Consider the following 72,089-nt stretch of genomic DNA (forward strand, 5'->3'; position numbering starts at 1 on the left):
TTGCTTAAGTTTGCAGGGGGATAGATTTTGTAGTCGCACAATTTGGTTTGCAATTGCAATTCAGCTTCTGCGGCCTCACAGTTCATGTGCGGTCCGCACTTTAGGAAAGGCTTCAGTCTTGGTCGTTTTGCACGCTCTGTGAACTTTTTGAATTCTTGTCAGTGCGGACCATGTCTCCGGCCGCACAAATTGTGTGCGGTCCGCACTTCTCTTCATTCTATCTCTGAGCTTCAGCAATAGATCTGCGGCCGCGAGGAGAATTCTGCGGTCCGCACTTGCTTCTGCGACCGCATAATTACTTCTGCGGACCACACTTTTGGTTTGTAACCCCCTTCTTGCCTTATGAGCCGGAACACTCATTTTTGAGTTGGATTTCTTTATTATAACCCAAATCTCCAACGTTCCTGCAATTTGTACACTTTCATTTATTTTGAGAACATAAATCAATACTTTCGGACTAAAACAAAAGTAAAAAGGCACTAATAAGTAGTAAAAATCCACACTTATCAATACTTACCTCAAGCATGCCAAATCAATCCTCTAATAAGCCCTTCCCGCATGAATCAACCTCTGGACGACTCAGATATAGTCAAAATAACTTAATATCATCAATAAAAGCCATAGGAAGAGATTCCAAATAATAAAGCTAAGATATTTAACCAAAATAAAAAGTCAGCCCAAAAAGTCAACCCCGACCCCACACCCCAGAATTCAACAAAACTCGCAAATTAAAACCCATTCAAATACGATTTCAACCATGCCAATTTCTCCAAGCGCCCAACCTTCCGCTTCTGCGGGTCCCTCTTCACACATGCGAGTCCGCTTCTGCGTACTCTTACCGCATCTGTGCAAGCGCAGCATCATTTTCACTAAATTTGAATGAGGATGTTACAAGTGATTCCACATCATCATAACGACATATTGGGGCGGAGAAAGCAAAATTGAAGAGAAAAATCGATGAAGGTTTTTCATCGGCTATGAAAATGGTCCAATCAGAAAACAATCGGCTTGCTGAGTTATTGGCAAAGTCAAGTGCAAACATACAGCGAGATATGGAGATAAAAGATAGAGCTTTGAAACTAAAAGAATTTAAAGAAGAATATAAAATTTTATTGTTGATCCAAATATTCGTGAATTTATCCAACGAAAAACAAAAATAAATAATGGATAAAAGAAGTTAATAATTTCAGCAGCCACAACTACAACAATCCCCTACCCATACACTCAATATTTTAATGATATTTGTGGATCTGAAAGTAACCTACCAGAATACTAAATTATTGTTATAATTTTCTCACCCCGTTATGTTATTTAATGTATTTTTAATTTTAATCTATGTCAGTTGCTACTATATTACTTTTTTTAATATTATTTAACGAACATTGTGTTATTTATTAACAACATATTATATTTTATAGTTGTACTTTTTATTTTTGTGATGTTTATATTTTATATATAATTGTAACTTATAATAAAATTAACTTATAATTTTATATAAAAATAATATATACGAAAATTAATTTATAAAAATTATACACCAAAATTAAGATATAAAAGTAATATTATAAAGATATTACATAATAAGTATAAGTAAATACAAAATTTATAATATGTTAAATTAAAAATATTATATAATAAAGATAATAATAAAATATTGATAAGCAATAAAAATATTGATGAATAGTGTTATACTATATTTTGATATATACATAGTGTTACACCAAATTTGGTGTAACACTATTTATACATTAAAATGGTGTGTAGGGTTGGGCACCGAAACTACAAATCTTAAAAATTGGCTCATGTTTAGGTTTGGAGATGGTCTCAAAAACCCTCATATTCCCACCTACACTCGAACACTTCAAACTACTAAATAAATAAATATTATAGTAACATGCTATTTTTAAAAATGTGAACACACTTTCCCTAAAATATAGAAAATTTGACCGAAGACATCGTAGCAACAAATGTAAGAGTCGGCAATTGGAAAAGAAACAAAAAAGAGGAACACCAATTTGAGATGGAAAAAAGCAAAAAAGCAAAAAAGCAAAATGTGTTTAAAAACAAAAGGGAAAAAGGCAAGAGGAACATTAGGTGGGGTCAATTTTGAAAAGCAGTTACGTATGTTTTAAAAAAAGAAAAAAATAATTTTTTAATACAGAATCAATCGCTCTCAGATGCAGGTGCGGAGCGAAATGGCGTTAACCGAAAGTGAATCCTATTGAAGCACTAGACTTATATTGTGAAAACGACGTCGTGGTTCCCCGTTTTTTCCAAAGAAAGAGGTCGGTCTTTTCTTATTCACACGCCTTCCTCTGTCCTCACTTCTGCTTTCTGTGTTCTACCCAATTTGGTGTTGTAACCATCTTTTGATCGTAACCAGGTTTTTTTCTTTACAGCGTTACCTTTAATATTCAGTAATTTTTTTTCTTCATTTTAGTACGTCAAGATTCTTCTTTTAATGCTCTTATCATATAAAAACTGAGTTTTTGTTTTGATTAAGAGGGATCTTGATGATTTGTTTTGATTTGGATTGTTCATTTCCCAGGTGGGTTTTTGTGTTTATCGAAGCTCTTGGCTTTTTCCCAATTCTTTTTATCCTTTTGTTGAGATATGGTTAATTGGTGCTTGATCAAATTAAAAAATCTCTTTTGTAGTGATTCTGTGCAAGAATGTAAGAGAAATAGTAAAGGAAATGTTTGGCAGGCTAATCCCCATAATGCCTTTTTTATATAAATGCATAGCAAGTTCTCGTATAATCTGGAATTTCTCAAGAAAGCTTGGACTTGGTTTATCTTTTTCATGTTCTCTTTGGTTATTATTGATGTTTATTGTGGTAGTGAGTGAAGTTTGGTTGTTTTTCTAAATAATCATGGTGTTCGAGTTAGTTTACACGCACCTCGATTAATTTCACGGGTACCTGCTATCTCCCACCATCACATGTTGTCACGACCCATAATCAGGCATCACAACTGGCACTTGAAGAGCGACTACCCAATAGGCAAACCATGTCCTTTATCAGCTCAATTCATTCTCATATCGAAAGAAAAATTGAAATGCAGCTCAGCTCAATTCTCATAATGATAAACTCTTATAAACAACGGAAGTCAATAAAAAGACAGTACAAGTCTGAAATCAGCTCAAAATAGCCAATACACTGTCAAGGAGCATCTATAATGAAACTGAGTATAGGAGTTTAACAACCCGACTACAACTGAATAACCGAAAGATAAAGGAGAGATGCCGCCAAGGTTTTTATGTGCTTGGCTCAGCTCAACTGGATACAAAAGCTGCCTCGAACAAGATCAAGGATTTCCGGCAGCTCTACTATTGACCTGCACAAGGCAGGAAATAGCAACTTTGGTAAGCTAAAGCTCAACAAGAACACCCGAATCCCCTGCCATGACCCGAGGAGCAATTGTCTGAAAATGTATTCATGCTAAGAACAAAGTATAGCATATATCATAACTGCAATTTCTGTATAAATGAAATAGCAACAAATACATGTAACATCTCATAAGTTGTGTCTCATGGTGTCGCATATGGTAGCATCAGATCGTCCATAGGGCATACCCCTACTTGTGTTGAATTATACGTTTCAGTAGACCATCCATAGCCAACAATAACTCATACTATGCTCAACCATCAGTGCGTTTTAGTAGAAGACCTCTAAGGTGGCAACCGGACTGTGAGTTAACTATTTACCACCAACATGATAGCATCATTTCATCTCATCAATCAAATGCACATAAGACAGACAGTGCAACAACAACAACAACAACCCAGTATAATCCCACTAGTGGGGTCTGGGGAGGGTAGTGTGTATGCAGACCTTACCTCTACCCTGGGGTAGAGAGGCTGTTTCCGATAGGTGCTCGGCTCCCTCCCTCCAAGAACTCCCCACCTTGCTCTTGGGGTGACTCGAACTCACAACCTCTTGGTTGGAAGTGGAGGGTGCTCACCACTAGAGCAACCCACTCTTGTCCAAGAAAGACAATGCAATCTAACAATATCAATAGATACGGATGGAGTCATGCTATGAATCTCAACACGTCTAAAATTGGCACATATTATAATATGCTGCCTAACCAGTGCAACTAGTATGTCATGCTCAGTTTATCATGAAATATATAGAACATGCTTTATAAACTCAATTGTGAAAGAGAAATACCTTAGATGTATAGCATATAAGCTAAGAAAACTGTATAAATGTCCTAGTACGTGTTTGCCTCTCAACATACTAGGTATTTGAAAGCTTTTATGTAAGTTCTAAATAATGACACTGGAAAAGCAAGCATTCGAGAAGCTAATAGTCTCACTTGCCTTGAAATGGTAAACTTTTGCTTCACTTGAAAAGTCCAAGTCCTCCAAGACGACTTCCTTGACCTCAATCTATGCAAAATATCGAATAACCATCAAATTAGGTAGGGAAACCATTTCCATAATTTAACGAAAAGTCAAAGTAAAAGTCAACTCCTAGTCTACCCGGTCAAATTTCGAAACAAATTTCAAATTCAGGTGATCCATAAGCTCATGAGTTCAAATATGTGCTTAGGATCTCAATTAGAGTCCATTTACTTGGTCAAATCATCAAATTTCTCTTTTAGGAAGATAGGTCAAATTTTCCTAATTTTCGTTATTCGTTGTCATGAATCTATGGTTGAAAATGAACTTCTGTCAAATTCTAGTATAAAAATCCCGAGATGCTGTAGAATCATTACCTCAATAGCTTAGTCAAAATCGCACACTTGAATTTTCACCCACAAGCTCCTCTTTACCCAAATGGCAAAAGCTAGGTTTGAAATACGTCACTGGGCTGGTCTATTTACAGAAGTCTGAATTTTTTTTCCTGTGCGACGCGCCTCAAAAGCACGCCCTGCCCTTGTGCTTTTCTAGTGAGGCGCACCCCTAATGCACAAGGCTAAAAAATTTGGCCTTATGCACGCACCAGAGCACAAGGTATACTTTTTTGGTTTTTCACTCTTGCCCCGTGGGACGCTAAAACCCACCTGAGAGGCTCGGGTACTATCCCAAATCATCCCAACAGGTCCACAATTATATACGAACTTATAGAAAGTCTCCAAACTCAACTTAAATTACAACTGTGCAAAATAACTAGTCGGGTTGTTACACATGAACAGGTAACGGGTAACTCTGTCCACCAAGGCTTGGACAGATGGGAAGAAATCACCTAGTGTTTTTGTCTCTGATGGAATTTGAATCTGAGACCTCATGATTTTCAACCAATTCATTGACCACCAAGACTTAAGGTAAGTTCTACAAAGTGGTGGTTAGACCAACTATGTTGTATGGGGCAGAATGTTGGTCAATCAAGAAATCTCATGTCCAGAAGATGAAAATAACAGAAATGAGGATGCTGGGATGGATGTATGGGCGTACTAGGAAGGATAGGGTCAGGAACGTAGATATTCAGAATAAGGTGGGGGTGGTACCCATGGAGGATAGGATGGGAGCAAGGAGGCTGAGATGGTTTAGGCATGTGAATAGGAGATGTACTGACGCTTCGGTGAGGAGGTGTGAGAGGTTGAATGTGGGAGGTATAAGGAGAGGTAGAGGGAGGCTAAAGAAGTATTGGGGGGAGGTAATTAGGCAGGATATGAAGTTTCTTTAGCTTACTGAGGACATGATCCTAGATAGGAAGTTATGGAGGTCAAAAATTAGGGTGGAAGGTTAGTAAGTAGTAGAGCTTTCTGTTTGTCCTTACTTTGTAGTTTTAGTATTACTCTTATTTAGTCTATTCTTGGATGTCTATATCTATCTGATGTGCTCCTACTTCGCTTCTGTTACTATCTTGTTGTTGTTACTACTTTTTTCATGTCTATCGGCTTCACTTCTGTTACTATCTTGTTGTTGTTATTATTGTTTTTTCCATATCTTTTCGTTACCTTATTTCCTTTGTGTTGTTGCTGCGTCTATGTTGAGCCGGGGGTCTATCGGAAACAAACTCTCTACCTGCACAAGGTAGGGGTAAAGTCTGCATTACACACTACCCTCACCAGACCCCACTTGTGGAATTGCACTGGGTTTGTTGTTTGGTGTTGTTTCATTGACCATGAAGCCACACCATTGGGTGCTTGAGGTTTGGTTGTTTTATCAAGTAAATTGTTAAGAAAAGTTTTAATTAGAGCATTCAAGATTTCATATGATTTGCTTCATGCCCTTATTGTGGTCTACTGCATGTAATGTTAGCACTTGTGACTGCTTAAGTATTCTGTACAAATTTCTCATACTATAAGTACACATTCTACATCAATCTGCCTAAACTTTTCTTACTTATGAGAACTTGCATGCTGCAATTATTCATTTTGAGTTCTGTAGTAAAAAATGATAAAACCAGCATCAAGTGATTGATGGTTATTAGAAACAGTTACAACCAAAATAAGTGTCCTTACCTACTGTGAAGAGAGCTATAAAATCGAGCATGGCCTCTACATCCTGTGTATCATGTCCATCTGCATATTGCTCCAGAAATAAACAAGTATCTTTTTGGCTGTAGTTTTTGGGGGTTTTTTTTTTGGGGGGGGGGGGGAGGGCTGGTGACAAGTCCCTGTGCGAGAAAGCACGGGAGAAAATATATTATTGATGTATTAAGTGTTTTACAATAGCCCTATTTATATACGATATTTAGTTATTTACATATACCTAAAACCTTCTCTATCAATGCGGGACACTATACATGAACTAATTCTAACACTTCCCCTCAAGCTGGTGCATGTAAATTATATATACCGAGCTTGTTATATTTATAACTAATACAAGTACCAGTGAGGGACTTGATGAAAATATGTGCAAGTTGATCATTTGACTTCATAAACTTTGTAACAATATCTTCTGAGAGAATTTTCTATCTAATGAAATGACAGTCAATTTCAATGTGTTTAGTTCTCTCATGGAACACTGGATTTGATGCAATATGAAGGGCAGTTTGATTATCACACACAAGTTCTATCTGGTTGATTTCTCCAAATTTTAATTCTTTGAGCAATTGTTTGATCCAAACTAGCTCATGTTGCCATAGCCATGGCTCAATATTATGCTTTTGCGCTAGATCGAGCAACTATGTTCTTTTTTTTTTTTTTATAACCGTGGTGTCCGGGTCAGCTTGCGCGCACCTTGACTAATTCCACAGGGTAACTGTCAGATCGAGCAACTACATTCCGTTTCTTGCTTTCCAAGAGACCAAATGACCTCCTGCTAAAACACAATATCTCGATGTGAAACGTCTATCAGTAGGTGATCCTGCCCAATTGATCCTGCCCAATCAACATGTGTGTATTCAACAATATGCGTATGGCCTCGATCCTCGAATAGTAATCCTTTGCTGGAGCTGATTTTAAATACCGAAGAATGCGAGCGATTTAGCATAATTGAACATATCATTTGCATATATTTCTCCATTTGCCAACAACATTTTCTCTTGAATGAGACTAAGAGCATGTAGTTTCTGTTTTCTCATATTGCAGCAGGACTTCGTTATAGAATTTGTCTGATCTTTACATAAGTGATTACTATAATCACATTAGAGAATTTGAGGGAAATGAACCAGATCAATCAAGCAGTAATTTAGTTTTTAGGTGATCTACTGCTATGGCAGGAAAAGGCATAGAAATATAGCCCCTTATCAACAAGAAAATCAAAGAGAAGAAATAAAGCGTTTGAGATAAATAGAAGAACATTTGAAGGAATTTCAAACTTTTATATAGATGTTAGTGGAAAACTTTTAATCTGTGTATTTTTGGAGTACATATGATATATATTTTTTCATATGTTGGTAAAAAAAAAAAACATAAGTTGGAGTGCATATGATATGCCAATAAGTATTGATGATTGGCTGGATTTTGTAGAAAACCACGTCCACTTGTAGGCTTATGTGTTTCTTGTTTACACCATATATATAGGGTATTTTCCCCAATATATTAATGAGAAGATTTATTATTATCAAAAAGTGTTCAAACGCAAAGTATTTGTTGGGGTTTTAAGCGGAAAGCCCGACTAAAGGACTTGCTTTAGTGAATAAAGGCACAATTAAGGAAAAGACTAAAAGCATTGTAGGTAATGCAAAAAAATAACTGTACGGACGAAAAAATTGAAAAAAACTACAATGAAATGAAAAAAATGAAGTAAAAGTAGTCAATTAACTTTGATACATTTAAATCTATGATTTAAATGCAAAGACACAATTTCTAGTTTAATCGCCTAAATTATGTTCCTACTCATTAACATATTCATTCACAATGCTTATTCAACAATTGATATGCCTTTTTGCCAGCTATCAGGGGCGGATTTAGGGGGGCGGAAGGGGGTTTCGCCGTAAAATTACACTGTATATATAAGGCAAAATCTGATTTTTGCCTCTATATATTAAGTTTTGAACCCCCTTGACACAGCCCAAAAGTGTAGCTTAATGGTCAAGGGGGTTCAAAATCTTTGAAAGGTCATAGGTTCAATTCCCACTAGCTACGATTTTTTTTTTCTTGAACCCCCTTCGCGGAGATCCTGGCTCCGCCACTGGTGGTGTGTAACTTGGTTGTGATATACATACATTTGTAATGAATTAGGGGGCGTATGGCCCCATCCCTGTATCCTGCACTGGCTCTTTCTTAATACCATGTTCCTTACCGGTGGTAGGATTCCAACTCGTAACGTGCATCCTATTCACACATTTAACTGTAATAGTGTTTGGTGCTGCTCTTTTTAACATAGAGCTTGTGGGAAATGAGGCTCACGACTTAATGCGTTGGTGCTTGCACTGAAACGCCGCTTAGGCGAATTGAAGCAATCATTATGTGCTTCACTGAGCTTCAGGGCTTAAGTGCACCTTAAGCAGGCTCTTAATAACACTGGCTACTGAAGCAACAATCTGGTAGTGTGCGTGTTAAGGTGTTCCCTGGACATGTTAATTAAAAAAGAATATAATTGACATATGAGCTAATTATATATAACATGCAAGTAACCTTAATATCTAGCGACTTCTACATGCCATGCTAATTTCTGAAAGAGTATGTCATTAAGGGCAAAATGAAAATTGCAAGATTAAGGAGTTATAAATTTAGGAAAGCGGTCTTTTTAGAAAAGACTAAAAAGGAAAAAGTGTCATATAAAATAAAATGGAGGGCGTAGATGAATTATGACTCTTCTCAGATCTGTAAGAACACATTTACTCTTGTGCAGATATTTCGTTTACTCTAATTTTACTTCGTAATTACTCCTTTACTATGGATTGGTCTTTACCAAATGACACCACAGGTATGAGTAATCTGGTTTTAGTCCATGTGCTAACTAAGTTTTGATATATAGGAGATCATTCATTTGCTTGTTCGCATGACAATCCCTACTTTCTTGCTTTTTATTTTTTTTATTTTCTTTTGTTTTTTCCGTTTGGGTTGGGGGAGGGCTTCCTATAATTTGATATACCTCCCAATATTGACATTACATTGATAGACATAGAGTGACTTCTTGTCTGTTAGTTTACCGTTGAGCTAGTATTTCTGAACCTCAGTCTTCATAACTGTTCTCATAGTTTGTAAGTTTACCATTGAGCCGTTATTTCTGAACTAAAGTTTTCAGAACTTCTTTTGGATCCTTTAAGTGCTATTGCTCATGCTGGTTTAGCAGGATGATAGAACTCATATTTTCCAAACTAACTCTTTCTTTAGTCTCCTTTCTTTCAGATCTGTTCCTTCTTAGATAGAAGTACATTTCTCAAACAGGCTACAAACAATGGGATGGGGAAACATCTATAAGAGGCGTGTGAAAGTTTTTACTGTAGCGCTTATCATTTACTTTGATTACAAGGTATGAGTTATGTGGCATATCTGCTAGTTTTCTAGTGTTATGTTTGAAAGTTAAAAGATGAAAGAACAAGAAACTGGGGTTTATCATCTTATTTCTTTTTCTTTTTGCTAACAAGACTGAAGAACTTATGAACACTAATATATGATGTTTTCGTCAAGGCTTTACAGCAGAGAGAAAAGTGGGCAAACAAGTCTAAGAAAGCTTCTCTATGGGAGAAAGCTCATGAACGCAATGCTAAGCGTGTGCTTAATTTAATAGTAGAGCTTGAAGGTTTGTGGGTGAAACTTGGACAGTACCTTTCAACACGTGCTGATGTACTGCCAGAGGCTTATACATGCCTTTTGAAGCAATTACAGGACTCTCTTCCTCCCCGCTCTTTAAAAGAGGTAACTTTGGTCAACTTTATCAAAGGAGTTTCAGAAATGGATTGTTTGCAACAACCCTATTGCTAGTCAATCTATATTTTAGTCATTTGCAATAACTACCCTATTGCTAGAACTTTTATCATCTAGGGAAACTACATTTTCAGGAACCATTTAGAATCTCATGAAATTGCATTTGTATCTTTATGCTTATGATGTGGAGGTGTATGATATCTGCTATTAGTTTTATAGTTTTCTCTGTCAATTTTCATATCAACTGGTGCTTTAGATTTGGTGAGTTAATGTTCTAGCTTTTTTGCCCTTCTTTTCAGGCAGTCCTCCTTTATTCGTTTATCTTCTCCTTGCACTCTATTTGAGGGGTTCTTTTTTATTGGGGTTTGGGTGGGGTGGGGGACTCTAGTTTTATAATTTGTACGTTGAGATCTGATTAGTCTTATGGATGTGCAGTTTCATGGATGTTCTCCGACGAGGAATATATGAATGATAACCTGAATATGATTTTATGGTTGAGACTTGAGAAACATCGTGAAGGTTCACTCAAGAATCTTTTGCACAATAAAGGAGCGGTTTGCACATCTGACTCATGTGTTCCATTTGTTGTGTGGCTGAGAGGGTAAAATTGAGAGGATAGAGAAATTGTAAAAGAGTGGAGGCTGTGTTTGACCACTTTTTAAAGTCGAACTTTTAATTAGATTTTTTAACATGACCATGAAGACCTAGTTAAATTTTAATAATCGAAGCACCTCAGGTTACATCGAGCTGAGAAGATATGCTAAGAAATTCCATGACTTCATTTACTTACAAGTGATACTATGGTGCATCTCTGAAGTAAGCAGGAGAACCAAAAGAAAGCAGGAAAAATACGTGCCTCTTTATCCCACTGTGCTATCTATTCTATGTTGCTTGCACTTTTGAATTGATACTAAGTATTTTTTGAAATACTTATCTCGTTTTAACGTTTTTACATGATTCCTTCCCCTCCTCCTCTTTTCTTCTTTTTTTTTTTGATTAGAATAATTTTTACAAAACTCCTCCCTATCCGAAAACCTCAATCCTATCATACCTATATAGCCTCTCCTTCAGAACACCTCCCCCCCCCCCCCAAAAAAAAAAAAAAAGAAGGAAAAAACCCTTCTGCTCCATGTTGTTTTGTTTCTCAAATTTTTAATCGCGTAAGTCCATGTCATCCACCCACTGCATTTTGATTGGAAATAAAGTTTAAGAGGAAAGAAAATTGATTGCGGGAGACAGCAATTCCTCAATTACAAGTCACAAGAAGATGGTATTCCTTTGCAGTGTGAAGGCGCAGATTATGGAAAAACCTATATGCCATAGTGAGCAAAAAGCACCAGTTTATTATCCATTTATTAGGGACTAATACTGCTCTTGAACTGTCCTTGCTAGACAGAACCATTTCAAAAAGTAGCTCAGTCGAAATAGCTCTAGCTTGCTCCCATGGAAACTCTTAGTGTTTTGTAAGCATTAGAGATATACATTTCAGTGGCGCCTTTTAAATCCTTTAAAAATTTGTTTTCTACTTATCTCCTATATCATTCAGATAGTCTTTTCTATGACATAATCTAGGGATGCCTAATTCACTTTAGCAGGAAATTAGCTACATAGCTCCTTAGAAATTCATTTCTTTGCTCTAAGAGCATTGTAATATCTTTATATTTTTGCTCATAAAATCATACAAGAAATCTGCAAGTTCAATTTATGTTTATGCAGTGTGAATATCTAAACATTCATCAAATTGATTAAAAAGAGTATCCAAACATTCATCAGAATGATAAAAAGAATATCTAAACATTCATCAGATAAGTGTTACTAATTGAATGAATTGTTTGTTCCCAGGTATGCCGCACCATAGAAAAGGAGTTTGGGAAGACCATGGATGATCTATTCTTGGATTTTGACAATGTACCTCTGGCAACTGCCTCAGTAAGTGGCTGAACTAAAAAGATAGGTGCAGAGTGGAAACAAGGATTTCTCACTAGGCGGTGTTGGCAGTAATACAGCCACTGGTTTTCTACCTTGGCTGTAAAATCTATAGTTAATTCTGTCAGTTTTATTACAAGTACACAGAAATGTGGAGTATAATAGAGGAAGTTGGTGCGAGCTGTAGGACTGGTGGTGGTCCTAACATTGTCTTTTTACGTTTTTCTTTGTTCAATACCAGAGGCTTATAAGTTATCCTCACCACTCTTAACATTACTTTTCCGCAGATAGCACAAGTTCATCATGCAACTTTGAGTGATGGACAGGAAGTTGTCGTCAAAGTTCAGCATGATGGCATAAAAGCAGTTATACTGGAGGTTCTTTATGCTAGAGGCCATGATTTTTTTGCTGGGTGAATATAGAGTACTGAAAAAGAGTAGTGTCATTTACTCCCATTCTTTTGCAGGACCTGAAAAATGCCAAGTCAATAGTTGATTGGGTAGCATGGGCGGAACCGCAATATAATTTCCACCCCATGATAGATGAATGGTGCAAAGAAGCACCTAAAGAACTAGACTTCAATCATGAGGCTGGTATGCTTCAAGTAGTCAAATTGATTTTCTTAATCCTTCAGCGGGGTTTTTTTCTGGATCATGTTTGTTAAGCTTTTTTTTCTTCTTTTGGTTTGTCAGAAAACACTCGAAAGGTCTCGAGAAATCTCTGTTGTAACAAAAGATGTGATGATAGCAAGCCTACTAATCACGTGGATGTACTAATTCCTGAAGTCATTCAAGTACGTTCGTCTAGTATTTTGGAAGTTGTCTAAGCTATTATTTGTGACTTTTGAGGAGCTCTAGTCTCTTGTAGAAGTTCCTACTTGAATGCTCTATAAATTTAATGTTATTGATAGAACTAATAGGGAGAGGAGCTCCACTGTCGTAAGTAGTTAATATACATCTACATGTAGAGAGTTGTTACATCAGATCTATCTCCTAGAAGGAAACATGTTCCCTGTAATGGTCAGAGGGACTTCACCAAGGTTCATATGGATGATTTAAGAGGGACTTTACAACTTGTTTGGGACTGAGTAGTAGTAGTTTTTGTTGTAAGGATCCGCCAAAGGTACTTGGTGAAATCTAGTCATTATTGCTTCTCTTTTCATGTTATTTTTTGCATGAAGATAAAGACAGATGACACACGCAGATAAGTATACCTGAACTCCTGTTTCTTATGCTTGATTTTGAGTGGAGTTTAAGGTGGTTTAGCAATAAAGGTCTCTAACCAGCTCGATCTTATGTGTCATTTGACAGTTTGCTTGTGTTGTACTCCCTCCGTTTCAATTAAATGACACACTTTCCTTATTAGTCCGTTCTTAGAAAGAATGACACATTTCTATAGTCGGAAACAATTTAACTTTAAACTTTTCATTTTATCCACTTTATCCTTAATGAGAAGTTTTTATAGCCACACAAATGTCATGGCCTTACAAAGCTTTTTCCCCTTAAGCTTTTAGGACCACATGTTTCAAAAGTCTTTTTTTTTCCTTAAACTTTGTGCCAAGTTAAACTGCATCATCTAAATAGAAACGGAGGGAGTAACAAGTATTAGGTCTAGCAGGGAGGAAATGAACCGAGTAGGGTGTTTCCTTTGTCGTTTTGTTTTCACAAGGGTCCACTCCTTTCCCTTTGGTTACATACGACAGAGATATCTTTATGTTTGAAGGAGATGGGGGTGAGAGTTAGCTTTTGGGGACATAAGTGGTGTGGGGATAATATGTTGAAAGATCAATTCCCGAGCATTTTCAGAGTGTCATGCCTAAAGGAGTTGACAGTCCAACAAATTCGAGAAATTCAAGGCGGAGAGGTTTTCTGGGATTTGAGATTCAGGAGGGATTTCAATGATTGGGAAGTGATTGAATATCCAATGATTATTAGATTTGCTTCACAAGCAATGTTAGTCACTTGATAGCCATGATGCATGGAAGTGGAGGTTGGGGAACAACAATTTTTTCTGTAAAGTCTTCTATGTAAAGCTTTTGGTTGAGGAGGAGGATGTGTTTCCATATAGCTCAATTTGGATACCGAAGTTCCAAGGAAAGTGTGTTTGTTCATTTGGTTAGCAGCTAGATGGGTGATCTTGACGGCCGAGAACCTTAGGAAGCGGATGGTCGTTTGTGTTAGTTGGTGCTTCATGTGTAAGGAGGCGGGTGAAGATGTGGATCATCTCCTTCTACATTGTAGCCTAGCCTCGAGGCTATGGAGGGAAATAATTTCTTTGTTCTGCATAGCATGGGTAATGCCAAGAACAGTAAAAGAGTTAATGTGCAGCTGGAAGGGTGGGAGAAGGAGGAGAAGGCGTAGGGCATGGACTGTTGCTCCTCTAGCAATCATGTGGGTTATTTGGAGAGAGAAATAGAAGAGCTGGGGTAGAGATGAGTTTTGTTCAGTTGAGGAGTAGCCCCCTATCCCTTATTCTTTTTTGGTGCACCCATGAAGTCTCTGTTTGTATAGAAGATTGGGTGTCTTTCGTAGAAAACCATATCTTTTTGTAGTCTTTCTTTTTTGGTATACTTCTTGTATGTGGGCACTCTCGTTTTGGCCCATTCATTAATGAAATTTTATTTACCTGATAAAAAAAAAATCTTTATGTTTGACAATGAGGGGATGTGTGATGCGCTCACCTATATAGTTGTGTTTTACGTGTCCTAAAGATGCTGAAATTGTTTATGGTATTTTATATTAGTTTACCGATTATTTTAGAAAGGTGCAGGCTTCAATCACTTCCATTCTCTTTTTTTTTTTCCCTTTAAGCCATCAAGCAGGGAAAGGTTCCTGTGGTGTTGGGGGTTTGGCTTGACCCCTACCATGTATATAGAAGGTAAAGATGACAAAAGAAGGGGGGCATAGACCTGACCTTCCATATACACAAGACTGTAGCAAAGACAGTCTTCAAAAAACCCATGGAAGATAGAGAAATATACAACTACTCTTCCATGAGAAAAACTAAATGAATTAGCTTTCAAAAAAGTTAGCTTTGTCATATCTACTTCTTATACTAGGCAATTGCCATTTATCTAGTGGGAAAGGACTTCTAGCTTCTTTAGGGAGATTCTGAAAATTGTAGAAATAGGAACTGCTGCCAGAGATTGCAGCTCTTTTGGCTAACGCGTCAGCCACCTGATTGGCTTCTCTATAGCAGTGAGAGACCACAACTTCTGCTTGGTTGATACTTCTTTTGGCATCTCTGATGATCTGCTTCATCTTTACATTCTTGGTACATCCTTCTGTAATCATGTTGGCCACAATCAGAGAATCAAGCTCTAGATGAAATCTGGTGTAGCCTAGTTGTATACACCATCCACCACCAATTTTAGCTGCTACAGCTTCTGCCTCGTTGTTGCTTTTACATTGAACAGGTATTGAGAAAGCCATGAGGAGATCTCCATTAGAGTCTCTTACCACCCCTCCTATACCTGCTCTCCCAGTGTCCATAAAACTACCATCTGTATTTACTTTCACCATATCTCCTATTGGTTTAGTCCATGTCATAGTCCAGTACTTCATTACTGGTTGCATCCTCTCCACCTCTTCACAGGCTTTCACCCAAGGCCAATTAAGATTGCAGTTAGGAAGGACAACTGTCACTGCTGCTTGAATTGTCCAGCTAACCTTCTGCTCCATATTGATTAGCATAAATCTCTTTTTATCTCCAAACTTGCAAGAGGTCCATCTTTTCCAGATTTCCCAAAAAATAATAACTTCTGTCCCTGTATTGTGAGATGTCTTCATTTCTTTCTCAATAACGTTCTTATATTGGATTACTTGAAATGGCAGTCCACTGAAATGGTGCTCATACTGGAGTATATGGATGGTGTTCGTTTGAATGACACTGAATCACTTCGAGCTTTAGGAGTAGACAAGCAAAAACTTGTCGAAGAAATTACACGTGCATATGCACACCAAATTTATGTTGATGGATTTTTTAATGGAGACCCTCATCCAGGTAGATTTTCATTCCTTTCTCTTTCACTAGGGATGAGTCACTGTGTTTACATTGATTTACGTCTGACGTGATTTTGTTGATATGATGCTTGTCAAGACTCGAGACTAACTTGCTTATGCTTTTTACCTCTCAAAGATTCTACAAAAGCTACAACATTTTGTCCTGCTAATTATGCTGAATATATGTTTCCAACTCTTAATAGTGTTTCACTGTGTTTAATATTCTTTTGGGTTGTCAAGAATAGGAAATTTTCTGGTGAGCAAGGAACCCCCTCATCGCCCAATTTTGCTTGATTTTGGGCTCACAAAGTTACTGTCAAGCTCCTTGAAACAAGCTCTCGCAAAAATGTTTCTGGCAGCTGCTGAGGTTTGTCCACTTCCTTTAACACCCAATGAGGACTGTGTGATATACTTGTAATATACTGTAATATATGATGGTTATGTGGTGAGTAATAATTTAAGAACAATTATGCGATAACTAATATTGTAAAATTATTATGCAGGGATTGCAGTACAAATGTCAAGAATTAGCTATACTAGTTAGTATGCAAGTGCAAGTTTTTGTTTTAAAATACATTAAAGTTACAACTTATTAAGAATTCGTACTATATAAGGTTTTATTTTTGTGGGTACTAAAACAAGGGGCATTACTTGAGTGTATTTTTTAAAATCATTTTAGGTGCTCTTATCTATGTATTGTTAGTATTCCAATTCCTATCTTGCATTGAATAATACACAATACTCCTGTATAAGTTATGCAAGTTTTGTTTATATGGAAAAAAGAGTGGTAAGCCAATGTTCTGTTAATATGCAGAGTTTTATGTCCTGAACCAAGCTTGTTATTCCTTATGCAGATTCTTATGCCATGGTTATTTTTCATATAGGGGAAGCAAATGAGCCCTTACAGTACTTAACTGGTTCAGTAGTATTATTCCGATATGCCATGACAAGTACTCCACCTAGTAACATGAACTCCTTAGTCTGACCATGTCTTAGCATCACAAGCGATGTACTCGTGTATCAGCCCTGTGTCTCAACTGTTAACTTTTTACGAAGTGTCAATAATCAATGTTTTAGTAATAATTAACATTCTATTCTCCAGCCAGACCTCCTATTTCATCTACCCTTGCGGATATTCTGGTATCAGAAAAGGATAATTATTTAAATCCTTTATATCTGTGTCATAGTTTCATTTAATTGTACAGAGTGCTTAAACCCAGCTAATAGGTCAATGAACCCCATTATTTTATTGTATCTTTGTTTAATTAATTTCCCTCTTTTAGGATAAAGTTATAAGAATAAAGCACATATTATAACCAAATTCAATCAAAAATTTAATTAAGGTGCAAGATGTTTTCTCATCTTGTTATTCTTGTACACTTGGCTGTAAATATTTTGTGAAGCCCTGTTGGCGCCTCTTATTCCAATGACAACAATCAATTTGCGCTTCTGTTTCCAGATAATCAACAAAATGTGGTTATGCTGTTTCCCTACCAATTTGCCATTGTAAAAATTGAGATGCCACTTCTTGCAGGGGGACCATGTTGCACTTTTGTCTGCATTTGCAGAAATGGGACTCAAGTTTCGCCTTGACGTTCCGGAACAAGCTATGGAGGTTACTTCTGTGTTCTTCCGTTCTTCCACGCCTGCCAATGAAGCTCTTGTAAGATGCTCTTGTTAGTTGGTTATATCTATTCGATTTCCCTCGTCTGACTTATCGCTCAATTTGATGAAGGAAAGTATGAAAATGTTATCTGAGCAAAGGTCAAAGAACCTCAAGGTTATACAAGAAAAAATGAAACTGAATGAGAAGGAAGTGAAACGCTTTAATCCTGTAAGCTAATAGCTCCTTTTGACCACTGTTGACTCTGTGAATTATCAACCACTGACTTTGTTGATTCTGAACCAGCTGATTATATTTTCTCCAGGTTGATGCTTTTCCTAGTGATATTGTTATATTTGGGAGGGTTCTTAATCTTCTTAGAGGTTTGTGATGAATGTGCACTATTATCTCCTCTTTGTATCATCTAAGCATGAAGAACTGACTCAGTGTGTTGTCTGATTCTCAGGGCTTTCTGCAACAATGAATGTCCGCATAGTTTATATCGATATCATGAGACCTTTTGCTGAATATGCTCTCCAATGGTTAGCTCTGTTTTGTGCTTATTTTACCATATATCAGCGGATGCATTGCTCACTGAGTATTGTTCATCAACTTGTACCAGCAACTTAAATAGAGGGCCATCCTTGAATCCACGATGGATTTATGACACCCCAGTTCATTCTGATGTTGAGGCCAAGCTAAGGCAGCTTTTGGTTGAGCTTGGGAATGCTGAGAAGATACTCGGAATCCAGGTACATACTCGTAACTTCCATGTTTTTGCGGTCTGATATCCTACCAACCTGCTTCCCTTCCCAAAGGCTTTGTACACAACTCTTCTTACAAATTCAGGGGTAGCTAACACTACTAATGCTGTGGGAGTACAATTTCTTGCTGCAGAGAAAAGTAACGCAAGGTCTTTAGTCAAGATAAGTCCGTGGAAAAGGAATGTTTTAGTGAACCCATATCTCATATTGAACACTCAATCAGAAAGAATAAATTAATTATAGAGTGCGGACTACCTTTTCAATTCGGGGTTGGCGTAGAGGTAGGCTGTACCTTGAAACGAAGAGAAAGCTCAAAAAATAAATAAATACAGAAGATGGAGCAGTCAGTTACTGAGAATATCAACTAGACAATTCATTATTCTGTGGATGAGTGAGAAGAGCACTGGAAAATTCTGCGTTAGCCATGTGGATGTTTCAGATTGTGAAGGACATAATTTAGTCTTCGAAGTTGTTGATTTGAGTTGAGAGTTCTTTAAGTGAATAGGAATGGGTAATTTTTAGTCAAACTCTATAGTGCTACAAATCCGATATATACTCAATTTTTCTCTATGTAGAGAGTTATTCGATGTTCCTTTCTGGGTTTCTGATATTAGATTTGGACTTAACAACTCAGAAGAGGCTTCCATGTCTCTTTTAATGAAGTGATCTTAGATCCTAGCTGCAGGGGTTAGTCATACTGCTGCCAAATGTTCTAATGTAGAAAATGTCTCTCCAATTAGGTTGGTTTATAGATATGTTGATTCATTCCTGGGTTTCACTAATTCAGGCATGCTCATTATTTGTTGTGTATTTCAAGGTATGTGCCTACAAAGATGGAGAAGTGATCATTGATACTGCTGCTGGGGTACTTGGAAAATATGATCCTCGTCCGGTCCAACCCGATAGCTTATTTTCTGTTTTTTCAGTAACAAAGGGAATCAGTGCTGGACTGGTACACTGGCTGGTTGATAATGGGTATGTGATCCTAGAAATAATTTCAATGTCTACTCTGGATGTCCTAATTTTCTATCCTCTTGTCTAAAATACAGAAGTTTCTAAATCGTTTAGAAAAAGAATGCTGCCCCGGGGGCTTTGATCTTGTGGTAAGAGCGCAACTTGTGATGTGTGGGTTCGGTGCACATCACGGGTTCGAACTCTGCCGCAAACAAAAGCCTAGTATTTTAAGTGGAGAAGGGTGTGTGTGTTGGGGGGGGGGGGGGGGCACTATTCATCGAGTTTCGAACTGTGCGCCGCTGGCCTAAGTTTACGCTGGCTGCTAGCCTACCACAACCACCCTCCTTTATCCCGGTTTGGGACTTTTTTTAAGGCCTGCCTTCAATCGAGGCGTGTCATTATTTCTTCATACTTGCTCATTGCTATAGTTTATTTATCGATATGCCGTTACATTTGAAGGCTCCTGATAAATCAAAATTTAGAAGGTAAGGTATATGTTACCATTCTTAAAAAAAAAAAAAATCAAAATTCAGAAGGTATGCGCCTCGCCTTGCGTGGGATGGAAACACCTTTGCTTATACGTCCATTTTAAAAATACTGATTCAAACTTTAAGAGCTTCAAAGTAGAAATATTTTTGATTTATCTATTTGTAATTCGACTTTCCTTTTAATGTGTCTTGCTCATTTTAAAGTTTTAAGAGGTACCCTATGTTTGCAAGACATTTTGTGCTCTAGCTTTGTTTGGGGTACATAATTTTAGCCTTTGCAATTAACCAATGAAAACATTATATCTAACAGAAAGCTGAAGCTTGAGGACAATATTGCAAATATTTGGCCTGAATTTGCATCACATGGAAAAGACCAAATAAAGGTATGTATAAGAAGTTATGAGCTACACCACAATAGAAATTGTTTCTGACACTTCTTGAGTGAGTAAATGATTAAAGAAGAAGAAAAGTTAATTTCATTCTTTTTTTTCCCAGAAAATATTTCAAAGTAGTGGCAGAAAGCAACACCAAGAATTGTAGAATACCTATTTCTTAGTCCTGGATATTTATTGTTTTAATTTCCAACTATGTCAGTTTGAGTGCATGCTTCTTTATCTTTTCTTTTTTTAATTTAATTATGGCAGGTTCATCATGTTCTTAACCATACCTCTGGTTTACATAATGCCATGGGTGGTATTAGCCAAGAAGATCCTTTTTTGATGACTGATTGGGATGAATGTTTAAAGCGGATTGCCATGACTGCTGCAGAAACTGCACCGGGTCATGAGCAGCTGTACCATTATTTGTCATTTGGCTGGTTATGTGGTGGCATTATTGAGGTAATGTTGCATTTCATATTTTCTGATCAAATTTTATGACTGTAATTGCTTGTTAATTATTTGTGTCATGACCCCTAAAGCATCAACTAAAGTATGCAAAGCTCCAAATGTTATTGAACTAAGTTTAACTTAAATTTTGAAGGTAAGTTTCCAAATGTGAACCATGTTTGTGGTCACGATGGGACGATGGGGATTGGTTTGTTACAGAAAGATTTGACAGTACCTATTAGTGGCTCCTCTTTTGAATTTGAAATGAAATAATCTTGTAGTGGAGCGTCTGTACAAAAACATATTGCTATCAGTATATTATAATCTTGACATGCTTTGAGGTATTTATCTATTGTCATCTCAATACAGCGAGCATCAGGAAGAAGATTTCAAGAACTCCTAGAAGAAGTGTTTGTTCGCCCTTTAAAGATTGACGGCGAGCTCTATGTTGGAATTCCTCCAGGCATGATTAGTGTCTACTTTTTATTATTTCCTAATTCCTCCTACTCCTCTTTGCTATCAATTGGCTCATCTTTGCTTGTTCAATCTCGTTAACTATGCTGACTGACATGTTAGCAAACAATCGTCATAGTTTCTAGGTCCCTTGTCAGTTGATAACTAATCTAACCACGCGGGATATACCATATTCATAGGTAATACTTCCGAAAAATGAAAGTTTAGACTGCTTTTATCCATGTTCAATATTATCGCAGCTACCTCGTTAAAAATTAAGGTCCAAAATAAGTTTCCCATGTTTATATGATGCAGATGAAGTATTGTTGGTATTAACATGCTGGACCTATGGGTACTTGTAGGTGGGCAGTTGGCCAGTAACCACCTCAAGTTTTGAGGGGTAGCTTATATGAATCTGATCACTAAGTTGTCAAAATTTCCAACCCATCTGGCGTCAGACAAAGCAGTTGCAATAACAATGACAATAATAATAATGATAACGGCAAAGGGCCAAATATACCCCTCTACTTTCGAAAATGGTGTAAGAATACCCCTCGTTATACTATTGAGTTATCTATACCCCTGCAGTCATACTTTGGGTTCAAATATACCCCTCATTTAAACGGATGGACACGTGTCATCGTCCTGTTGGTTAATTCTAAATTTCTTCTAATTAATTAAAAAGACTCATTATTCATACCCGAAAAGCAATTTTTTAAAGCAATTTTTCTTTTGTAAAAACTGGAAAAAACTGAAAAAAACGAAAATATTTTTTTTTTCAGTTTTTACAAAAAAACTGCTTTAGAAAAAACTGAAAAATATTTTCTAAAACAATGTTTTTGAAAAAACTGAAAAATATTTACTAAAAACTGAAAAAAACGAAAATAATTTTTTTCCCAGTTTTTACAAAAAAACTACTTTAAAAAAAGCTGAAAAATATTTTCTAAAACAATATTTTTGTAAAAACTGAAAAAAAAACTAAAAAGCAAATTTCTTAAGCAGTGTTTTTGTAGAAACTGAAAAACAAATATTTTCTTCTTTTTTTTCAGTTTTTAGTTAAAAATATTTCAGTTTTTAATTGCTTTAGAAAATTGCTTTTCAGTTTTTTTTCCAGTTTTTACAAAAATATTGTTTTAGAAAATATTTTTCAGTTTTTTCAAAGCAGTATTTTTGTAAAAACTGGAAAAAAAAATATTTTTGTTTTTTTTTGAGTTTTTAGTAAAATTTATTTTTAGTTTTTTCCAGTTTTTACAAAAAAAATATTATTTTTCAGGTATGAATAATGAGTTTTTTTAATTAATTAGAAGATATTTAGAATTGACCAACATGACGATGACACGTGTCCCTCCGTTTAAATGAGGGGTATATTTGAACCCAAAGTATGACTTCAGGGGTATAGATAACCCAATAGTATAACGAGGGGTATTCTTAGACCATTTTTGAAAGTAGAAGGGTATATTTGTTAATGTTATTGGATTCCAATTGGTGTTCTGAGACTTTGGATAGGTCTATATAGTTGAATTGAAATTGTGTGCAACGTTTGAAAGTAATCCGAACCTCGTCGCGTTCGCGATGACCGGCTGGACCAACTCCTTCGCGTTCCAAGCTTCGCGTTCGCGAACGCCAAATGACCCCAGGCCCCTATCTTCCTTTTCTTCTTCGCATTCTCGTTGCCTGGCCGCGTTCACGAAGGCTTGCCCTGCTCCTTCTTTGCGTTCGCGTTCACAGCATATCAGCCCGTCAAACTCCTCTTCGCGAACGCGGGACTCCCTATGCGTTCGCGAAGAAGGAAACCAGACTTCAGCAACAGCAGCAATTGTTATGCATGCACTTGTGGTTTGCAAATCTAACTGACTCTTATCCTTATGCATTACAGACAATGGTGCGCTCACGTGGTAGAGGAGATGCATCGCAAGGGAGGGCAGAACCCTCCCGAGGTCGAGGTCGAGGTAAAAGCAACCTACCTCTAGCACTTCAAAGGTTTATAAGTAAGAAAGCTACAGCCAATAGAACCAAACCATGTTCGAATGACCTCAAATTGTGTGCACACATCACAAATGACACTACGAACCTACTCCAACTTCCGTAATTCCATTCCGACCCCGATATCAAATTTTTCACTGCCGACCTTCAATTTTTCTTAAAAATTTCAAATACACACATAAATTTGGAAAACATCCTACTACCTTAATTTTCAAAGTCTTCTAAATGTTACTTTTCCTTTCTCTTCTCAAATATTACACACACGTCAAAAATGACACCACGAACCTACTCCAACTTCCAAAAATCCATTCCGACCCCGATATCAAATTTTCCACTGCCGACCGAAATCGCCGAATTTTCAACTTCCGCCAATTAAAGCCTAATTTCACTACGGACCTCCAAATCACATTGCGGACGCACTTCTAAGTCCAAAATCACCTAACGGAGCTAACAAAACCATCAAAATCCAAATCCGAGAGCCTATGTTGATGGTATTAATCTGATTATGGTTAGATTTGGAGCTTTTGGAGACCGAGTCCAGAGACGAGGGCATCCCGGAGTAGGATTTTACACTGTTTTGGACAATTGGTGGTGCAATCGCACCTGTGGAAATGGGGCGGACCCGGTTCGCCTAATATTTTTCCGGGACATCAAATACGACCTAAGGAACCATAGTCACCGCCCTACCACCTCCACCTTATTATTACAAGTCTCCCCCACCACCTTCTCCATCACCACCTCCACCATACTACTAAGGGCTACATTACTTCGAATTTGAGCAACACTCACTCGACTACATAAGCCTAAGGGCTACATTACTTCGAGTTCGAGCAAATCCTCACTCGACTATAAAGCCTAAGGGCTACCCTAACTCGAGTTCGAGCAACCATTCTCACTCGGGGACTGCACTCACCGCTACTTCAGATACGGCGAGGTAGACGAGCAGACATTCCCCTGGTTCTACTTTGGCAAGCAATGGTGGCGATGATAGGTAGGCTTTTAACTCCTTCAGGGCTTGACGCACTCGGATGTCCATAGGAGGTCGTTATCCTTCCCCCGTACCCTTTTCTGCTTATGTGACTTTCCGGGAGGTTTTGTTTTTGGTTTCAGAGTGTTTTGGGACACTTAGTCCCTAAAATGGAAGCTTAAGTCTTAAGTTTTTGACCATAGTCAAAACTGTGTGAAGACGACTCCGGAATGAAGTGGCATCGGTTCCGTTAGCTCCGTTTGTGATTTTGGACTTAGAAGCGTGTCCAGATTGTGTTTTGGAGGTCCGTAGCTCACCTCATCTGGAGGCAGGGATTCCTTTTGTAGAGGCCATCCTATCAGGCCAGTACATTCATCCCTAAAAGTCACACTTGGTACATAAGGCAGCAACAGTGTTTATAGAACTTGTTTCGACTCCGATTTAAAACCGGTCTTTGATTCTAAGTTAGCACGATTTACTGTTGCCTCATTAAAAACCTTGCCAGAAAATCCATTTGGGACAAAACCGGTTCAAGGGAAAAAGAGTGCAACACGTGCTTTCAAACCTAACAGCCACATTCTCCTTTGGTTGTTGCCTGCAAGTGTTATTTTATGGTCCAAATTCATGTCCAAGAAAAGGTGAATTAGATCCCAAAAGACATCCTCTGAAGAAGGTCCAAATCAGGCAACTATTGGACCTATTTGGAACCTAAAAATGTGTCCAAACTTGCAGCCCAATAAGTCCTACATGAAGCCACATTTTTATAACATAAAAAGGACTTACTTGCTGCCCAAAAAAGGAGCGTCAAACTATTCACAAACAATTCGATATACTCAATACGAATCATAAGAATTAATTCCATATGAATTTACTAATTTGCCGGATTAAAATCCGAAATTCATTTTAAAAATCGACAGTGGGGACCACGTCTCCAATCTCGGAAAAACTTATGAAATCCGAACACCCATTCCGAGACGAGTCCAACCATACAAAAATTATATCGAATTCGGAGAGTGAGAGAAGAATCTGGGAGCGCAGGTGCGAGGGTATGTCCGCACCTGGGAAGGCGCAGATGCGGAAGGAAAGGCGCGGTTACGGAGTCGAGCTAGGCAGAGGGAATGATTCAAGATTTGATCTTTTTCAATCGGGATTGGTTCCTTTAGCATTGTTTGATGCATTTCAGCTGTTTTTGGTTAGTTTCGAGCCGTTCGGAGGTCGCAACGCGCGGATGGCTTTTCCGACGCCTTTAGCGACGGAGAGGTTGCTGAGTTGGAGTTGTGTTAAGGACATAAGGGATTTAAGGGAGTCGGAGTAGTTGGAGAAAGTGTAATTGTTGCCGAAAATGGATTGGACCCAAACGTCGGCGACAAAACCCAGCCATTTTCTGGCCAGAGATGGAGATGGCTTTTGGCAACGGAACGGCGAGGCCTCGTGCAAGTAGCGCCGCAAGGTGCCGTGCGCATGGGGCTAAACTCAGTACGTTCCGATTGCCATCGGTTGTTGTGGGCAACATCGGGAGGCGACATCGCTCGTGGCGGCTGATGGCTTTTGGCAACGGAACGGCGAGGCCTCGTTGTTTGATGTGATTTGAGAGCTCGACTAAGTTCGTATGGTGTTTTAGGATTGATTGGTATGTTTGGTCGAGGTCCCGGGGGCCTCGGGTGAGTTTCGGGTGCTTAACGGACTAGTTTTTGGACTTAAAGATAGCAGATTTCTGATATTTTTGTTGCAGACAATCCTTCATCGCGCCGTAATGATAATGATATAGAAGAATTTGGACGTATGACATTAGTCTTTGGCATTCCTTTTCTTCACCTTGTTTATCTTATTTCTCACATGGTACAGAACAGTGAGAAACCAGCTGCTGTGTGCATTGACCTATGACCTTCAGGAGGAGGACAGCCATAGAGTTCTCAGGATTTTGTATAGTCAATTCTAGAACCCCAAAGCCTCAAGAAATTAACCTGTAAAGGGCTTTCCGGACTGAAGTTTCTGTATCACCATGTAAATATGCTTCATGCTTGAGCACTTGTTGATGTAGATACTTGCCACAGAATTTAGCAACTCTCAGGTTTCCCCTTGTTGAAAAAACCTTGTTTCCCCTTGTCACGACCCGAAATTCCCACTTTCGGGACCGTGATGGCGCCTAACATTTCACTAGCTAGGCAAGCCACCGTTAGAATAATTTTAACCATTTTTTTTAACAATTTAATTTAATTAATAATAAAGAAACTAATAACTGGAATAAAATCTGAAATAAAGTGAGTAAATCATAATAATAGCGATGTCTAAATACTATCCCAGAACTGGTGTCACAAGTGCACGAGCTACTAGAATAATACAAATAAGGGTTTGAATGAAAATAAAGCTGTCTGACAGAAATACACAGCTAACATAAAGTAGATGGGGACTTCAGAGCTGCGAACGCCGTGCAACTATACCTCAAGTCTCCTGTGGATAGCTGAATCCGAGCAAATCTACTGTACGCCGCTGGGACCAACTCCGGTATCTGCACAAGAAGTGTAGAGTGTAATATGAGTACAACCGACCCCAAGTATCCAGTAAGTGCCGAGCCTAACCTCGACGAAATAGTGACGAGGCTAAGGCAGGTCACTTACATTAACCTGCAACAATATAGGGGAACAAGAATAGAAATTAAATCAGTAAATCATATCAGCAATCAAGCCAACTCGGCAGCCATAACCAATTATTACTTAAATCACTTTCCGTTGTGGTGTGCAACCCGATCCCACAATATATTCATAATCAATTCTGTTGCTGCATGCAACCCGATCCCACAATATATTTATTTTTATTTAATTCTGTTGCGGCGTGCAACCCGATCCTCAATATATCTTTTCAATCAATTCTGTTGCGGCGTGCAACCCGCTCCTCCAATATATTCACTTTCAATCAATTTTGTTGCAACGTGCAACCCGCTCCTCCAATATATTCACTTTCATTTCTGTTGCGGCGTTCAACCCGCTCCTTAATAATATAATTTACCAATTCTTATAAAAGAAATTATTCCAATAAATGCAACAATTAATATGAAATTGTAAGACAACAATCATATAATAATTATGATTTATTTACAAACAAGTGATGACAAGTAGCAATTAATTGTGGAAATTAAGGAGGAAATAGGCAATTTAATATTTAGTATGCTAAATGTCAAGTAACAATTAAGTCACATAAATCAAATAAGCATGTAGCAAATATAGCATGGATTCAAGGCCATAATATTAAGCAAGGAATATGAGAGAAATAATTAATATAATAATTAATTCATGATTTAAAATAATTTATGATTTTCAGATAAATGTGCACACAATCAATTTGACGACGTATAGGCACTCGTCACCTCGCCTATACGTCGTTACACATGAAATTCACGTAACAATAATTCCAGGGTTCTATTCCCTCAAGTCAAGGTTAACCACGATACTTACCTCGCTTCGCAACCAAATTCAAGATTCCAATAAACCTTTGCCTCGCGAATTGATGTCCGAAAGCTTCAAATCTAGTCACAAACAATTCAATATTCTCAACACGAATCGTAGATTACTAATTTTCCGGATTAAAATTTGAAATTTATTTCAAAAACCGACAGTGGGACCCACGTCTCGAATCCCGGAAAAACTCGCGAAATCCGAACACCCGTTCCGATACGAGTTCAACCATACAAAAATTATCGAATTCCGACATCGGATTGACTTTCAAATCTTAAATTTTTATTTTTGGAAGATTTTATAAAAATCGGATTTTTCTTCACGGATTCATGATGTAAATGAGTATGGAATCATGAAATATAACTAATTTCGGATAAAGAATACTTACCCAACTCAAACTCGTGAAAAATGCCTCTGAAATCGCCCAAAACCGAGGTTTAGAACTCTAAAAATGAACAAAAATGTCGGACTCCGGACATATATATTTTGTCCAGGCAAGTCGCATCTCAATGCGACTTGTCTCAAAATTTTCAAGCCAAAAATTGCGGTACCAGCCTTCACTCAATCGATCATAACTTTTTGTACAAATGTCCAAATAATGAATGGTTTATCTTTCTGGAAACTAGAATCAAATGGCTACAACTTTCATGTTTTGATAATATCCAGATTCCTTATAGATTGCGAGATATAAGCTTCCAAAGTCAGCCCTGTGCATCAGAAATTTCTGGCGATTCACACTGCGAGGCAAACAAAAACTGCATTACCACCCTTCAGTCAATCGATCATAACTTTCTGTACTAATGTCCAAATGATGAATGGTTTATCTTTCTGGAAACTGGAATCAAAGGGCTACAACTTTCATGTTTTAATAATTTTCAGATTCCTTATAGATTGCGAGATATAAGCTTCCAAAGTCAGCTCTGCGCATCAGAAATTTCGCATACTGCTGTCAAAAACTAGCAGTTAAAAATGACCTAAAAATGGTCCGAAACCACTCCGAAACTCACCCGAGCCCCTCGGGACCCCGTTCGAACGCACGAACAAGTCTCAAAACATATTATGGACCTACTCGAGGTCTCAAATCACACATAACAACGGCAAAACTACAAATCACGCGTCGATTCGGACTTGTGAGTTTATGAAATTTTCAATTCTATAACTCGCGCCGAAACATGCCAAATCAATTCGGAATGAACTCAAATTTTGCGTGCAAATCATAAATGAAATAATGTAGCTGTTCCAATTTCCAGAATCGAATTCCGACCCCGATATCAATAAAGTCTAACTCCCGGTCAAACTTTTCATAAATCTTCTATTTTTCAACTTTCGCCAAAATGCGCCGAGTTGTCCTACGGACTTCCAAATCCAAATACGAACATGCGCCTAAATCCGAAATAACCATACGAAGCTATTGGAATCATCAAAATTCCATTCCGGGGTCGTTTGCTCAAAAGTCAAATTTCCGGTCAAACTTTAAAAATTCAAGCTTTATAAAATCAAACCTTTTATTTTTTTTCAAAAACTAACGGAAAACATGCCTATGTACCCCGGAATAACTTCAAATTTTGTACATAAGTCATAAATATTGTTACGAAGCTGATCGAACTCTCGGAATCTAAATCGGGACCCGGTATCAACAAAAACCCAATTATGACCAAATTTAGGAATTCAAACCTTTAAATTTCTAGTTTCCGTTAAATGCCGATAATTTGAGCTAGGGACCTTCGAATTCGATTCCGGGCATACGCCCAAGTCCCAAATCACGATACGGACCTATCGGAACTGTCAAAACACTGATCCGGGTCCGTTGGCTCAAAACGTTGACCGAAGTCAACTCAATTGAGTTTTAAAGCTCTATTTCACATTTTAATCAATGTTTCATATAAAACTTTCCGGAAAAATTTATGGACTGCGCACGCAAGTCGAGGAATGCTAAATAGTGCTTTTCGAGGTCTCAGAACACAGAAATGAATATTTAAAATTAAAGATGACATATTGGGTCATCACACCCCTTCCTTTTCTCTTCCAAATATCTTGATGCAACAATGTGATGTTCTTCTTCTGGAGTAGATCTATCAAGTTTTGAATTCGCCTATGTCCCGTTTATGTAGGTTTCGTGTAAACCACAAAGGAAAGTTTCATATCACAAACAATTTATATTCTGGAGGCGAGTGACAGCCTTGCTTTACACATTTAATTATCAAACCACTCAGACCTGCTTTTCTCACATATAAAAGATATAGTTTTAAAAAAAAAATTCTATTCCACTGAGTCCCATATTTTAAATCCCCAGCCAAGCATGCGCAATCCCCTTCCAGTAGGGAAGGGGATGGTAGATCCTGAAGGGTCTTATTGTATAGCATGGTCATTTAATCAGTCTCTTCCTAGCTATAATCATAGGCCCCCCCCCTCTCTCTCTATATATATATATATATATATCCATTTGATAGTTGACACCTAAAATTCCCAATTGCAGGTGTGGAATCTCGACTTGCAACGCTTACAGTAGATATGAGTGATCTCACCAAGTTGTCGAATGTCAGCAACCGTTCAGACTTGCCATCCACTTTCCAGCCGCAGCAAATCGCTCAACTTGCAACTACTTTACCTGCCATATTCAATTCACTCTATGCTCGCCGTGCTATTATACCTGCTGCCAATGGACACTGCTCAGCTCGTGCCCTAGCCCGCTATTATGCTGCACTCGCTGAGGGTGGGAGAGTTCCTCCACCGCATTATTCTTCCATGCCAACCTTAGGAAGCCACCCACACGTTCCAAAGTTTCCTTCTCAACAGACTGTTAAGAAGCAAAAATCTAGAAAGAAAACTGCTGCTTCAGATGCTGATGGTTCTGGACCGACTCAAAATAGCAGTTCATCTGTTGATAATGATGGCAAAGGTAATGTTTATGTCCGGATTCCCGACGACAATAGCTACAGTGGCGGTGATACGTCAAGTGATAACCGGAATATTAAACTCTTCCACAACCAAAGAGTTCATGATGCTTTCATGGGAGTTGGAGAATATGAAAACCTTACCTATCCTAATGGGCAGTTTGGGCTCGGGTTTAAAAGGAGTTACTCAACAAATGGGGAACTTATTGGCTTCGGGCATTCAGGTATGGGCGGATCTACTGGTTTTTGTAACCTCAAGCATAAGTTTGCGATTGCAGTAACTCTGAATAAGTTGTCATTTGGATCTGTGACTGCGAAAATAATACACTTGATATGTTCTGAGCTTAACATTCCAGTGCCACAGGAAATTTCCAGACTTGTTGAGACTGGATCTAGTGATCAGTTGGATATAGGTAAACCGATGATTAATTGACAAAATTTCACTCAAATTTTGCCATTGCAATTTGCAAGTGTAACTATATCATCAAGACAAAAGAATACCATTGTACTTGACAATACAAAGTTTAAATTATGGAAGTATATTAATTCTTTGCCGTGATACTGAAGCTTTACAAACTTTGTATGTGTATATGATTCCAGGATCGAGCACATGGCCATAATCATGCTAAAGCAACTAAAATCTCTTGTTTTAAGTTTGATATAATTGTGCGTATAGTTTTTCCAGTTCTAACTCTAGAGTGAAGGTTTAAGCGGCCAGCTACCTTGAAACTTACATGAAAAGCCTGCACTTTTACTTTTCCTTTTTCTTTTTATTTCTACTATAAATTTCTTCTCTTTTTTATTTTAATCATATTTTTATTCTCTTTCTCCTATTCCTAAGAGTAGATTTTAAATTTAAATTTATATTGAATGATGTATTTTGACATATTTAAATTATCATGTGAACAATAAGTAATACAAACATTTAATGTTATTGTTTTGGAATAACTATATTTTATATTGATTGAAATTTTTAATTTATATTTTTACTTTACGGTATATTTTAATTGAATTTTTTTATAATAAATGTTTAATTTTTTTTTCTAAATAATACTAATCGCAAATTGAACCTTTATTGTCCTTTTTCGTAATTTGATACTTAAAAGTGTTTTTTTAAAAAATTGGTTAAACACAATGAATTTGCAAAAAGCACTATTCAAACGAATTGGCCAAACACAAACTGAAATTTTACAAAAGAACTATTTCGAAAAGCTTTTTTCAAAATAGGAAGTTTTGGTAACTTGGTTAAACGAGCTCTAAATGTTGTAACTTTTGATTAAAGGATGCGTACATTGAAAAGCTAACTCTTAATGAAATGATAGCTAAAGTACCCACAAATACAGTTTTGTGGTTTTTCTTTTACTAAAATAATTGGATTCTCAAATTACGCTCAAATCCAATCCGTTCATGTGTTTTGAATTTTTCTTTTTGAAATAGGTAAACCACTGATTAACAAACAATTTTTCACTCAATTTTTTGTCATTGCAAGTCTATGTTTACACAAATCAAATAAGGAAAAAAATTTAAACAAGTAAAATTTTACTCGATTTTAAATTTCTAAATATTATGAATGTAGTTTAAATATGGGAGGATTAAATAGTCAAAACTTTAGTTAATTTTAGTATCTTATATATTACAAAAATAATTTAATATGAAATCTGTTATTATGCAACTTAAAGTCAAACATATAGTTTTAATTATACACGATACGTCTTATTTTTAATGTAATAATAAATATGAAATAGTCGTCAATTATAGAGTGAGTGGCTAAACAGAAAAGAATGTAACGTAACATAGCTACATTAGCTAAGATGGGAAAGTGAAAAATTGGATAACAAATGGCTAAGACGGCGCCACGTCAAGACAAAGCACCTTAGCCCACGTGTCAGCTTCTCAACAGCTCAAAACACTTGATACGATTCGTCACTTACAAAATCCATACAAACCAAAATTTTCCACTTGATGAATCTGAACGTGATGATCAAACCTCCTCTTTCTTTAACCAAACTCACTGCATCTTCTTTAACATTCCACTGCAAATTCTCCAAAACCAATATGCATTCTTCTTTCAGTGCCAGAGCCAGAGCCACACCCACTGTTCAAAATGTTCCAGAGCTAACCCCTGAAGAAATGGAAAGAGTTTGTGAACAGACTTTTCAGAGATACACTAGTGTTAGTGGTTTGGCTAAGAGGAAAGGCAAAGGGGTTGCAATTGTTTGGTTCAGGAATGACTTGAGAGTGTTGGATAATGAGGCTCTTTTTAGAGCTTGGGTTTCATCTGAAGCAATATTGCCTGTTTATTGTGTTGATCCTACACTTTTTGGGACTACCCATTTCTTTGGAATGCCCAAAACTGGAGGTATTCGCTTCACTCTTTTTTTTCTTTTGGATCGGAGCAAGATATAGCGTCTTCTAATTCTGTGTCATTTGTGCACATAACTCGTACTTTAATCCTTCTTCTTCGGACACACAGGAGTCTTCCAACTAGTTTAGAATTGAGCATAAATAGAGAGGATTCATATAACCCACCCCAACTAGTTTAGAATTAAGCATAGTTGTTTTGTTGATTTTCTATTTACCTGATCCTTCTTTTCCATATTCTAAGGTTAAGTTTGATTTAAGTTGAATCTTCTATTGTGACCTATTTGATAAGCTCAACGTTTGTCTTTTCTCTTTGACAGCTTTAAGGGCGCAATTCATCATAGAATCCTTAACCGATTTGAAAAGAAATCTAGTGAAGCGGGGACTTGACCTAATGATTCAACATGGTAAACCAGAAGAGATTATCCCTTCCCTTGCAAAAGCTTTTAAAGCACACACAGTTAAGGAGCTTCTTCTTTCATTTTCTTTCTTCACATTGATGTTACTTATTTGACAACTAGTCAATTTTATTGCCGTTAACTACATAGTAAGGTAAGGAGGTGTGTTTATGTTACAGGTGTATGCCCACAAGGAAACATGCAGTGAGGAAGTAAAAGTAGAAAAAATGGTCACCAGAAATTTGCTAGAATTTGTACCACCAATATCTGGTGAACTAGGCAATGAGCCAAGATCTACAAATGCTACTAAACTGGAATTGATCTGGGGTGGTACTATGTATCATATAGATGACCTTCCATTTGACTGTGAGAGTTTACCAGATGTGTACACTCAGTTCCGTAAGGTATTATTATTCTTCACAATATGTTTCTGTTTTAGGAAACTTGCAATTCAGGATACTTTCTCTTATCTCATCTGTTAGCTGTCTTGTTGATGGTTAAACTTAACAGTCAGTGGAATCCAAATCAAGAATCCGTAATTGCATTAGACTCCCAGCATCACTTGGTCCACCACCAGAGGTTGGAGAGTGGGGATGTGTCCCACAAGTTACTGAGCTCGGGCTTCAGTCGGAAAAGGCAGGTCAAACATTAGAGTTGTATAAAAAGAACCATGGATAAATTTGTGCATTTAACTCCAATTATTATTCTCATGTTTCCATCTTTTTACAGGTTTCTAAAGGAATGAAGTTTATGGGAGGTGAAAGTGCTGCACTGGGTAGGGTACATGATTACTTTTGGAAGAAGGTGAAGGACCTGTCTTTTATCTGAAATTACTGCACTGTGATTGCAACATGAATTGTTCAAATTTTATCTCGGGTTTCTGTGATTTTCTTGTTCTTTTCATTTCTTTTGTTGCAGGGGGTCAGGGTGACCCGAGTTTTTTTGGTTAATTTTTTCCTCTCTTTTTTGTTTGTTTGGTGCAGCGATAGAGTTATTCATTTGATGTACCTGTTGACCATGGGTCTAAAGCGTGTCAAACTAGCCTCTTGCAGAAATGCAAGGGTAAAGCTGCATAGGGTAGACCTCCACCCTTCCCCTATGCCCGCACTAGCCAGAAATACTTCATGCACAGGGCTATCCCTTCTTTTTTCTGTTCACAGTGATGCCTATGATCGTCATGCTTTTGGGTGCTGCATTGGTCCCTACACATTTTAAAAAGTGACAAATTACCTGGTGTTTCTGAAATTAAACCTTCTTCTGTTTCTACTCTACTATAGTCATCTACTAGATGGCCAGGACTTGGGGAATTTGCTGACCTAATATTTTTACTGCTTTCTAGTAGAGAGACGCGACCTAGGCGAATGATGACTCTACATATTTCAATTCTTCTGATCTGTGATTGATTGCAGGATTTATTGAAAGTGTATAAAGTGACTCGAAATGGAATGTTAGGGCCTGATTATTCTACAAAGTTCTCTCCTTGGCTTGCTTCAGGATGCCTATCTCCCCGTTTTATATATGAAGAGGTACAGAACTTTTTCTCATACTGTAATGTTACATTAACAACCTTCTTATTCTAGTAAGCTATAAAGATTAAGAAAGCTTCGTTTGACTTGTTAAGGTGAAGAGATACGAGAAGGAAAGACAATCAAATGATTCGACATACTGGTATAGTTTCCTCCCTTCTTCCTTCTCTGTATGCTAATGGTTTTTATGCCTGAGATTTAGTATAATAAATATAGTTTTTTAGTACCAAACAATCTGATGCCCTGTATTCCTCACAATATTCATACACCGGACAGGTGTATATTTGATGCCTGATTTCTGTTTTCAGGGTTTTGTTTGAATTGATATGGAGGGATTACTTCAGATTTCTCTCAATCAAGCAAGGAAATTTGCTTTTTCATGCAGGTAAAAAAGACATTCTTATCTGAATTCATATTAACACACCCCATTTTCTAATCAACTCCTCAAGAGGAATGTTGCTGCTTGCTTTTTATGTAGTGTAAATATTCTGTAGGTTCATTCTTCTTTTTCCGCCTGGCTACTATCGACATCTGGAAATATATCGATACTTGTTTTTTTTCTCCGTTTAGGTGGTCCCCGAAAAGTAGATATTAACTGGAGCCAAGACCAAACCATGTTTGATGCCTGGAGACGAGGTCAAACTGGGTAAATTCCTATCTAGGGGCTGGCCAAGCACCTGTTGTTTAATAAATACATTATCTTCGTACCTTGCATGTTGACTGCTCCTTTCTCCTCCTCAAACCCAAATGGGATATCTTAGTATGAAGTTCAAGTCTGAGGAAACATGTGAAAATAAATATGTTCTACATTTCCATGGGATGAGAAATTGTTAATTTTCCCAATGCAAATCTATAGGTATCCTTTAATTGATGCCAACATGAAAGAACTAGCTTCTACTGGATTCATGTCGAATCGAGGGCGACAGGTACATGTGCACTTTATTATTTAATATTTTCGAAAAATTATATGCTAGTTTGTTACCTAGTAAACAGTTCTGGAAGATAAATTCATCAAGAAAGAAGGCAATTTACTGCAATCTAATTATTTTAGTATCTTTTTCCCAGATTGTGTGTTCTTTTCTTGTTCGAGATATGGGCATTGACTGGCGGATGGGAGCTGAATGGTTTGAGACATGCCTCTTGGATTATGATCCTTGCTCCAACTATGGAAACTGGACATATGGTGCAGGTGATTCTCCTTTTATTATCTACCTTTGATATATCCACTTTCTCTAAACTGGAAGTTGGAATTGTGAGTTGAAACTTCTGCTATTCCTTTTGTGTCAGGTGTTGGCAATGACCCTAGAGAAGACCGTTACTTCAGCATCCCGAAACAAGTAAGTGCAATAAGGATATAAATATTACTTTTGATAGAATCATGTTCTGGGAATCCTATGCTATTTACTCACTATGAGATAGATGTTATTCTAAGAATGTTTTTACATGTTTCAGGCTCAAAACTATGATCCCGAAGGGGAGTTTGTTGCATACTGGTTGCCAGAGCTAAGAGCACTTCCGAGGGAGAAAAGACATTCTCCCGGAATGATGTACTTAAAGCCAATTGTTGCTCTCAAACATGGATACACCAAGAAGACTGGTGATTCGAAAATGGCATTTGCATCAAGAAGAGCCAAACCAGAAGACAATCGACGAAAGGGACAGGGAGATAGGAGAACGTATTAGCACTGCTGCCAATATAGGCTACTGATTTTCAGGACATTTCTCACAAAGTTACAACTGAGATCAGAAACACTAGCTGCAGCATACTGATTGTGAAATATATCTGCGAGTAGAACTAACCTGATCCCACTGGTTACTTGGAGGCACTTGTAACAAAGATTGTGAAATTGGCTATTACCGCTTGGTCCAAGCTTATCACAATTCACATCCTTGGACCATCTTACACAGTTCTTGAATGATTTTTTCTTGGCTTGGATACCTCTATTTTTGTATTATCCTACACATCTCAGTTTGGTAAAGATATCACTTCCATGATAATCCGAACAAAACAATATAATGGATGTGAATTGTGATAAGTTGTTCTAAACTGAAACATACTGATAATCCGAACCGAAAAAAGTGTTACTTGTTTGCCGGTACCATGTTATTGGATTAGCTGTTCGGAATGGTTTGGAATCATATGACTAATGGGTTATCGATCGGTTTGTCCAATTTCATCATCAATTTAACCAATAACCCGATATGATACACTTAATTTACATTTTTACCCTTGGCTATATAAAGTAGTAATGTTTACTCTTTTTAGGGCTTAAGGAATCCAATGCTTCCAGTTCAGTGTAGCATATTTAAAAACTGAAAACTGATTAATCGAACCCATAACTACAAAAACCAAACCTATCCCTACTTGAGTTGTCTTCACTTCCTCTTAGTCGTAAGCTTGTTTTTGAAAGATCTGTTCCTAAATCCTTACTCTTGAAATGAATTTAACTGGTCAAAATTAAACTAATTATTTTGTCTAACAATAAACGAAAGGAACTTTATTAAACATGATAGAAAATGGTGGAATAAAATATGCTGTCTTATGGCTTGATCTAAAACCTTGCAACCAATAAAAAGTCTCACTGGTTTATATAGCCCTTTATCTTTCAGGGTACCCTTAAAAACAAGAAACTGAACACACCCATACTAATATAAAGCAAAAAGAAATAATGTAGACCAAGCTGGAGTTTCTTCTTTTATTGTTCCAAGACAAGAATTCAATTTAGAGCTACTCTTGCTCCATGTGATTTGTTGGAATCAAGTAGAGGTCATCTTTGCTTGCTGCAAAAACTCTACTTGTTTCAGTAGTGTGAAAATCAGCTGCATTAACCTTATGAGGGAATTTCCAGTCAAAGAAATAGAGCAACTGAGCTAAAGGATGCCCAGTGTTAACTAAACCAAACGACATTCCTGGACACATTCTTCTTCCTGAACCGAAAGGAATGAACTGATAGTGATTTCCCGTAAGATCAACAGAAATATTTTCAAATCGCTCGGGTTTGAAACTTTCAGGATCTTCCCAACTTTCAGGATCTCTTCCAATTGCCCATGCATTAACCATTACTCTAGCTTTAAGAGGTACAGTATATCCATCAATCTCAGTTTGTTCTCTGCATTCTCTAGGTCCTAATAAAGGAACTGGAGGATGCATCCTTAGTGTTTCTTTGATCACTGATTTTAAGTATGGCAACTTGTCAAGATCATTTTCGTCCAAGTTTTCATTTTCTTTGAAGACTTTTCTCACTTCAGCTTGTGCCTTGGCCATAACACTTGGGTGCTTCATCAATTCTGATAGTGCCCATATAATTGCAGTATATGAAGTTTCAGTTCCAGCAATAAACAAGTCCTGCAACAAACGTATATAACTTAAATCTATAAGAAAAAGAAAAATATATATATATATGATAATGACATATATAGGATCAAAACTTAATTACCAGAATTACTGCTTTCATGTTGTCATTTTCGATAGGAAATTGAAGCTCATTATTCTCCTTAACCCTCAGTAAAGCATCAATCATATCTTCGCCACCAAACTCGTTATTTCCCTTTATCCCTGCTGCATGATTCTCTTTGTGCTCATTGATGATATTCTCCATAATTAGATTATACTTATGGTGAACATTCGTCAATCTAGCTTTCATGTTGCTCATATTGTGAAGTAATTTCCATGAAGGGAACAAATCACACACATCAAATCCTCCTGATAATGCTAATATCTCCCTTATTAACATAATCAATTCATCACGATCGTTGCATATTTTTCCAAAGGCTAATCTACAAGTCATGCAACTTGTAAACCAGAGAAGCTTTTCGTTTATGTTCACTGCAGAAGAAGCTGTTGCTAAACGAATCGACGAGAGGAGCTTCGAGAGCTCATCCTTTCGGATTGTGCTAAATGACTTGAGCATCTTGTTACTCAAGAGTTCTTGTGTTAATATTTTACGCATTTGTCTCCAGTAATCGCCATATGGGGCGAATGATATGTCCCTGCTTTTGTAAAACACAATGTCCGAGGACATGAACCGAGGCCTCGTTGCAAAAGCAAGATCATGAGTTTTTAGTACAGCTTTTGCTATACGTGGCGAAGATATTACAACTACAGGAACTTCTCCAAGTTGTAAATACATGAGAGGTCCATATTTTCGGGCTAAATCTCTAAGATGATGGTGTGGGAGTTTACCTTTCAAGTGATGGAGGCTGCCAATAAGGGGAAGTCTCCATGGACCTGGAGGTAACTTTGGGATTTTGGTATTCCACTTTTTCAATAGGATAAAAAGAAATGAAATGAAGAGTAGCAAAGCAATTAAGTTGAAAGGAGAAGACTGAATATCCATTTTACTAAGTAAGAAAAGGAAGGTTGGTTTTGATAGATATGATGCTTTATTGGTAATAACTTTTCTCTCTATATATATACAAAGAAGTTGAAGAATAAGCATGTGATTGATTAGGACTTTAGAACGCCAGTGGTATACCCTGTGATTTGGGCTTTACATATTTTACTTTGAAACCTTCTTGTACTTCAGTCTTATAAGAAATTCGGGAAAAACAAATCAGAAATAATCATATTTAGAATTAGTAATTAAAAAATAGTCATAGTTTCAAAATAAATCGAAATTTAGTCACTTTTTCATGTAAGGATAAAATCTGAACAAAAACACTCTTAAAATCCGGAAATATGAGATTCCAGCATATATGTTGGAAATTTATACAAAGGAGCTCCATAATTCAACATATTATGTTGTAACTTTTCGTGTTTCAGCAAAATAGTGATTATTTTTCAATGACTTTGCAAACGCTGACTATTTTTCAATTAATGGTCCGAAAACTGGCTAGTTTCACGATAAATTCTCAAATTGGTTCAGTATTAAAAGATATTATATTGTACGCTAATACAGTAGTTGGTGTGTGCTTATTTTCACATTGTTCCGTGGGTAAGTATATTTTTATTTTTGGCCAAGCGTCCAAATCTACCCTTAACGATTGGTTATATTTAGCAAAATAAAACAGCATTTTTTTTTTATAGGAATAGAAAGAAAGACACTTGGTTTGAAAGCGATTTTAGCTTTACAATGTTGAAATTCTCAGATACGTGCATTGCAAAAGCCTTATATGTACATCCATTGACCGTTGATTATGTGAAAGTTTTGACAGCGGAATACCTCATAATTTTGAAACATTGGTATTTGATTGAAAATGCTAGGTACAGAATCGAAATTGAGATTGAGTTGTCATTTCACTTATTGAAGAAAATTGAGGTCTCAAATTTCAACTTTAAGTCTCAATCATTGAAAACACCAGTTAGTACTGTAGCCTCTTTTTGCCTCTTGTACTTGAAGAACACTTATTAATTCTAAAACAGAGGTGGTAGAGAAATTTTTAGACTCTTCCAGAGAGGAAATTTTGGAATCAAATCTCTCGGGAATTGTCATAAGAATTTTTTCAACTATCCTGTCATCTTTGAAATCCTCGCCAAGTAATTTGATTTTATGACAATTAAAGAAATTCGGTCAGAATACTTAGCGATGGTCTCATCATCTTGCATTCTAAGAGATTCAAAATCTCTTTTCAAATTTAAAATCTGATTTTGTCTGCCTCGTTCACTTCCTTGATACTCCTATTTGAGTATTTCCCAAGCCTCTTTTGCTGTCTCACATGCAATTATTTTTAGAGAAGATTGAATTTGCAACTGAATTTTGAATTATAGTTTTGGCTTTGTATTTTTTGGTTTTCTCATCTGAATGAGCTTTGATTTGGGCAAGGGTAGGATTTGCAGGAAGTGGTTATATAAGTTTGTCTTCCATTACAACTTCTCATAGATCATAAGTTTCAAGATAAGATTTCATCTTCACTGACCAAATCTGATAGTTTTCACCAGTGAAAGTTTGTGGGGTATTCAAAGAGAGACCGTTGCTTGCCATTGTTAAAAATTTGGTTAAAAATCGGTATGGGTAAAAATGCGTATGGTTTAAAAGTGATTGAAATTGGTTGTTTTTCAGCGAATTCAGAAATCCGTCAAGATCAATGGAGGCTCTGATACCACTGATATGGATTTTAGAAAAATATGTAAGCAGCAAGAAGGTTGAAAATAGGATTGAAAAACTGTCTCTAAGATTTTATTAATCACAGGGCTTTAAATAGCCAAATAAATAAAGTAATAGACTCCTCCTACAACCAAATTACTAAACTCTTACTATAATTAAAATTCTGAATCTTCTAGCACACACACTATCAGAAATATAACGAGGGTGTTTTAATATGAAGGAGAATATAGTTTAGGGGGTTTTGGGGACACCGGATAGTTTAAGCATGAAACTGAAAAAAACATGATTGTTTAAGAGGGTTTTAGGGTATTAACTCTAAAAGAATCATATATATTGTTGTATTAATATATTTAAGCTTTTCCTTACAAAATATCATAATATTGGGTTTCAGTTCCAGCCCTCAATATGAACATTATAACTTCTAGCAATACTAATAAAAGAGTACATTTTTTTTCATATATATCTAAAGGTAGAGCTTCCAATAAAAACTCTTCCACCTTCTTTCCCATCACAACAACAGTAGTAATAATAAATAAAAACAATACCCTCAAGATGCTTCTTACAATCCTCGTTAGAAAGATCCCTCGTGCACTAAACCAATCCATAATTTCTCATTTTCTCCAATGACCAATATCCATCTCTCCAGTTGCATACAAATTCCCATAATAAGTTAATTTTTTCAACCAAGCTTCCCAACAACTCCTTGGCCTTTGCATTAAACAATTTAATTTCGGCATCTTTTCACAAATTATTCCACGTGGAACTTGTGTTTATTATCGGATTTTATCGAAGTATTTCACGAGACAATTATTGTATCATATGATGGCTTCTGTGTCAGAAGGACAACGTATTCCTAGCTCTTCACTTGCATTTGCTATGCAGGATCGGACTTGCAATGAACTTTGTAACTAAGGTGGGCTATAAAGAAGGTTTGGGAACTTCTTATATTTAGTTGTTTACGAGACAAATTCGTGCTTTCCTGGTTTATCAAGAAAAGAATTGGTCAACTTAATGAAGCATGTCTCCACACTGATCTATCTATTCTGATTTCCAGTGTAACAGCTTTTTTGGCCATTACAGTGGTTATTTGATGATCACTAGCATTATCATATCTAGTAAAGTAAACACGTCAAGTCAATTGATCCATTCAACTGTAACTATGCTGAATTTTACTTATGGAAAATTCGGAAAATACTATTTACTTCTCAAAATAAATTTACGTTACTTAAGTTTTCCAGCCCTTGGAAATTTAGAATACGAGACCTACCATGAGGGCAAGGCAAAGTGATTCTGAGACAGCAGCCACAACAGATGCAGTGTCAATTACTACATCAGCCAGGTAACTCTGAGGATTCAAAGCATTGCCCTGCAAATACTTCTTTATCTACTGGTAGATAGCAAATCGATCAGAAAACATGGCAATATTTTCAGACTTACCAGATCCACCCCAAGAAAATATAATAAAATAAAAGATGGTTTGAATATAAATTAATGCCAAGTAACCAAAATCTTCAATCTTGAAAGTAAGTATCAGATCAACTCAAAATCTCAGGAACACTCAAAGTTACCAAAACCAAGTAACACATCCAGCAATAACATAAACCAGACCCACCAGATAGCAGGAAATACATCCTACTGATCCTAAGCAGCAATAGATGGCTTAGAAGCTGCAGAGAGTCTAGACCTCTTCTTAGCCAAACTCTCACTACGCTTCTCTCTTTGCTCTTTCAACCTTGAAGCAAGAAGCTTCTGATATTCAGCTGCCTCCGACTTAGCCTTGGCAATTCTCTTCTTCTTATCAGCAATTCTTGCCCTCTTTCTTTGAAGAGTCAAGGGTGTCACAAGCCTCTGAATCTTAGGAGCTTTGCTCGCCTTTTTCCCTGTCGCACAAAGCATCATAATAGCATTCAAAATTTGTCCGAACTGCTATATTTTCAATACAAAACAGACCAGAAGCTGAAGAGCAGCTAAAAAGGGGACAACAGCTCACCATTTTTGGTAGTGAAATTTCGGCGGTAGGTGTTGACATACTTCCTGACATCATCTTCCTTGGAAAGGTTAAAGAGCTTTCTGATCTTTGAGGCTCTCTTGGGTCCTCTCATCCTTGGTTTTTCAGTGTCTGTCAGTCCAGGCAGATCATTCTCACCCTTTTTCACGATAACCAGATTCAGAACAGAAAGATCAGGGCTGACAATGCATCCACGGACAGACTTTCTTCTGCGCTCACCATTTCTCCTACCATACCCCCGGAAACAAGGAGTGCCTGATTATAACATAAATCTTTAGATAATTCCAAGAAAAATTTATTCATAGAAAATAGGTACAAGCTTAAGAAAACACATCAAGCACAAATTACACATACCGCGGTACAGCAAAAGGCGAACACGGCCTGGAGTTAAAACTCCCTGCTTCATTGGAAACCCCTGCTTGTCACATCCTCCCATAATCTTGAACACATAACCTTTGAATTCCTGCCATTGTAAGACATAACATGTTTGAAATAGATTCATAACAAGTGCCACCGGAGAGCCAAACAAAAAAATGGAACAGTTACTTACATCACCCAGGGCATCTCCGCTGACCTCTTGGGAGATCCTCTTGTCAAAAAAGGCTCGGCTGCATTTCCACACATCAGGTTAGGTCACACCAAGCAAACTACCTAACTAATACACTAATTCCAAACAACAGTCATACTAGTAATTGCCATATCAGGGTTCAACAAAAATTCATCACTAACAGCTACATATCATGCAAAGCAGCATTTAAAATTCATATTGGTGTTATCGAGGGCAAAAAGGAAAAATTTATGTATGCAATACAAGGAAATATAACTTATCAAAAAAATAATATTAAATTATATGAAAAAGGGAATTGACAAATCACAATTTTTTATATCAAGTTTAATGGCTAATATTTTAATAATTAAATTACTAATTTCCCGTTCTTAATTGGTATTTTATAACCGATAAGTCCCCGAGGAACAATGGCATATGGTTCAAAACTCAGTGAATACTTAGCATGTTCCTCTACCCTTTCCACTGAAATACCAAGTATTTGTCTGCAACAGGGTTTGACCCGTGATGGGCACCTATATATAACCCACATATCACATGTTGAGCTCTTACCACTAGACCAAAGCCTTAGAGGCTCCGGTTTCTAATCAGTAATATATACATTGATGATTTTTCTTTAATAATTAAAGATAACCTTTAAGATAGAGCCCATGAGCATGACAAGGCATGACAAATAAATGGTAAATTGTTAGTATCTAGGTCAACGGGAATATATGTTTTCTCAAAGTGCAGCATTCTTCAGAGAGACCATGCTTTCCTAGGGATTAATACCACCCAACGGAACAATAGCTTATTACTACTCAAAAAAAGCATCCTACTATGTACTACAATATTTCTCTTTAATGTTTTCAGCTAAAGAGAACCTACAATTAGCTATATAACAAGCAGACTATCTACAGATCTATATAAACCAAAAAACTGAGCCTATTTTTATTTCCTTTTTTTTATGATGGAGAAATTGCAGACCCTTTGGGCCAACCACCTTAGATACTCGGGGATGATGGGCCGGCGGCCTGCCCCTCTATCCTTCTCCACTAAAAATACAAGTCCCTCAACCTTTGTCAAGGCAAAAAAGCTGAGCTTATTTTAGGCACTCAAAGAATTAAGCAGGCAAGGCCAACTATGTAATTTCTTTTTTCACGTGGTGCAAATTCCTGAAACTTAGCTGGAATTGGAAAACTCTAACATTTGTCACGAATCTGGTAAATAGTAAATTACTTATGATCACAAGAACTTAACACTACAGTAGCAGTAACATTATTAATGATTGGTACAAAATAAATGGAGAAAGAAAAATGGGGTTAGTTGTTACAGTTTCTGGTCATCGTCAATTTCGAGCTTCTTCTGGCACCCAGTGGTCGGATTTGCAATGTTGAACTGCAAAACAATCACACATAAACTAACTGCATATGTTGAACCTCGTAAACGTACATATCTATGTAGAAAGAGAGAAGGGTTTGTAGGGTTGTTGTGGTGGTACCTTCATCTTCGAATGGCGGCGAAGATGAAAATGCTGAAGAACAAGTGCTACGACTAGCTGCTCCTCTTTCTATTAGGGTTTAGACAGCGAACATACTTCGTCTCATATACTCTGAGATAAACGGCTGCATTTTGGGCTTTATCCCTTTGGGAATGGGCTTAGCTATTGGGCTACTTGTAGGACTTGTGCAGAAAATGACCTTAAAATAGCACGGTCTAGCCAGTTTTCGGATTGGTAATTGAAAAATAGCCAGCGTTTGCAAAGTCATTGAAAAATAGTCATTATTTTGCTGCAACACGGAAAGCTCCAGCATAATATACTGGAGATTGGAACACATGTGTATGAACTTCTAGCATATTATGTTGAAACTCCAGCACATTATGACATTCCAGCATGTTATGCTGGAAGTTCACATGTAAAAAATCCGAACTCATGCTGAAATATTTTTCGGATTTTGATCAGTGTTTTTGTTCAGATTTATCTTTACATGAAAAGTGGCTAAATTTCGATTGCTTTTGAAACTGTGGTTATTTTTCAATTGCCACTTGTAAATCTAGCTATTTTTGAATTTCACCCGAAAATGACTGACATAGGAATATTTTTCGGATTTTGAGCAGTGTTTTTGTTCAGATTTATCTTTACATGAAAAGAGGCTAAATTTCGATTACTTTTGAAACTGTGATTATTTTTCAATTACCACTTGTAAATCTGGCTATTTTTGAATTTCACCCGAAAATGACTCACATAGGACAAAATAAGATATGGTCTTAAACTTTGGGCTGAAGGTTTTTGGAAAGTTTGATCGAGAGTGAACTTTTTGATATAGGGGTCGAATTTCGATTCCAGAATTTGGAGTAGGTCTGTAATGTCAATTATGACTTTTGTGCAAAATTTGAGGTCAATCGGACGTGATTTGATAGGTTTCGTCATCGAAGGTAGAAGTTTGAAGTTCTAAAGTTTATTAAGCTTGAATTGGGATGTGATTCATGGTTTTTAGTGTTGTTTGATGTGATTTGAAGGCTCGACTAAGTTCGTAATGTGGTTTGGGACGCGTTGGTATAATTAGTTAAGGTCATGGGGGCCTCGGGTGGATTCCGGAAGTTTAACAGATCGATTTTTGGACTTAAGAATTTCTGAAGCTTAATGCTTCTGGTGTAATCGCACCTGCGTGACTTTGGTCGCATGTGCAAGATCGCGGGTGCGGTGAATTACTCGCAGAAGCGAGAATGGACTGGAGCTGGGGGAGCCGCATAAGCGGACCGGAGAAGCGCACCTGCGAGTGCGCAAGAGCGAGGCAGCTGCCGTTGGTGCGTAAAATTGCACAGATGCGCGAGAGCAGGTCGCACCTGCGATGCCCGCAGAAGCGAAGAGACTTCTGCATGTGCGAGTTCTTGACTGGGGCAATGAGGACCGCAAGAGCGAAATTTAGACCACACATGCGGAGCCGCAGGAGCGGCTATTGGACCGCAGGTGCGAAGGTCGGGTTGGGCAGTGTGTTTCTTTAAGACGAGGGTTTGGCTCAATTTCACTTCATTTCGTCCATGGGAGCCGATTTTGGAGCACTTTTGGAGTGTCATTTTATCATCCTTTATGAGGTAAGTGATTCCCGCGTATTGTGAGTTAAATAGAAGATTTACGTGGATTCAAGCATGAAAATTGATAGAAATTGTGGGATTTTGAAAGAAACCTTGAAATTTATATTTTTTAATTTTTGACCACGAAATTGGATATGGAATTTGGAATGAATTATATATTTGAGTTCGCGGGGTTATGGATAATGTTTATCTTTAAATATTTTCGGAATCCGGGCACGTGTGCCCGAGGGTGATTTTTATCGACTTTTTGAGCGGAGTTGGAAATTGTCGTAAATTGAATTATAATGAGTATTAGAGTATATATTTATGGATTTGCACCTTTATTGACTAGTTTTGGAGCGTTGGGCATCGAATTGAGTCGTTTGAAAGGCTTGGGAGCCGACTATGGAACTTCGGAGCGAGGTAAGTCTCCTTTCTAACCTTGTAAGAGGGAATTAACCCCATAGGTAAATCAAATTATTATGAGCTCCTATTTGTGGGGGCTACGTACGCACGAGGTGACGAGAGTCCGTGCGTAGCTACTATTATGCTTGTGTCCGGGCAGTCTAGGACCCATATCATGTTGTACTTGTGATGTTTGCGCCCTACTTGTTAATTTAATTGTTTAAAATATTTAGAAACTCGATAAAGGAATTGTAAAAAGGTTAAACTTCATTTACTTGACCGTTAAATGTGAATTTGTAATTTTTGGAATATTTGCCCCTTAATAAATCTTGAATTGGTGGTTTAATATGTTTTCTCTTTTATGGAGCGGGCCGAACGCCTCGGTAGCAGATAAATGCATCTATGGTTCGTGTCGTTCGACCCTCTGCAGTGCACAATTTAAATATTTATGTTGGATCGTGTCGTACGACCTCTGCATGATTTGCGCATGACTGAATTGGTTGCTTTGAAATTTTTGATAATCGATATTGTTTCATTGGCCTGAGATACAAATTGATAAATGATGAAAATAAATTTTGGAAATTTCTTATTAACAAAAGAATTGTTTACTTATTTCATGATATTGAGCTTACACCCGTCCTACGTAATCCATACTTAATTATATCATTGGTATTTTATTTATAGCCCATAGACGGGATACTTAGTGGATATGCATTGATTTACGTACTCATACTACACTTGATGCACACTTTTGTGCAGGTACATATATGTCTAGTGGCCTTATGGATGCAGAGGCGCGATTATTGCGGGGACTTAGGTGAGTTGCACTCTATACTACGATCCGCAACCAGCAAAGTCTCCTTCAGAGTATTTATATTTTTCTTGTCCAATTTGTATTCCGGACAAATGTTGTATTTTATTTTAAATTCCTAATTGATGCTCATGCACTTGTGATACCAGGTTTTGGGGTGATTATGGGTTGTTTGGTATTGAAATTGTGAAAATATTTTTTATTTACTCTGTAAAGTCCATCTTTTATTATAAAATTGAAGAAAATCGTGATTTCAAATAATAAAATTAGTAATTAAGTTATTTAATTATTCTTGGCTTGCCTGACAGCGGTGTCCGGCGCCATCACGACCTTTAATGGATTTTGGGTCGTGACAACATGGTATCAGAGCACTAGGCTCACTTAGGTCTCACGAGTCATCAGCAAGTCTAGTAGAGTCTTGTGGATCGGTACGAAGACGTGTGTACTTATCTTCGAGAGGCTACAGGGCTGTTAGGAGCATTTCCCTTCTTGATTCCTCATCGTGCGATTTGATTCCTTGAGGCTTATGCCTTCATTTCCTTCCTATTCAATCTTGTGCGACATGAAGCGCTTGTTATAAATTTGGAAATCGAGGAATTTTAATAGTACTGCAGATGTGGTGCGGGATGTTTCTCCCTGCATATTTGATTGGACTATTATCGTTGCCTTGCGGAAGGCCGTTCTGCCATTTCAGCTCAGTATCAATATTGCTTGTGGTTTGAGATTTGGCACTGATTGTTATGATGACTCATGCATTGCTATCACATAGTGTTAGTGTAATGGTAGGGTGCTTATCTATGGATAGCGGCAATAAATGACTTGATAAAAGGAATTCTCATTTCATGGCTTAGAGGTTCAGCATTTAGTTCTGGCGAAGGAGAGGCAATCGGATTACGAACGTTCAGGTTTGGGTTGATGGAGTAACGAGACTGGTTATTTCGAACGCGATGGAAGTTTTATTTGTGATGTGGCGTCATCATCCTGGATTGGATGCGTTAAGTTCACTGGTGTTGTGGTCTTCTTCAATTCGCCTTCGGGGCAGGGTATTGTGAAATGGTATCGGAGAAGCGGTTATAAGAAATAACAGGATGTAGCGATTTTAGAATCGAATTGGTGTTTCTAGTGTTGATGGCTCGAGAAAGATGATCTTCGAAAAGGTTTAAAGTTGGTAGCGATCAATTGGTTCAAGTGCTACAGAGATAGATTTTGATTTAAGGCAACAACTGGGTAGCGAAGGATGATGAAGGACATATGGGAAGTGTCTTGCGGTGGTTAAAATTCTAGAAGGCCAAGTGTGAGAAACAGAAGTTGAGGAGTTGCTTAAAAAAGAGGGTTTGACCAAAGTATGAGAGTGGTAGAGTAGCATACGGGTTCTGTGGTGGGATAGCCACATGCCTTGGGGGAAGTTAGAGTGATTTGGGATTCATGGTGGACAAAGACTAGGTCTACGTGCTTAATTTAGAATATTGGCTAATATATTGAGGAATATTGGGTGTGACAGGAGGGAGTTGCTTAATATGAAGAGGGATGCAACATGACTTTGGATTGGAATGTATCGTCGCACTTTTAGTTGATGTCAATGGGGAGTGAACGGATTTGTACAGCTGGTGAATGAGCACGGGCTCAGGGTGGTTTATTGATTTCGTAGTAATTGTACTCGGTGCAACGCTGTTGGAAGATGTCAGCATGTAATTTCCACAGGTGGTTTATCTCCTGTGAGCAGGTTAGCGGTCGTGTGGACTATTGCCGTCGCCTTGCGAAAGATCGTTCTGCCATTTCAGCTCAGTATCAGTATTGCCTATGGTTTGAGATTTGGCACTGATTGTTATGATGATTCGTGCGTTGCTATCGCATAGTGTTGGTGTTATGAGATTTGGCACTCTCCTGTTTCTAAATGGATTTGGACAATATAACACGTTTTCAAATTTAATTAGTAATAGAATTTTTTAAGAAGTATATCCTAAAAGTAATAGGATTACAAGGCTAATATATATGCCCGAAAATAATTATACTAATAGGATTCCTAAAGGTAATCATGTAGGATTCCTAACGTGTAGTATTATGTTTTAAAACTAATAGGATTACAAGGCTAATGTCTAGAATTAAGTCCCTTTATTGTGAGTTATTATGCTTAATATTAAAAGGTTATTTTTGTAATCCAATATTTTATTCATACTTTTATATTAATATAGATTAATATCGCAACTGGTAATTCTGGAGTTATATCCCCAATTAATCCTTTCAATTGTAAATACTCATCATACTAGGATTAGGTTCTAATAGGCTCAGATCATGTTTTACTACTATTATAGAAGCGACTAAGAGAGGAGCTTAGGGTCGTCCAGGTGAATTGATGTAACGACCCGACTTGTCATTTTGAGAATTAGCGTTCCGTTCGGTGGCTTAAAGTTTCGAACAACTTTGAAATGTGTATTATGACTTGCGAGGGTGGTCAAGTTTGGTTTTTGGATGATTCGAGATTTAATTGAAAAAACAATTCTTGTTTTGGAAATTTAAATTGAAATAATTGACTGGATGGTGAATTATGTGTAAACGACCCAGGAATAAAATTCTGATGGCTCCAATAGCTCTGTATGGTGATTTCAGACTTAAGAGTATGTCCGTATATTTATTTTGAGGTCCGTAGCTAAATTAGGCTTGAAATGGCGAAAATAGAAAATTTAAGTTTGGAAGTTTGACAGGGAATTGACTTTTTGATATCGGGTTCAAAATCCGATTCTGGAAATTGGAACAACTCTGTTATGTCATTTATGACTGTGTGTACAAAATTTGAGGTCAATTAAATTTGATTTGATAGGTTTCGGCATCGAATGTAGAATTTGAAATTTGTTAGTTTTGAATAGGCTTGAATTGAGGTGTGATTCTTGTTTTAGTATTGTTCAATGTAATTTGAGGCATCGACTAAATTCGTGTCATTTTATGAGACTTATTAGTATACTTGGTTGGAGTCCCATAGGGTTCGGATGAGTTTCAGATAAGTTTTGGAAGAGTTTGATTATTATTATTATTATTATTATTATTATTATTATTATTATTATTATTATTATTATTATTATTATTATTATTATTATTATTATTATTATTATTATTATTATTATTATTATTATTATTATTATTATTATTATTATTATTATTATTATTATTATTATTATTATTATTATTATTATTATTATTATTATTATTATTATTATTATTATTATTATTATTATTATTATTATTATTATTATTATTATTATTATTATTATTATTATTATTATTATTATTATTATTATTATTATTATTATTATTATTATTATTATTATTATTATTATTATTATTATTATTATTATTATTATTATTATTATTATTATTATTATTATTATTTGTGACTCATAGGAACAAGAATCGTTGAATTTCGAGTTCATATGATGGAGCTAGAGCCTTTTTAGTGAAAATAAATATTGCCGGTACAACAGGTTCTGGTGCGCACCTTTAGCGACCAGATTTGGCACTTTTACCGATGGGCATTGGGCTTTGAGCGACCATAATAGTGTTTTTATTGAGCAATTTTATTTTTTAGCTCATTTCAACATTTTTGGACAAAAGAACACGGCTTGGGGCGATTTTTGAGCGAGAAATCACGGAAAATCTTGAGGTAAGTCACTTGTGATTATTTCTACTCTATAATATTGAATTATCATCGAATAATTCGACTAGATTACATGATTTTGAGGTGTAAATTATGGATTTGGACCTAGGGATTTAAAAATAAGATTTGAGGATTTGGAGGTCGAGTTGATGTCAGAATTTAGTAAAATTGGTGTGGTTGGACTCGTGGTTGAATTTGCTTTCATATTCCGTAACTTTTATCGGATTCCGAGACGTGGGCCCCACGGACAATTTTTGAGTTAAATTTCAGATTTTGTGAAAATTTTTGTATTTTCATATGGAATTGATTCCTATAAATTGTATTGACTGAATCGAATTAATTATGGCTAGATTCGAGGCGTTCAAAAGCCGATTCGCGAGGCAAAGGCATAGCGGAGTAAAAGAATTACGCGGTTTGAGGTAAGTAATATTTCTAAACTTGGTTCCGAGGGTATGAATCCCCGAATTTTGTGTTATATCAATTGTTGGAGGTGACGCACATGCTAGGTGACGAGCATGTGGGCGTGCACCATAGAAATTGTGACTTAAATAAATGCCGTGGAGTTATAAAATTAAAGAATCATGTTATTATCCGTGTATCCTCTACGTGTTAGAGAAATTTAGCTGAGGCTCGTATTAAAGATCATGTTTAGGCTACGTGCCAATATTTTGGGACCCATAGGGTCATGTTACTGTTGAATTAATTATTTTAAAATATATATTTCATACTTAGTCATGCTCATCCATTGTGGGGATATTTATGGGATCGGGGCTGCCCGCCTGCAACATGCCATATATATATATATATATATATATTATTTTTATCACGGGATCGGGCTACACATCGCAACAAGACTTTATAGGCTATATTGTTCTGGATCGGGGATGCACACCGTAGCATACCTTATAGGCTTTATTATTAATCGATCGAGCTGCACACCGCAATAGGCCTTATTTGCTTATGGATCGGGGTTGCCCGCCTGCAGCAGGGCACATCAACTTTATATCACGCTTGGGCTGAAAGAGCTCCTCCAGAGTCTACACCCCACACAGTGAGCCTAGATGATTATATATTTGGGATGGATTTCCTAGGGCATGGAATTGCCATACTTATTTGTATTTTGAGCGTAGATGATTATATATTCGGGATGGACTTCTTAGGACATGGACTTGCCTTACTTATTTATATTTGTGATGAATTTTCCTGGACATGGATCTTGTCCGAATCATTATAATTTAGGGATAAATTTACCCCTGGACTGGATTTGGCCTTATACAGTATTGAGTCACTAACTGTCAGTTGAGGTATATATATACGAAATGGAACTTCCCTGGATTGGATTAGCCATATACAATACTGAGTGACCAAGTAATTTTTGATCGTGAGTACACGAGGTTTTCCCATGAGATGTCATATTCCTCATATCATTCAGTATTGATCTATTTTACTTGTACGAAGTTAAATGTTGAACTTGAAAGCATGTCTACATTTCTGTAGTGTTATTTCTATACTGGACTGTACCTGCTGAGCTCGTCACTACTTTCAGTCCAAAGGTTAGTCCTGTTACTTATTGAGTTGGTTGTACTCATACTACACCATACACCTCGTGTGCAGATCCAGGTGCTTCCGGATACGGCGACTGTTAGATCTCAGAGTATTATCAATCGGAGACTATCAAGGTGCTGCATGGTGTCCGCTGATCTTTACTCTCTTCCTTTCAGTTATTGTACTGTTCTATATTTCAGATAGTGTTTTTATCAGTCAAACTTTATTATCATTTAGATGCTCATGTACTCAGTGACACCGGTTTTTAGGAGTGTAATTGTACCAGATATTGTGGGATTTTCTGTAAAAATCTAATTATTGTGTTTTCAAACTTAAAAGAATTTGGGATTTATTGAGGTTATTGGCTTGCCTAGTATCGAGATAGGCGCCATCACGACATGCGAGATTTTGGGTCGTGACAATTGACAAAAATACCCTTTGAGTTTCACGCTTAATATTGGACTGTATCCATGGGGGTATTTTGGGAAATTGGGGTTATCTGATGGTTTTAGTGCTCTAAGAATGCTGTACCATTTTGCTTTGTGAATGTACGTATCTACAACAGGACAAGAAAAACCAGTACTACATTTGAACTTATGCTTCTGTTCCGCCGAATTTTTCTACCTGTGCGTCCCATTTACCTTTCACATTTGAGACATCTCTGGTAGTCTGGTTTTCTTTCAAATTTGTTTGAATTCTCCTATAAACTCATGGGCCCCATTACAACTTTAATACTATATACCCGCTGCATGGTGTCTTTTTAAAGTGATCAAATCAATAATTTATAAATAAACTAACAAATTATTTTGCAAATCTTTTACAATGATGTTGAGTAATTTCAATTCTTAAGAGTCTTTATATGGTAATAGTAGCAAATGCTTGGTAAATAAAATTTAAGAAAAGAAATTAGAATATTAGATACATTTACCAGCATATTATAAATATTATGTTAGATTATTTTTGTGCAAGCTTTCATTTATCTAGAATTACATATAGATAAATCAAAATGATCAATTAGTGAAAATAAGAAAAAATTTAAGCTTTCTTGCACCGAAATATATTTCTTTCGGAGGGAAATTGAAAAGGAGTGTACAATTAGGAGTACAATATCAATGTCATATTAGTGTAATCCCACAAAGTGAAGTTTGAAAAAGGTAGGATGTATGCAGACCTTACCTCTATTTTTGAGGGGTAGAGGTTATTTCAAGACAATTTTAGAAATCAAACTAGAGTGAAATATTAAATCGAAATGAAAAAACTTTTAAGTACCATTAGAAAAACTTACATACACTATATAGGCCTATCAGGCCCGTCCTTTTTGATATCAAAATGTCTAATCAAACTTATCTTTACCACAACACACTATAAATGTCATAACATTTTTTTCATTAGTAGAATCAATTACCAAATTAAAAGTTGAACATCTAACGTTTCACTTACTAAATTCTTTCAAATAAAAATTAAAAAACAATAAAAAAATTGACATGTCAAACAAGATTAACATACTAAGGTTCAGTTGGACTTCAAGAACTTATAGGAATATATATTTTAAAAATACAATAGAAGTCCAAAGTAAGAAAATAATTATTTTTTTTGATTTCAAATACTCTTGCAAGCTTTAACTTTTGGAATTGGGCCCGGGCTCAGCACGGGCTAAAGTAACTAGTTATATTTAGATATCACTAGGATTCGTTTTCTTTATATACATTCTCAGCATACAAAAACGAAAAAGGGCCAAAAATATCTTTACTGTTTGACAAATGGTTTAATATTACCCTTTGTCTACCTTTCGATTCAAAAATATACACAATGTTATTTCTATTGTTAAAACGAAAAAGGATCAAATATCTCCCTTTGCTATCGAAAATTATTTAAATATACCATCCTTTTTACTGCCAGTGTATTGTACCCCTACCGACATACTTTGGTTCAAATTTGCCCTTAATTTTGACGGAGGGCGGCAGCTCAGGACTAAACACACCCATCCTCAATTTAAATTGAGAAATTTTCATAAATCACTATTGTTTAGTGACTATTAACTTCCTATAGCTATCATATACATAATTACTTCCTATAACTACTATTCAGTTATTACGGTAGTGTATTTGATGTATTCGCGCTGTTGTATTCATGAATACAACAGCAAAAAATGCCTAAAAATCAGGGCAGTTCAGCTGTACGCGCATGTATTCACATGTATTCGCGCCATGTATTCATGAATACAATAGCAAAAAACGCCTAAAATCAGGGCAGTCCAGCTGTACGCACATGTATTCACATGTATTCGCGTTATTGTATTCATGAATACAACATCAAAAAATACCTAAAATCAGGGCAGTCCAGTTGTATACGCATGTATTCACATGTATTTGCGCCATGTATTCATGAATACAATAACGGCAATCACCTTAAAAATAGGTATGTCCAACTGTCTAATAACGAAATAATATCAATTAGCGTGTACACTCCTAATATACCTCAACAAAATCAATTCTAACATGCCTCATTATCAACCCAATTAATTAGAATAATTTTTCAGTTGTATATAATTTTTGTATTTAGTATTTTTCAATATTTTGTTTTACTGTTGCATTCATTAGATTCAATGTTTGTATTTACTGTATTCGCTATTTTATATTCAGTGTATTCAAATATATTTGTATTAATAATATTTTAGTTATTCCTAATACATGTTATTACTGTTGTATTCGGTATATTTCATTGGTTATATTTACTGTATTTCTATTTGTATTCAGTGTATTTTACTGTATTTTAAAATTAAATATATTTACTATTTATATTCTGTTCTATTTTAATGTTTGTATTCAATGTATTTCAATGTTTATATCCTATATTCATGCATACTGTAGTACAGTATGTATGAATACATGTATATTCAACTATATTAAAAAAATACAGACCTTGTGAGCACCTAATTTTTGACTATATTTGAATTTTTTATCACTTTTTAGTATGTAAATATATTTAAGTTTAATCTACATATTTTAGCTCTTATTTCTCCTTTTATAGGTTTTGTTTAAGAAAATTAAAATCACAAAAAAAGAGAGTCACATTTTAGTATAAGTTTTATCTTTATTTTACAAAGAAAGAAAAGTTTGCAAAAAGATATAATTTTATTTAGTTTAGTTTAAGTTTAAGTGGAAGGTTTTAAGAATTAAATATTGAGTGTAGTAATTTTACCTTGCTTTTTATTTACTTATTTAGTAGGAGTAGACTTTATTTTATTTATTATCAAAAAGAAAATCATCCAAAAAAGAAAAGTAAGAACCAATCACAATTTGCCACCTAACAAGATTCTTCCATATCTTTTGTAATAAATTTCACATGCTCACACTACACAATGCACAACACACTCTTTTTTTTACTTGCTCTCCAATTCACACCCCAAAAAATACTCTATAAAATAATACACACACCCACCTCACAAAAAACGAAGCAGAGAGACATTAGAGGGGAGATCGGAAAAGAAACAAAAAGGGGCTGAAGAAAAAGAAGCCGAATCTCCTTTCTTCCTCACCTGGAAAATGATTTCCGTTTCTCTCATTTTAGCACTAAAAACAACAAGCAAAACAGCCTCCCTCCCCCCATGAACCCCACTGAACAACCATGAAACCTGGACAATAAAACCCCATGTAAACCATCCAAAAACGTCACCCATCAACAACCAAAAACCAGCCATTAAACACTCCAAACTTCACCCAAAAATCAGCCTTGTAAAACCCTAAAACCCAGCTGAAAAATACTGCCCTCAAACCACCTAAAAAAAGCCCCTGTTTTCTGCTCAAAACGCAACAAGACATCCCTCGAAATCCACCCCAATCACCAACAAAAACAGCCCAAAAACGAGCTGGAGATTCACCACCAAATCCACCCAAAAACAGCCACTAACACCACCTGAAATGACCCCAAACCAGCCACAAAAATCAACCAAAACGTCCTTGAAACAGCAGCTCAAACCGTTGCCAATTTCGCCGCGAAACAGGCCCCTAAAACCGGCGAGCTTAGAGGTCGCCAACGAGGTTCCGTTCGAGGTTTCTAATTCTAGTTTGAGTGTCTGTTCTATATTCCGCTCAAGGATTATTATTTGGATTTTTCTCTTTTACTATACCCGTCGGAAAATTTCAGCAATAAAGGTCCATTTCTTGCTTTGTCTTTTACATTTTATCTTTCTCTATTTTGATAGCTTGATTCCCGTCTTGATAATTTCTGTCCCATTTCGGTGTCTCCAGTTTGATTACGTGATTAAAAGGCATGAAACAAATTTGTCTAAATGCTTTAAGTTTGTGTGCTTATATTTGAGATAAATAATTTATTATTTGGTAATGGTATTAAATTATGATATGTTATGTGAATTAAGTTTTGAGATACTTTTTGATAATGACCCATTAATTAAGAAGTGAGGTATTGGGCCATTTGAAATTGAGAGGGCCATGTGAGTTTGGTCGGCCATAATGATAATAGGTTTTGGGCTTTGATTCCATTGGGTCATTGATTGTTTAGGCAAAATTAAAGAATGGGCCCGGAGGTGGATCTTGAAACATAAGTAATTTGGGCCAAGTAATAGACCGTGTTAGCTAGCCTATTTACTCCTCAATAATTATTTATCCATAACTCATGTGTCCTCACAAGAGTCTCAAATTAATGTTGGAAAATAACTTATGAACACTCGTAGTTTACTTTAAGCGCGGTTATAATAAATCATCGTGACTATGGTTATGGTTCTCATGGCATAGTCACGATACGTAAATCCCAACTTAAGTGCGCATTTCACGCGACTTGACCACAACTTCAAATAATAATAATAATAAACAGGTTGTGAATCGTGGATACATTTCACGTGGCGCGGTTTGCAATGTGTATCCAAACGACAAGTGTACGCCATCGTAAGTTGTTCAAGAAATAATTTCATAAATACTAAAAAGCGATTTAAATACATAATTAAAAGCGGTCAAAGGTAAAATGCATAATAGGTTTAAAACTGGTAATAAATCAGATAATTAGGCCAAGTATTAATTGTTAAGCGACCGTGCTAAAATCACGAAACTCGGGAGTATCTCACACCTTCTTCCGGGTTAACAGAATTCCTTACCCGGTCTTTTGTGTTCGCGGACCATAAATAGAGTCAATTTTCTCGATTTGAAATTTTAAAATAAACTGGTGACTTGGACCACCATAATAATTTTTTCAAGTGGCGACTCTGAATTAAATAAACGAAACCCGGCTGAAACTGCCCCTAGACTATTGGAGTTGGTACAATAATACCCTCCGTCCATCTATTTTGCAAAAATTACCCTCACAGTTATCTTTTTCGGCCAGGGCCGGCTTAATGGCCAAGCAAGTAAAGCAATGGCTTAGGGCCTCTATTTGTGGGGGCCCAAAATTTTTCTAACCGTTATTATATTTTTCATTTTGTTTTTAAAGAATATTAATTATTTGAAAAAAAATACAAGTTTTAAGGAAAGGGGTCGTTGGAGAACAATTAGAAAACGAATATATTTTTGGGATCCACTCCTTATTTGTATGTGAACATCCCACAATGTTACCTCATTTATGCACCATCATTATTATAAATGGGCCCATATTTTTTTATTTTTTTTTATCTTTCTCTGCCAAAAGTCTATTAACTTTTACTCTTCTATTGTTCTTTTGGCCTTCTATACATTTCAATCTCATTGAGTCACTATCACAAAATAAAAGAGTAGAAACACAAGTACCATCTTTTTTATTTGTTCTCAAATTTTTGTGGCGTTACATCAAGAATATTGAAGTAGCAAAAGTTTATCAAGTCATATATTTGTTGAATCAGGTTTGATTGTTCTATATCTTATTATTTACATCTTTTTTTTTAAATTTTTTTGATATATTTACTTTGTAAGTATAGATTGTCTTTTTAGTTATTTATTAGAGTTTTAATATGTCAACTAGAAAATATGAATTCGAGTTTTAATAAATAAATTATTAAGAATTTCGCATCTCATAAAGCAAAGAAAATAAATTTCAAATAAAATTATGAGTTTTCTTCTACAACAAAAATCTTAGGGCCCCTCATTGAAGTTTTGCTTTAGGCCACAAATATCATTGAGCCGCCCCTATTTTCGGCTCAAGACTGCCCTTACGACTAACAAACCTGTTAGGTTAAAAAAACTTAATTAATTTTCACGTGTCTTTGTCCCATTGGCCTAACTTAAAACTCACCTAAATTAAAATAACAGAAAAAGGTCAAAACTTACCCTAGACTATTGGAGTTGGTACAATTATACCCTCTGTCTCAAAATAAATCTCTCTCCCCCCTCCACCCCCCTCCATCCCCCCTCTAGCGTGTGTGCGTTCATATTCTTCTTCTTCTTCTTCTCATCCTTTTTTGACCTTGCACTCTATTTGAATAATCACTACAAACACCATTAAAGTTTTATTTTCAGACAATCAAAATTTTTAATCAACAATACTTTACGTCATACAACTTTCACCCGAATATATGAACACTAACAGAGTGTTAATGGTAATGGTCATTGAGCATTTGCAATAATTTTCGTTGTATATTTCCTGACAACTCCGCATCCAATTTCGATTATACCAGAGTTTTATTTGGTCTCTGCTCGGACCTCGACCTTTTTCTTCTACATTAGCTCACCATAGTCTGAACATCCGATCATGTCCATAAATTAAGCTATTGTACGAGGATGCTCTTTAGGTTATATCAACACCGCCAATTTTTAAAAAGAGATGGTAAAATCAAGAGGAATATTTGAGATCCTATGCCTGAGAATATGAGAGAATACGACTTATTGGAGAATATAATTGTAATAAACACTTGATTGAGCTTATTGTATGAAGCAGTGAAGTGTAGTAAGAAAAATTGATGATGAATGGTATTTCTGTGATAGAAAAAAATAGGAGTATTGATGTGTATATTTAATAGAGAAAGAAATAGGAAGAGGAAGGTGATTCACTATAAGAGAAAGTTTTGTTTGCTTAGGAAAAAAATGGGTATATGAGAGTTCTAGATATTGGAATATTTTTGAAAAGAAAGAGGAGAAAGAAACGGAAGAGGGAGAGGAAGAAGGAAAGACTAGGAAAAAGTATTTTTGTTTATGGGTCTTAGAATGTGGGTGGGTTTATTTTAATTTAGGTGAGTTTTAAGTTAGGCCAATGGGACGATGAAACGTGAAAATTAGTTAAGTTTTTTTTAACCTAACAGGGGTTTTAGTCGTAAGGCCAGTCTTGAGCCGAAAAGATAACGGTGAGGGTAATTTTTGTAGAATAGGTGGACGGAGGGTATTATTGTACCAACTCCAATAGTCTAGGGGCAGTTTTGATCCTTTTCCGTAAAATAAATAATCCATTTCGAATAATATCACTTTAATTGGAAAAAACTCCCCTATTCTTCGAAAAAAGGAGATGTGACAGCTCTGACGACTCCGCTGGGGAATAAGAACCCAGAATCTCTGATTCAGGGTTCAGAATTCGAGCTTAGGATAACTGTTATGCTTGGCTTTCTTGTGATTGTCTGATATTACATGTTTGGGCCTAATGTGCCAATTGCCGCTCATTTACCGCTTTGATATTGCCGTGAATTGTATATAAAACAGTTACGACACCCTTCTTCTCTATGAGTTTTCTAAATCTTCTGGGAAGCGTGCGCTTCACGTGGCTTCTTTTCTATTAGAGTCATACCCCTAATTTTAGAACGAGAATCAGATAAGTTGCAAAGCGAGTGAAGCTTTTGTATTCTCTGATACCAAGCTGTCACGACTCAAAATCCACTATAGGTCGTGATGGCACCTAACGCCGCCGTCAGGCAAGCCAACGATGATTGATCCACTTAATTACTCATTTTTATTCCTTTTGAAATCATAATTTCCATTAATTAAATAGTATGAAATAGAATTTACAGGGTGAAACAATGATAATTACGTGAAATACCATACTAAACATCTAGTAGGAACCCCCAAAACTCGGTGTCACAAGTGCATGAGCATCAACTAAGAAATATGATAAAATACAACATCTGTCTGGAATACAAATTAGACAGGAGAATGTAAATAACTCTAATGGAAACTCTGTGTGCTGCAGACTCGTAACATAGGATGCAGCTCACCTAAGTCCCCGCAATAGCCGCGCCTCTGCGCCCACAAGACCACTAGACATATATGTACCTGCACAAAATGTGCAGCAGGTGTAGCATGAGTACGTAAGACAACGTATACCCAATAAATATCTAGTCTAACCTCGAAGAAGTAGTGGCGAGGGGTCGACTACCACACTTACTATGGGCTAACAATAAAATACCGAAATTATAATTAAGCATGGATTATATAAATATATCTGAAAACTCAATAACAAGAAATAAATAAATAATTCTTTCACCGATAGTAAATCCCAAATTAATTTCTAACATTTAAAAAATTAATCTCTCAAGCCAATGAAACAATATCAATTATAATTGGACTCCAAGAATTATTACGCACGAATTATGCCGAGGTCGTACGGCCCGATCCAACATACAAATATATAAACTGTGCACTGCCGAGGGTTGAACGGCACGAACCATAGATGCATCTATCTGCTACCGAGGCATTCGGCCCGCTCCACGAGAAGAGAAAATACTTTATAAACAATCGATTCAAGATTATTAAGAGGCTAATATTCAAAGAAATACCAATTCTCATTAACGGTCAAGTGACCAGTCCAAAACTCAAGTAAATGAAGTTTAACCTTTTACAATTCCTTTATCAAGTTCCAATATGATTTAAGCAATTAAATTAACAAGTAGGGTGCAAACATCGCAAGTATAACATAATTTGGGTCCTAGACTACAAGGACATAAGCATAATTAGTAGTTACGTATGGACTCTCGTCACCTCATGCATACGCAACTCCCATAAATAGAAGCACATATTAAATCAATTCACCTATGGGGTTAATTCCTCTTACAAGGTTAGAAAAGAGACTTACCTCGCTCCAAAGTTCCATAACCGGCTCCAAAGCTTTTCTAACAACTCAAACCGGCGTCAGTCGCTCCAAAACTAGTAAGTAAATGTGAAATTCCATGAACATATACTCTAATACTCATAATAAATCAATTTATAACAATTTCCAACTCCGCTCAAAAAATTGATAAAGTCACCCTCGGGCCCACGTGCCCGAATTCCGAAAATTTCTGAAGATAATCATTACCCATAACACTACAAACTCAAATATATGATTTATTCCCAATTCCATGTCCAATTTCGTGGTCAAAATCCAAAAATACCAATTTCTAGGTTTTCCTTCAAAATTCCAAATTTCTACAAATTCTCATGTCTAAATCCATATATAAATCTTGTATTTAACTCACAGCTAGTATAAATCACTTACCTCATGATTGACGACGAAAATGGTGCTCCAAAATCGCTCCTAGGTCGGCTTCCATGGAGGAAATGAGATAAAAATGGCCAAATCCCCGTCTTTAAAAGACACTGCCCAGTCCAACCTTCTTCGCGAACGCGACACTGCCATCGCGTTCGCGATGCTAGCAAACTCAGGACCAAAGTTTCTTCTTCGCGAACGCTGCAAGACCCTCGCGTTCGCGAAGCACAACCTGCTTCAGCTCCCCATCTACTCTACGCGAACGCGAGACAGGCGAATGCGAAGCACTATTGCCCAACGTTTCGCGAACGCTACCCTCATATCGTGAACACGAAGAACAAAAAGGCCCCAGTCCAAATTCCTTCTTCGCGAACGCGTCTCACCCTCCGCGTTCGCGAAGGACAAAACCAGTACCAGCAAGCCAGCAACAGTAAATCATCCACACTTGGCTTGAAACCATCCCGAAATACACCCGAGGCCCCTGGGACACCGTCCAATCACATCAACTAGTTCTAAAACATAACACAGACCTACTCGAGGCTTCAAATCATATCAAATAATATCAAAACTACGAATTGCGCATCGATTCAAGACTAATGAACTATTGAACTTCTAACTTCCACATCCGATGCCAGAACATATCAAATCACGTCCGATTGACCTCAAAATTTGCACACAAGTCACATTTGACATTACAGACCTACTCCAACTTCCGGAATCGGAATTCGAACCTAATATCAAAAAGTGCATTCCGGATCAAACTTCCCAAAAACCTCCAAATTCCAATTTTCGCCAAATGACCCCAAAATGATCTACAGACCTCCAAATCCACATCCAGACGCGCCCTTAAGACCAGAATCACCATACGGAGGCGTTTCTGAGGCTCTGAATTCCAAACGGTCATTGATAACATCAAAATACACTTCAACTCAAATTTATAAAATTCTTCCAAAAATGCTAACTTTCCATAATAAGCACCGAAATGCTCCTGGGTCACCCAAAACTCGATATGGATATACGCCTAAGTCTGAAATTATCATACGAACCTATTAAAACTTTTAAATCCCGATTTCGAGGTCATTTACTGAAAAGTCAAACCTTAGTCAACTCTTCCAACTTAAAGCTTCCGAAATGAGAATTTTCTTTCCAAATCAACTCCGAACTTCCCGAAATTAAATTCCGACCTCACGCACAAGTCATAATACCTGAAGTAAAGCTACACAAGGCCTCAAACCGCCGAACGACGTGCTATAGCTCAAAATTACCGTTCGGGTCATTACATTCTCCCCCACTTAAACATACGTTTGTTCTCGAACGTGCTAAGAACTGCTCCGTAGTTGTCCAAAAGCACTGTTTAACACCTCGTGCACCCACCTGTGCTGCCATAACCCAGTTGAGTGTATTAGTTTGAGCCTGACTGGAAATTGTTTCTTTTTATATAGTCAATAAGCCTTAGAACCAAATTCCAACCTTTGAATTTCTTTACAATACCTGATTCTCACATATGAACACCGTATCGATCACTACACACTGTATCGAAACATGATTGTATATCTTTTGCTGAATTCACACCCTATACCGCATAAATCACATGACCAGAATAACATCCTCTGACAACAATAACTGCAATTCCACGAATCTGATGCCCACAACACACCTCATGACGCATATAAGTCCTATTCCAACTCTTGCAATACTGCCACGATGGAAGAGAGGTGTGAAAATTCATAACCACCTGCCGAATCAACAAATCATTGAGTCTCTCCTCCTGACAAGAACCATTACCTCATTCTGAACTAAATAACGATATGTGCCCTTTAACATGCTATATATAAATTAGATCGCACTGATCCCAGGTCTAATAATCTCATCTCACCTAGTACAAGCTGCTCCGGCAATAAGCCACCGCAAACACTATCTAAGATTTCATATGACGGCATCAATGCGCCCACAAGCTACAACTGGAATATGACACATAAGGAAGAACGAACTCTGGAAAAGAACTATCCAGCCCGCGTAACGAATAAAACGGCCATCAAATACTATGAGCCTTTCTCAGAGGTAAGAAACAAGACACCCAAAATAAATATAAAGAATCGTGCTTAGCATCTCACTGTTGTGGCGTGCAACCCGATCCAAACATGACGATGTTGTGGCACGCAACCCGATCCACACAACATACTCGTGGCAGTGTGCCACCCGATCCAAATAATATACCAGTGGCAACGTGCCACCCGACCCACACATGACAATTTAAAGAAAACACACATCAAGTCGTAACGCTTATACTCACGAAATGTCCGAATATCAACCACAAGCACGCCAAGTGCATAATACAAATCCTGGGGAGACGGATAGCACCATACGCTATGAAACTCAAGCACAACTAAGGTGCGATATGTGACTTGCATCTCGAGAGCCATCCTGCTCACATAACACTACAGTTGCGCGGAACCTCAACACATGTGCGAATAATCAAGATGTCTCATAACCCACATGGCACAATAGAGTATTACATGAAATAACTGACCATGAAAATAATATCCAATGTCTGAAGACTCCTCCATAAGAAATGCTATGCTGAATAAACCCACCCGGCCTGGTGTAGAGCACACATCCACATTTAGACCCATCAACAGACCTCAAGCCGATTCTGATCATACCATGCTGGGCAAATAACCTTTCAAGGACCCACAATGACCTATTCATGACACATAAGAACAACCGTCAAATTCGGAACAACTCACATGGTCCACAACCCAAGGAATAGAATGCCTCGCAGGCATCAACTCTCGCATTTGCGATATTACCATAACCTCCATACTTGGTTTCAATTTATAACAATCAAGTGACTAACATGTCACACTTATACAAATCCCCCGTGGGGTACGCTCCCACTACCTTCCGCTAAGGTAGCAAGGTCCGCACATCCATACCACCAACCGTTCAAATTCTGTAAAACGAATCAAAAATCTGCAAGTCAATACACAAAGCCTCTTCCACAGAACATCATTCTCAGGTGACACTAAAGAAAATGCCAGCTTACTCTGAACATTTGAATTTCACCCCTACTTATCCGAGCTAGTGACATTCTTGTAATTACTGAACCGCAACCTTGATTCTCAACTTCCAATCCCCATGCTGCTCATTGCACCTATCATGCCGCTATACGAGATTACTAGAACTCATCATAACTCTTGAACTATTAGTAAAATAAACACTTCCTTGGCTAGAAAATTTCACTTAACTCATTTCAGAAGAACCAATGCATCATGCAGCTGAATTCTCAAACCGCAGAAAATACAAACCTCGAGTCATGATCTAAACTGCCATAACTCTTCCGGAATCCATTTACATAATAAAGCCATTCGAATCAAATACCTCCCAAATCAACCAAGTTGTGGTGGCGCTCAAGCCCAAGTGTACAACCACAAACTACATGTATAACTTCACGCTGAAGAAACTGATCACTGCTACAATCATGTTGATTCAACCATTACTAACCGACTCAACTTCTTCCAATTTATTCTCGACATGCATTAAAAATAATAATACCTCCATTCAAATGTAATGAACTAAATCCGCACTCGTCCCGAGTGACACATATCACGAGACTACATCATCTCAATACCCATGAATCATCTTATACCTCCTTACGCGCACAAATAGCATCTCCAACTGTTGCACACATTCTGCAAGACCTTCCACGCATTCAAAGCTGTTTCCTCCTTTTCTCCAATACTGCACTGCATACCCAATGATAACATAGAACACTCCAAGACTTTAGGCACTGCACTTAAATTCTTGAACCCACTAGGACCACTGTTGAGAGTCACCCACTCTAACTTGGTCCCAAATATAAGCCAAACGCTAGTGCATTGTTAGCGCGGGAACACCCTATCAAAGTAGCACCCGACTGAATTCTTTTCCCTTGTACATTACACTCACCAGAAGCATAAACTCTGAGTCTTCCCAAAACCTGAACATGAATTGATAATGCCAAGTATAGCACACATTCCTCAAATCCTTTGCTCGAATTACCACTGATGTTTTTCTTTCCTTAGTCATAATAACCCTCTAATACACCGATGACCAGAGACCGCATAAGCAGATAACTATGTGATCCAACCATAGACGGTGGGGCTCCCCCACTTATCTTGAAGCTACAATTTCATAACCGTGGAACCCACCAAGATTCCTCCTTCCCAATTACCATGATCTCGCACAATCAACCCACCAAATTTCTTGAAATCTTTATGTTAAACATTTCATGAACATTCTGAATAACTAGCCACATTCACATATTCGACCTCTTACCAGATAGCCAGTAGAATTCTTAGTAGAAGCTTCATCAATACCACGCAACCGCTAACCTGCTTGCAGGAGATAACCCACCTGTGGAAATTCCATGCCGGCATCTTCCAACGACGTTGTACTAAGTACAATTACTACGAAATCAGTAAACCCTCCTGAGCCCGTGCTCATTCATCAGCTGTACAAGTCCGTTCACTCCCCATTGACATCAACTAAAAGTGCGACAATACATTCCAATCCGAAGTCATGTTGCATTCCCCTTCATATCAAGCAAACTCCTTTCCGTCGTATCCAATCTTCCTCAATATAGTAGCCAACATTCCAAATTAAGTCCGTAGACCTAGTCACTGTCCACTATGACTCCCAAATCACTCTAAACTTTTCTCAAGTCATGTGTCTATCGTACCACAGAATCCATACGCTACTCTTTCACTCCCACTTCGACTAAACCATCTTTTTTAAGTAACTGCTTGACCTCTGCTTTTCATACTTGACCAGCTAGTAATTCAACCACTGCGAGACACCTCCCGCCATGTCCTTCCTCATTCTTCGCTGCCCAAATATTGCCTCAAATCAAATCCATACCTGTAGCACCAGAACCAGTGAATTGCTACCAACTCTAAACCTCCTAGAAGATCATCTTTCTCGAGCCATCAATATTAGAAACACCGATTCGATTCTGAACCGCTGCACACCGCTATCTCTGACGACCGCTTCACCAGCGTCCTTTCACAATACCCTGCCCAAAGGCGAATTGAAGAAGACCATAACACCAACGAACTTAATACATTCAAACAAGGACAATGACACCATATCACATATGAAAATTCCACCACGCTCGAAAATACCAAGTCTCGTTACTCCATCAACCCAAACCTGAACATTCATAATCCGATTGCCTTTCCTTTGCTGGAAATAAATGCTGAACCTCTAAATCATGTGCTGAGAAATCCTCCTTTCAAGTCATTCACTGTCTCGACACATAAACAAACACTCTACCTTTACACCAACACTGTGCGATAACAACGTCTGAACATCAAAGCAATCTGTATGTAGCCTCGCCCCCATCGAAAATACAACTACTGTGCTGAAATGACAGAACATCCTTCTGCAAAAAGACGATAATAACTTGCTCGAAGGCGCAGGGAGACACATCCTGCTCCACGTCTGTAGTACCACTGCAACTCCTCGATGCCCAATTGACACGAGTGGTCAACATCGTATAAGAATGAGTAGGAAGGAAATAAAGGCATAAGCCTCGAAGGAATCAAATTGCACGATGAGGAATCAAGAAGGGAAGTGCTCCTAACAGCCCTGTAGCCTCTCGAAGATAAGTACAGACGTCTCCGTAGCGATCTACAAGACTCTACTAGACTTGCTCATGACTCGTGAGACCCAAGCGAACCTAATGCTCTGATACCAAGCTGTCAATACCCAAAATCCACTATAGGTCATGATGGCGCCTAACGCTACCGTCAGGCAAGCCAACGATGATTACTCATTTTTGTTTAAATGCTTTAATTTCCATTTTTATTACTCATTTTTACTCATTTTTGAAATCATAATTTCCATTAATTAAATAGTATGAAATAGAATTTACAGGGTGAAACAATGATAATTACGTGAAATACCATACTAAACATCTAGTAGGAACCCCCAAAACTCGGTGTCACAAGTGCATGAGCATCAACTAAGAAATATGATAAAATACAACATCTGTCTGGAATACAAATTAGACAGAAGAATGTAAATAACTCTAATGGAAACTCTGTGTGCTGCAGACTCGTAACATGGGATGCAGCTCACCTAAGTCCCCGCAATAGCCGTGCCTCTGCGCCCACAAGACCACTAGACATATATATACCTGCACAAAATGTGCAGCAGGTGTAGCATGAGTACGTAAGACAACGTGTACCCAATAAGTATCTAGTTTAACTTCGAAGAAGTAGTGACAAGGGATCGACTTCCACACTTACTATGGGCTAACAATAAAATACCGAAATTATAATTAAGCATGGATTATATAAATACAACTGAAAACTCAATAACAGGAAATAAATAAACAATTCTTTCACTGATAGTAAATCCCAAATTAATTTCTATCATTTAACAAATTAATCTCTCAAGCCAATGAAACAATATCAATTATAATTGGACTCCAAGAATTTTTACGCACGAATTATGCCGAGGTCGTACCGCCCGATCCAACATATAAATATATAAACTGTGCACTGGTGAGGGTCAAACGACACGAACCATAGATGGATCTATCTACTACCGAGGTGTTCGGCCCGCTCCACGAGAAGAGAAAATACTTTATAAATAACTGATTCAATATTATTAAGAGGCTAATATTCAAAGAAACACCAATTCTCATTAACGGTCAAGTGAGTCCAAAACTCAAGTAAATGAAGTTTAACCTTTTACAATTCTTTTATCAAGTTCCAATATGATTTAAGCAATTAAATTAACAAGTAGGGTGTAAACGCAAGTATAACATGATTTGGGTCCTAGACTACACGGACATAAGCATAATTAGTAGTTACGTATGGACTCTCGTCACCTCGTGCGTATGCAACCCCCATAAATAGAAGCACATATTAAATCAATTCACCTATGGGGTTAATTCCTCTTACAAGGTTAGAAAAGAGACTTACCTCGCTCCAAAGTTCCATAACCGGCTCCAAAGCTTTTCTAACAACTCAAACCGGCGTCCGTCGCTCCAAAACTAGTAAGTAAATGTGAAATTCCATGAACATATACTCTAATACTCATAATAAATCAATTTATAACAATTTTCAACTCCGCTCAAAAAATTGATAAAGTCACCCTCGGGTCCACGTGCCCGGATTCCAAAATTTTTTGAAGATAATCATTACCCATAATACTACGAACTCAAATATATGATTTATTTCCAATTCCATGTCCAATTTCGTGGTCAAAATCCAAAAATACCAATTTCTAGATTTCCTTCAAAATCTCAAATTTTTACAAATTCTCATGTCTAAATCCATATATAAACCTTGTATTTAACTCACAGCTAGTATAAATCACTTATCTCATGATTGACAATGAAAATGGTGTTCCAAAATTGCTCCTAGGTCGGCTCCCATGGAGAAAATGAGATAAAGATAGCCAAATCCCAGTCTTTAAAAGACACTGCCCAGTTCGACCTTTTTCACGAATGCGACACTGCCCTCGCGTTTGCAAAGCTAGCAAACTCAGGACCAAAGTTTCTTCTTCGCGAACGCGGCAAGAGCCTCGCGTTCGCGAAGCACAACCTGCTTCAGCTCCCAATCTATTCTACGCGAACGCGAGACAGGCGAATGCGAAGCACTACTACCCAACGTTTCGCGAACACCACCCTCATATCGTGAACGCGAAGAACAAAAAGGCCCCAGTCCAAATTCCTTCTTCGTGAACGTGTCTCACCCTCCGCGTTCGTGAAGGACAAAACCAGCACCAGCAAACCAGCAACAACAAATCATCCACACTTGGCCCGAAACCATCCCGAAAAACACCCGAGGCCCCTAGGACCCCGTCCAATTACACCAACCAGTTCAAAAACATAACACAGACCCACTCGAGGCTCCAAATCATACCAAATAACATCAAAACTACGAATTGCGCATCGATTCAAGACTAATGAACTATTGAACTTCTAACTTTCACATCTGATGCCGAAATCTATAAAATCAAGCCCGATTGACCTCAAATTTTGCACACAAGTCACATTTGACATTACAGACCTACTTCAACTTTCGGAATCGGAATCCGAACCCGATATCAAAAAGCCCACTCCCGGTCAAACTTCCCAAAAACCTCCAAATTCTAATTTTCACCAAATGATCCCGAAATGACCTACAGACCTCCAAATCCATATCCGAATGTGCCCCTAAGACTAGAATCACAATACGGAGCTATTACTATGCTCGGTAGTTCAAACGGACATCGATAACATCAAAATACATTTCAACCCAAATTTATGAAATTCTTCCAAAAATGCTAACTTTTCATAATAAGCACTGAAATGCTCCTGGATCACCAAAAATCCGATCCGGATATACGCCCAAGTCTAAAATCATCATACGAACCTATTAGAACTTTCAAATCCTGATTCCAAGGTCGTTTACTCAAAAGTCAAACCTTAGTCAATTTTTCCAACTTAAAGCTTCCGAAATGAGAATTTTCTTTCCAAATCAACTCCGAACTTCCCGAAATTCAATTCTGACCTTACGTACAAGTCATAATACCTGAAGTAAAGCTATCCAAGGCCTCAAACTACCGAACAACATTCTAGATCTCAAAACGACCGATCAGGTCATTACAGCCCCCTCGGCTCGAGTTGTCCGCTCGGGTAAGCCAAGTCTAGAACAACACACCCCAGAATTTAAACCTAGAATAACATATCCTCATGCCGGATCCCTAGTAGGAACGTTTGTTTGCATCACATGCATTTGTTTTTGCGGACTCAACACTGGGGTTCGGTCCGTCTAGAACAGGTGTACCCAAATTAAAAGACCATCCTGATGCATTTTACGTGCTACTTGTTGCATTTGTTTGTTCTGGTTTGCATGTTGACTAGCTTCTAGAATAGGGAAAGAAAATCAAGAAAAAATAGGAGAAAGAAATTGACCCGGTTTCTGAAAATCACGATATTTGAATAAAAAAAGAAATTAAGATCCTGAAACTGTCCCGAATTTTTAGAAGGTTGTCACAAATGAGCCCAAATTTTTAAAAATGATATTTTCCCCCGGTCCTGAAAAACTGACCGAACTACACGGGTATGATTCTCACCAGATGTGAGATACGTAGGCAAACCTCATCGGTTCTGGCCCCCAATTTTTAAAAATCCAAAAATATTTTCCTTTAATTTCTTCTTTAGAAGTCTTTCCTTAGAAAATCCCCAAATAAAAAAAAAAAATTAAAACCAAAAATATTTTTTTTCTTTTTAGAAGTCTTTCATTCAAAAAAGAAAATCAAATCAAAATCCAAAAATATATATATGTCACGCCCCAAACTCGGGGAGCGCGACCGGCGCTCAACCGAGTGAACCCGGCCGAGCAAGCCTATTAGATTTCCTTCTACCCAAACTCATCCATGAATGAGGATAATACATATTTTTGTTAATTAGACAATAAGCTTATCATGTCTATAATACCAATTTATTACCATTAGTTACTCCATTAATAAGTCTCAAAACACACACACTCACACCTTCATGATTCAAAGTGGAACAAATGATTTAATCACAACACAACTTGTTTAACATTTCCAACACCCATACACAATCCATACTTAGTCTATGGAGCCTCTAAAAATACCAAAGAGTACAATGATAGTGCCGACAACAAGGCCCCGGCTATACCTCAAAACACGATAACACATACGAAACAAAGATGCACAAGCCCGGAATGAGATGGGTCTCACCAAGTTAGTTGGGAAGAATGAGCACCGCTATCACTGGTCAATATCCTCGGCTGTGGAACCACCTGCATCTATTAAAGATGCAGCGCC

At 37.2% G+C, this 72,089-nt stretch overlaps 4 protein-coding genes across 9 annotated transcripts; 2 read left to right on the forward strand and 2 right to left on the reverse strand.

The window, feature by feature from the left end:
• The first annotated feature begins 2,154 nt into the window (after positions 1-2,154).
• LOC107782682 (uncharacterized) lies at positions 2,155-31,082 on the forward strand. 6 transcript variants are annotated; one of them, XM_016603602.2, is made up of 19 exons: positions 2,155-2,285; positions 9,693-9,816; positions 9,975-10,202; positions 12,054-12,140; positions 12,425-12,514; positions 12,604-12,730; positions 12,830-12,930; positions 15,971-16,139; positions 16,384-16,505; positions 17,673-17,801; positions 17,874-17,972; positions 18,067-18,124; positions 18,208-18,283; positions 18,364-18,493; positions 19,323-19,480; positions 20,258-20,330; positions 20,592-20,786; positions 21,144-21,237; positions 30,106-31,082. In XM_016603602.2, the coding sequence occupies exons 2-19, from the start codon at positions 9,742-9,744 to the stop codon at positions 30,954-30,956; spliced, it is 2,862 nt and encodes a 953-aa protein (XP_016459088.1). In that variant the 5' UTR covers positions 2,155-2,285; positions 9,693-9,741; the 3' UTR covers positions 30,957-31,082. The 6 variants fall into 6 exon arrangements, with proteins under 6 accessions (XP_016459088.1, XP_016459087.1, XP_016459086.1 ...); XM_016603601.2 differs by having other exon boundaries at positions 2,188-2,383; XM_016603600.2 differs by having other exon boundaries at positions 2,214-2,383; positions 9,678-9,816.
• A 1,380-nt stretch (positions 31,083-32,462) lies between these two features.
• Positions 32,463-36,907, forward strand: LOC107782681 (cryptochrome DASH, chloroplastic/mitochondrial). The gene is made up of 13 exons (XM_016603599.2): positions 32,463-32,882; positions 33,205-33,344; positions 33,462-33,686; positions 33,793-33,918; positions 34,012-34,086; positions 34,692-34,808; positions 34,904-34,950; positions 35,117-35,193; positions 35,379-35,454; positions 35,665-35,734; positions 35,874-35,997; positions 36,096-36,145; positions 36,261-36,907. The coding sequence occupies exons 1-13, from the start codon at positions 32,486-32,488 to the stop codon at positions 36,489-36,491; spliced, it is 1,755 nt and encodes a 584-aa protein (XP_016459085.1). The 5' UTR covers positions 32,463-32,485; the 3' UTR covers positions 36,492-36,907.
• Positions 36,908-37,331: 424 nt separating this feature from the next.
• LOC107782680 (cytochrome P450 71D7-like) lies at positions 37,332-39,174 on the reverse strand. Its single transcript, NM_001325342.1, is given in 2 exon segments — positions 37,332-38,154; positions 38,246-39,174. Coding segments are annotated over 2 exon segments (1,518 nt in total). The 5' UTR covers positions 39,146-39,174; the 3' UTR covers positions 37,332-37,536.
• Positions 39,175-42,313: 3,139 nt separating this feature from the next.
• Positions 42,314-45,051, reverse strand: LOC107782679 (small ribosomal subunit protein eS6). The gene is made up of 6 exons (XM_016603597.2): positions 44,906-45,051; positions 44,738-44,802; positions 43,411-43,468; positions 43,215-43,323; positions 42,843-43,115; positions 42,314-42,732 (listed from the first exon to the last, which is right to left on the reverse strand). Exons 1-6 carry the CDS (start codon positions 44,909-44,911, stop codon positions 42,494-42,496), a joined length of 750 nt encoding a protein of 249 aa, XP_016459083.1. The 5' UTR covers positions 44,912-45,051; the 3' UTR covers positions 42,314-42,493.
• Positions 45,052-72,089: the final 27,038 nt, after the last annotated feature.

This window comes from Nicotiana tabacum, chromosome 23 (assembly GCF_000715075.1).
Source record: "Nicotiana tabacum cultivar K326 chromosome 23, ASM71507v2, whole genome shotgun sequence".
Lineage (NCBI taxonomy): Eukaryota > Viridiplantae > Streptophyta > Magnoliopsida > Solanales > Solanaceae > Nicotiana > Nicotiana tabacum.

What these genes read in the sequence shown, in the direction of transcription:
- LOC107782681 (XM_016603599.2), top strand. Translation starts at nt 32,486, where the DNA reads ATGAATCTGAACGTGATGATCAAACCTCCTCTTTCTTTAACCAAACTC. An exon ending in AAGCTTTTAAAGCACACACA is followed by an intron (nt 33,345 to 33,461) that starts GTTAAGGAGCTT and finishes TTTATGTTACAG; the next exon opens with GTGTATGCCCACAAGGAAAC. An exon ending in TCAAATGATTCGACATACTG is followed by an intron (nt 34,951 to 35,116) that starts GTATAGTTTCCT and finishes TTCTGTTTTCAG; the next exon opens with GGTTTTGTTTGAATTGATAT.
- LOC107782679 (XM_016603597.2), bottom strand. An exon ending in ATTGACGATGACCAGAAACT is followed by an intron (nt 43,469 to 44,737) that starts GTAACAACTAAC and finishes GTGGAAATGCAG; the next exon opens with CCGAGCCTTTTTTGACAAGA. An exon ending in TCGCCTTTTGCTGTACCGCG is followed by an intron (nt 43,116 to 43,214) that starts GTATGTGTAATT and finishes TGTTATAATCAG; the next exon opens with GCACTCCTTGTTTCCGGGGG.
- LOC107782682 (XM_016603602.2), top strand. Translation starts at nt 9,742, where the DNA reads ATGGGATGGGGAAACATCTATAAGAGGCGTGTGAAAGTTTTTACTGTA. An exon ending in TCATTTACTTTGATTACAAG is followed by an intron (nt 9,817 to 9,974) that starts GTATGAGTTATG and finishes GTTTTCGTCAAG; the next exon opens with GCTTTACAGCAGAGAGAAAA. An exon ending in CTATGTTGGAATTCCTCCAG is followed by an intron (nt 21,238 to 30,105) that starts GCATGATTAGTG and finishes TCCCAATTGCAG; the next exon opens with GTGTGGAATCTCGACTTGCA.